The 72089-nt window shown below is 37.2% G+C and overlaps 4 protein-coding genes across 11 annotated transcripts in view; 2 read left to right on the top strand and 2 right to left on the bottom strand.

Moving 5' to 3' along the window:
- The first annotated feature begins 21672 nt into the window (after positions 1-21672).
- On the top strand, positions 21673-48778 carry ylpm1 (YLP motif containing 1). 6 transcript variants are annotated; one of them, XM_028440253.1, is made up of 23 exons: positions 21673-22488; positions 24960-25178; positions 26446-26484; positions 26943-27131; positions 27215-27726; positions 27883-30519; positions 31167-31293; positions 31430-31571; positions 31666-31755; positions 31876-32053; positions 32156-32179; positions 32267-32439; positions 32583-32737; positions 32822-32884; positions 33015-33134; positions 33226-33402; positions 33482-33565; positions 33667-33750; positions 33838-33915; positions 39993-40044; positions 41685-41809; positions 41929-42108; positions 42478-44026. In XM_028440253.1, the coding sequence occupies exons 1-22, from the start codon at positions 21943-21945 to the stop codon at positions 42073-42075; spliced, it is 5961 nt and encodes a 1986-aa protein (XP_028296054.1). In that variant the 5' UTR covers positions 21673-21942; the 3' UTR covers positions 42076-42108; positions 42478-44026. The 6 variants fall into 6 exon arrangements, with proteins under 6 accessions (XP_028296054.1, XP_028296051.1, XP_028296057.1 ...); XM_028440250.1 differs by having other exon boundaries at positions 24915-25178; XM_028440256.1 differs by lacking the exon at positions 32156-32179.
- LOC114458021 (prospero homeobox protein 1-like) lies at positions 44261-51267 on the bottom strand. Its single transcript, XM_028440257.1, has 5 exons — positions 50779-51267; positions 49394-50581; positions 49105-49206; positions 48574-48759; positions 44261-45012 (listed from the first exon to the last, which is right to left on the bottom strand). Exons 2-5 carry the CDS (start codon positions 50567-50569, stop codon positions 44827-44829), a joined length of 1650 nt encoding a protein of 549 aa, XP_028296058.1. The 5' UTR covers positions 50570-50581; positions 50779-51267; the 3' UTR covers positions 44261-44826.
- Positions 51268-52008: 741 nt separating this feature from the next.
- LOC114458022 (dihydrolipoyllysine-residue succinyltransferase component of 2-oxoglutarate dehydrogenase complex, mitochondrial-like) lies at positions 52009-61503 on the top strand. Of its 2 annotated transcripts, XM_028440259.1 has the most exons (16): positions 52009-52137; positions 52960-52993; positions 53124-53166; positions 53314-53378; positions 53457-53531; positions 53604-53659; positions 53738-53846; positions 55185-55334; positions 56364-56425; positions 56573-56670; positions 56752-56882; positions 56963-57036; positions 57111-57194; positions 57959-58126; positions 59563-59708; positions 60299-61503. In XM_028440259.1, the coding sequence occupies exons 1-15, from the start codon at positions 52081-52083 to the stop codon at positions 59695-59697; spliced, it is 1341 nt and encodes a 446-aa protein (XP_028296060.1). In that variant the 5' UTR covers positions 52009-52080; the 3' UTR covers positions 59698-59708; positions 60299-61503. The 2 variants fall into 2 exon arrangements, with proteins under 2 accessions (XP_028296060.1, XP_028296059.1); XM_028440258.1 differs by having other exon boundaries at positions 59563-61503.
- Positions 61504-68671: 7168 nt separating this feature from the next.
- jdp2b (Jun dimerization protein 2b) overlaps positions 68672-72089 on the bottom strand; it is a 14314-nt gene continuing 10896 nt past the window's right edge. For both annotated transcript variants that reach the window (XM_028440041.1, XM_028440042.1), the window contains exons 3-5: positions 72020-72089; positions 71650-71754; positions 68672-69539 (exon numbers count right to left, since the gene is read on the bottom strand). The exon at positions 72020-72089 is cut by the window's right edge and continues 148 nt beyond it. In XM_028440041.1, the coding sequence (XP_028295842.1) occupies positions 69348-69539; positions 71650-71754; positions 72020-72089 (367 nt within the window). In that variant the 3' untranslated portion in view covers positions 68672-69347. The remainder of the gene's footprint in view (positions 69540-71649; positions 71755-72019) is intronic.

Raw genomic sequence — 72089 nt, 5'->3', positions numbered from 1 at the left:
AAATATGGCCGCCTGTGTTCCTTTGTGTTGTGGAGCATGGGAGTGGCATTTTAGCTGTGCTTTGTTTACAATGTGGGAAAAGTTGTACAAAATGTGCTGTGCATACTTTACTATACTGTACTGTAACTGCTGTGCTTTGATATGAACAATGATCATCTGTAGGATATGCAAAGTCAAGTATTTTATTAGCCACCTCATGACTTTACTCACCGCACTGAACACATGTATCATACGAGTCACTGTTGGACGCTTTTGGGAAAAAGATGGAGGAACATTGGCTGTGTTCGAAATGGCATACTAACGTACCATTCAAACTAAGTCTGACTTTAAAATGAGTATGTAGTGCTTTCCCATTACCGTAGATAGTATGAAAAGACTGAGTATGTGATAAATACCTCGATGTATACTATATCGGGACATTTTTGCCCCATGATGCATTGTGAGTGGAAAGCTGAAAGTCAAACATCCCCATTTCAAAACAAAAGCATCTCTTCTTGTCTTCCATTAGTTTTAACGCTTTTGTGAATAAGGCTCTTATTTTGAAATTAACCGGAAGTTAAGTCAGGTCTCTGAAAATCTCCGAAATTTCAGCATTGAAATGTTTTCTGCAAGTTTTGTGGCTCAAATGATCACATGTTGATACTTGGTCACTTTCTCGCTTAAAATGCTTTCAGAACTTTCAAAGGTGGCGAATCAACGTAGATTTTTAGCCTCAGTGTGCTTCCGCTTTTTGTCGTATGTTCGAAATGCATCTTGGGAAACTTGGAAGTATACTTCAGTGGGAACACTCATCATCCTAACCATACTTATAATATATAGTATACATTATCTACTCATTGAGTGCGTAGAACGTAGTATGTTAGTATGCGATTTCGAACACAACCATTGTTGCTTTAAGGCTGAATTTTGTATTTAATTTATTTGTGTCCTTGCTTTGTTGTTTTTTTTTCAGTGTTAAAAGCCAAACTCACTGGATACCATCCAGAGGTGTAAAGAGTACTGATGTATCGAACTCAAGTAGAAGTACTGTAACGTGATTGAAATTGTACGGACGAACGAGTACAAGAAAGTCATACATAAAATACTCAAGTACAAGTAAAAAGTAGTATGAAAAGTAACTAAGTTGTCATTTAGGATTTATTGCCAATAGTAAAAATAGCACTACATGCTAAGGTTATATCATACAATCAGAGGTGTACTGATATTTGCTATTCAAGTAAAAGTACTGTAACTTGATTGGAATTGTACTGAAGTACAAGTAAGTCATACATAAAATACTCAAGTACAAGTAAAAAGTTGCTCAATTGAATAGTACTCAAAGTAAAAATTACCAATTAATTTCAACCCCCACATCTCATGTATAAACTTAAAAAGGAAGAGATCAAATCTTACACAATTGGAACATAATTTTTTCTTTTATGAACTCTAAAACTAAGAAAACAACCAGCATTCAGTGCTGTTTTGGCACGGTGCATTACGTTTAATCTGATTGGTCGGCTATGATGTGATGCATTTGACTGTTGGTCATTTAATTTTTTTTGTAGTTTCACAATGTTCGTTGATTATTTTAAAAGTAAAATAATGTTAATTTACTCAGTAATGATTGGGTATAGAAATGCAATGAATTATTTTACTTCATTTAAAACACGATTTAGAAATGTACGCAAAAAAGTATCCATAAAAGCAACTCAATTACAGTAATGTGAGTACTTGTAATCCGTTACTTTCACCTCTGGAACCATCGTCACTTTTGGTTATCAGCACAGCAGGATGTATAGTGAGTAAAGGCGTCCAGACCCTATACAGTACCTCATTTCATATTTGGAAAATTACACTGGGCTTGGAAGCGGGCCATGGGTTCCTCCTGGGAATCAGTGGCACAGAAAAAAAGGGGTGACATCACTGACTGGGTATTAAAGAAGAAAAAAAAAAAACTGTAGATGAACGCTCTCTGCTATTGGCGGACACATTCCTCAGAGGAGAGAGCTGCTTGTTCGCCGTTCCATTTGCGGACTTTTCTCATCTCCGTGCACACTCACATGTAGAGATTTGCATAAAAACATTGAGGAACGTCCATGGCCATTCTAACCTTCTAAATGTGTGTACCATAGGCGTGAAGAGGTTTACTTTCCCTCAAAAGCAATATGTTAGCATTTGTGATAGATGAATCAAGTTAAAAAGAGAGCTTTATATATGTATACGTATAAAGCCTATAAACCCTATGCTTGGAAAAAAAAAGGGCACGTTAACTATGCACACACACACACACACGCGCGCGCGCTCACTGTCCTGGTAAACGTTTAAGTTTGAAACGTGAAAGTGTTTGAACTGCAAAGCAAAATGCCAACCACAGCGTTCTTCTCACCGGGTGGTGTTGTGTGGCATTTTCCTGTGTTTTGTTTGTTTGTTTGTTTGTTTGTTGTGTTCAATGCTTCTTGTGTATCCAAATGTAAATAAATGCTTTTGAAGTGAGTCAGATCTAACAGTGCACTGAATGTACAGTGACAATAAAACCAAGTGGTTTATGTAAACGCCTGGAACTTTATTTATTAGGAAGATGTTTTCAATTCAGTCATACAATATATAAAGTATGGGACACATGCCCTTTTTTTGCTTCTATAATTAAAAAAAACTACCCAAAAGTCTCTTAAATTTTTTGAAATGCTTTGTTTGTGTAACACGCACACAAGCACACACTCGTATACGATTCTCCAGGTGATTTAAAAACACAAAAGATCATAAATGTTGAAACGTGAGGGAGCAGCTATACCTTTATTTGTTTATTTATTTGTTTGTATATTTTCCACCTTTTCTTCCGACATTTTCATAAACACCCAGTTTAGGATCTTGTATCCCAAGTGATCAATTACATTTATTAAAATACAAAAAAAGTGATAACTTTCACAAAATTGGTCATTAGTTGCTCACTTATGGGGTTCTTTTTTTCTTATGTTAATGTTTCATTTATTCGGACAACTGTTTTTCAGAAAATTTACTTTGATCTCGACATGTTTCGACTGTCAAGTGCCAGTCTTCTTCAGAGGCGCCTGCTGATTGCTTTGATGTGTCCTTGACTTCCGCGTAATAATTGCTGCAAGTTATATTTGTCTTCTTTTTGAACAATATTATTATTATCAGCATCATACTATTTAAAAAGACAAAAATAACTTTTTCAGGAAATTTACTTTGATATCCTGACATGTTTCGATTGTCAAGTGCCAGTCTTTTTCAGAGGCATCTGCTGATCACTTTGATGTGTCCTTGACTTCCGCGTAATAACTGCAGCAAGTTTTTTTTGTATTCTTTTTTAACAATATTATTATTATCAGCATCATATTATTATTTAAAAAGAAGACAAAAATAATTTTTTTCAAAAAATGTACTTTGATCTCCTGACATCTTTTAACTGTCAACGGCCAGTCTTCTTCAGAGGCATCTGCTGATAAATTTGATGTGTCCTTGACTTCTGCATAATAATTCCAGCAAGTTGTTTTTGCCTCCTTTTTGAATAATAATATTATCATTATCATATTATTCAAAAAGACGACAAAAATAACTTTTTCAGGAAATGTACTTTGATCTCCTGACATCTTTTGTCTCTCAACTGCCAGTCTTCTTCAGAGGCGTCTGCAGATCGTTTCGATGTGTCCTTGACTAATAATTTCAGAAAGGTCTTTGTGTCTTCTTTTCAAATATGATTATTATTATTATCATATTATTAAAAAAGAAAACAAAAAGAACTTGCTGGAATTATAACGCGGAAGTCAAGAACAAATCAAAACAATCCACAGACACCTCTGAAGAAGACTGGTAGTTGACAGTTGAAACATGTCAGGAGATCAAAGTAAATTTCCTGAAAAACAAGTTGTCTGAATAAATAAACATATTATTAAAAAAGAAAACAAAAATAACTTTCTGGAATTAGTTTTCTGTTTTCCTTTCATATCAAGTAAGATGACTTTTGTAGTTTTTTCACACTGTTTCCTGTAGTCCTAACCTCTTTCATGTGTTACACTCGGACAGGGATGTTATCTAGGTTTTGGATGAAGTCAATAATCCATTTCTGGAATGAGATTTAAAAGGTGTAACAAAACATTTGGACAGGAAATCATAATTAGCTTCTATCAGCGCATTTCATCTCACAGCCTCGTACGGGGGATGGCATGAATATTTCAGCGAGGCACTGGGTCGACTCGTGTCCTCGTGCATGTGTGCTTTGTAAAGCCAGTGCCTTGGGGGGTGCGACGGCATCTTCCTGCCCCGACTGTCAGTTGGTTTAACTGTCTACACAATGTCCCATTTGACCTTGGGTTAGAGACAACGCTGGCTGAATGCACATCTGACACACTCCCTTCCTTTGTGGTGCAATCCGGTGGAAGTCATTTCATTTACTGGGCTTTCAACTTCAGCCAGTGTAAAAGGGGAGGGGTGGAGGGGGTTGTGTGTGTGTGTGTGGGGGGTCTGTGTTTAATCAGTCTGTCACAAACCATTCTCCAAAACAAAATCAACACAGGCCAGAATCACTCAACAGATAATTGAATGGAACACATAAATATGATGGTCATGTTTTCATTTTTTTTTTTTTTTTTTTTTTTCAATCGTCTCGACAAAGTTTCAGTAAAGTGGAATTAAGGGTGGGACGATGTGCAGAGTTCACTCTACTGGGCTCACGATAACGATACGGGACGATATTTTTGAAAGGGTAAAAAAGACCAAAAGTGCAGTTTGAAAAATATTTTTTTTATTTTTGATATATATTTAACTCTGGTCATATACGTGCAGAAACATTGACGTTTTCAACTCAAGTGGATATAAGAAATTTGAAAACAAAAAAGAAATAACATAAGTAAGACCAATTCTTTCTATTTAAAGTGCAAAAAGTGCCACTTTGCCAATGGAACTTCAAAACAGAGACTGACAATTCATCCCAATCTGAAATTAATGCCATATCATGTCAAATTCATGACAATATTCAGAGAAAGACTTCTATTTTTACATCAATGTTCTTTGCATAACATGTTTTTTTAAACATCAGACTAGATGCGCCGGGGGGGTGAATGGACAATAAAAGCACAATGTGGCCGATAAATAAAAATCAGCACTAGAAGAAGGACATGAAAAGTCTTTGCTTCTTCCTACTCCTTTTTGGACAAAATATATTGTATGGGGTGTATGGGAATTTAGGGATTATTTTTGCATTATTGTATATTTTTGTTATTATGGTATTAAATTGTTGTTGTTTGTCTTAAATAAATAAATAAATAAATAAATAAATAATTCCCTAACCCAGGCCGGATTTAAGATTATTTTTCAACAATATTAGCATGTCTACATTTTTTGGACATTGACTACGTTTGCTGCAGTTGAAAAGACACGCTTGCTGGGGCCTGTACTATTGGTGATATATGTTGTGAGGTATTAATATTGGGTCGTTCAATATCATTTCACAAATGGCCCACGCACTTCGGTCTCAAAAAATTCAGATTTTTTTTATGAAATTGTTCTATTCACTAATAAATGATTATAAGACACAGAGGAAAGCTACAATGACCTCATGTAAAGGATTTTCAATATCCGCGAGTAGTGAAAAAACCCAAAGTTAAGGTCCAAAATAAAAAAGAAGTTGCATAAAGAAAAATTTGTTTTGTATTCTAAGAAGGAGTTAGCTCTATACTATAAAACAGAGATCAGATGTTTTTCTTATATTCCCACATGCAGTTATTGACCAATGAAAATATTTTTTTTTTAAAAAGTGTTTTTTCAGATTTCAAGAGACTGTCACCCAAGAACCAATGCATATATGTGATTAATCATTAGTTATTTGAACAGTCTATGTACATAGCTTAAAGCTGATCAAATTACAGGGAGTTGAGGCATATGCAAAGCTGTTTACTGAAGGCCCAAACATGTTCCAGCCCGAAACCCCAATAAACTTTCCTCCAAATTTGTCCACCATGTAGAATGTATAGCAGATATTTTAGTATATTCTGATAGTATAGGTGGAGCTGTATTACTATACCATATTTCAGTTTCTTATGTTGTGTAATTTTGGAGATATTGGAAGTTGAAAATGGAAGAAAAATAAGGACGCACAATAATCGACAAAAACCTCCCTCACTAAATGATCCATACCTCAGAAAGTATTCATCTGATCAAACAGAAATTTTACGGAGTGTCAACTGAAGTATTAAAGAACAATTGGCAAAAATTTCAGATTTTTTTTTTTAGCCAGTGTTTTGAAAATTTGTTGAAATGACATGGAATGCAATTGCAATATCATGCCTCTCACCCAAAGTTATACTGTATATCTATCTATTCAAATGTTTAAAAAGCAGAAAAAAATGGTCCAAACTCTCCCTGACAGCAATAAAAGATAGTGTGCATTTTGTTTTCTGGCACTCTTTCTTCAAGACTCTGTATCCATCCCATCCAATGGTCATCATCGTGTCCCTCCAGTCCGTGCCTTATGACCAGACATTGACATTGTGACACTACTCTCTGTTAATCAACTCTTCCTGTTGCTCCATTCTTTGAGCAAATCCATAATCACACTCGCAACCTCACCCTGTCGACACCGGCCAGTGTTTCCTTCCTCTATGGGATTATTCATCCACTGGTGAAGTGTGAGTCCACTGAGGATAGGCTGTAGCGTGTCACCCAGTGCTGCTGTTGTCTTAGACGATGTAACCAGGTGAACGTGAGTGAAGGAGATGTGGTGGTGGGGGGGGGACCATCAATATGCTCCCTGTGTAAATTAAAGAAGGTCATGATTTATGGCCCCCCCCACACACACACACACACACACACACACACACACACACATGCTGAATCCACCTTTTTTTCCCCTCTCGTCTCTCGCCTGGCTCAAGGACAGGTAAGGGTGCCTTTCTCTGCAGCTCATCACCAAGAGCCCCCACCCCCATCCACCCCCATCCCCACCCTCCACTCAGTCTGTGGCACTTTGTGATGGACAACTGTGTGGGAGGCTGGTGCTTTTGTAGAAAGAAAAAAAAAGAGTTGAGCGCCATCTATGGGTAAGTGAAGACAGTAATAGTGCTTAAAATTGACAATTAATCACAATTATGGCGGAACTATAATTGTAATTGTAATTTTAAGAATCTGTTGCTGTCGTAATCGTAATTAAATTGTAACTGAATTTAGATAATTGACTCTAATGATAATTGAAAATTCTATTTTCTTTTTTTCTTTTATTTGTCAATTATAATTTAACACAAAACTTGGGAACCATGTTACAGTTCTATGTACAGCTCTACACATACATATGTAGTTACCAATTATTAAAATATGTTTCAAGCTTTCTCACATTTTACCATTTAAACAAAACACAAATCTAAGGGGTATACGGACACAAAAAACACCAAAAATATGAAATCCTATTTTTCATTGATCAGGAAGCCTATGTATGATCAAGTAACAGTACTTCTACTAGGATATATCAGTACTCTTTAGTACCCTTCTTCACTCTTTTTCTCTACTGCATATGACTGAGAGGGAGATTTTTGGTCATGTTGTTGTTGATGGAATGTGTTTGTTGATGAGTTTAAATGTTTTTACTGATGATTTTAAATTTTTTGTTGCCGACTTTAAGGGTCCTATTGATTTTAAGCTGTTGTCTTTTGCACTTTTTGATCATGTAAAGCACATTGAGTTACCTTGTGTAAGAAATGCACTATTCAAATAAATTCCCCTTGCCTTGCCTTCTTGTTGTTCCTCTCTTTGTCTGCATCTTGCTGTTTCCTAGTGTTAGTGGATGTGGCTAATTCACTGTGTTGTTTCCACTCAGGTGTGCTGTATCATTCATTTTTATTTGTTTATTTAGTTTTGTGTGTGTGTGTGTGTGTGTGTGTGTGTGTGTGTGTGTGTGTGTGTGTGTGTGTGTGTGTGTGTGTGTGTGTGTGTGTGTGTGTGTGTGTGTGTGTGTGTGTGTGTGTGTGTGTGTGACATTTCTACAATTAGAGGAACAACCTCCTCCAATCCAAACCCAGTATTAGACACAGTTTCTCTCGTAATCATGAGATGTAGCGGTGACTCTGGGGATCCAAGCAGCTGTCAGGACTGGAGAGCCTAGACGACAGCATCTGGGAGTGGCTCCATCCCCAGAGGAGCCAGGCCTCTTTTCTTTTTTCCTTCCCACCCCTCCCCTTGTTGGTGCATGCTCATGTTGTTTCAGAAAACTTGGGATGCAAATGTGCTTTACTTACTTACCTCTACCGCCCAGCAACAAAACTGTGTCGTAGCTACAGTCCTGGTATTGGAGTGCAGGTAAACAAAGAATCATGTGGAGGTCAAATGCTAATGAGTGCACAATTTATTACCTCTGGCTCACTCCAAAGGCAAAATAACATTGTTGGAGGCACCCTTACGTAATAAATCATCCAAACAAATGATCGGCATCACAATTCTTCAAAGGCTTTTGTGCAGAATCCTCATTTTAGTCACACGTCTCTATTCAAATTGCCTAATTTTTAACTGGAATCCTTAAGAAGTCCGCTTTTGGTGCTAACACACCACCATATAATTTCCATCTGCTCAGTGGCTAATAGAGCGAGGAAGGGAAAGGGCTCCATTATGAACTGTATAACTCCGTTTAGCTGAGATTCAGGCTGCTGTGATGCTAGATGTGAACAGATGCAAAGCCATGCAGGGTTTGCAGCTGTCACCAGGCTTTAGTAAACCCTATCCCCTCTATCCCTACCCGTCCACGAGCTCGTGTTGAACCAGACCCAGCGACATGACGTGACTGACCGCGTGTTGAAAAGCCCACAGACACATGGCAGTGTCACAGGTAAAGTAGCAAAGTAGCAAAGTGCACTGTTGAGATGCAGATATGAGCTCTCTCTCAGCCAGGGTTGGGCTCAATTACATTTTTCAGTTACAATTACACTTTCAATCATCTATGTACAATTACAATTCAATTACGATTACAGTCAAAGGTGATAGGAACGCATTGCAAATACTCACGTTACTGTAATTGAGTTTCATTTATGGGTACTTGTACTTTTTTAAAAAATATTTAGTAATTAATGAAAATATTGTGATTAGTATATATAATATCCATTCATTTTCTGACCTGCTTGTTCCTGTTTTCATGATCTTGGGGCTATGGCTATATATATATATATTATTTTTTGAATTATGATTAACTTATTATTATTATTATTTTTGATTGTTATTCCTTCCCAAACAACTGTATTCTATACTTTCCCTTTCTCAAATGTAAATCGAGTTCAAATGTTGTATAACAAACATGATTTAAAAAAAAAAACAAATTCTAGTGAAAAAATGTCTTTGGGGTCAGAAATTTGTAAAATAAAAATAAGGGTCACGACCCAAAAAAAAGGTTAGGAATCACTGTCTTAAACTAATAATTATGAGACAAAAAAAAAACACCCAGCTTGTCACAACTGTTCACTATATTGTCTGTTCTTATTGCAAATGTCAACTTGACTTCTCTGGTTTTGCTACTTTCTCTATTCCTATGAATCTGTTTAAATACAGAAACAAAGTTTAATTGCTAATAATTAACAAAAAAAAAAATCACAATTTATTATGCTTGCGTGGATGTTGAAGTCAGCCGAGTCCTAAAAGGGTTTAAGGAACAATAAATTCCTAAATGTTGATTGTATAACTTCAAAAGTAATCCACAAAGAGAAAACCTCTTAATGGTGCCAAATTACAAACATCAAAAATGAGCTTAATGTTTCGAAACCGTGCTTTGATATTTCGCTTCATGTTGCAATTACATGCTAATAAAAGCAATTAAAAGCCTGAGAAATAACAGCATTTCCACCACAGTTAATAAACAGACAGAGCGTGCAAGATGTACAAGCAGAATATTAAGCAACAAGTAGAAGGAAAACACACACACACACACACACACGCATGTTTTGCATGTTGGCAGACTGGGGGGTGTGGCAGGCAGCAAGTAGAGTCGTTAACTGCACAGTGAGAGATTGCTCTCCAATTTATTCCTCGCCCGTCCATACAAGAGCGATCACGCAACCCCATTCATTTCACAGAACACAATTTTCATATTTAATGAGCATGACTCCAATACAATTACAGTAATTAGTCAAATCTCAATCACGGCCAAGGAAGCTCGTCACCATTATTAGTGGATCTTATTAATAATGTTGCATGTGTGGTGCTCATAGGGTAATTGAGGTTATGTGCAGGGAACAGGGACGGCGGAGGAGATGTTAGCTTGCTTTCTGTCTCCCCCGGGTCCTCGTGTAGAACCGAGGTTTGGTTGAAATTACCTACAATTTTCCCCCAAAACTCAACACTCAGTCAGTTCATTCTACGCCAGTAAAAAAACACATAAAGATTTGCTTGAAAAAAAACATTGTTTAGTTGTGTTTCACATGCTGGAAGAAGCCCATTTATTGTGACTGATGAGACTGCAGTGTTTGACATTTTGTGGGGTTGTGGAGCTTCTCTTTCCCGACTGATCCTTATTAAACCTGCACACAATATATTCCAACTCACTGCGTACCAGGGGCATCAAAGTCATCTTAGTTCAGGGGCCAAATAAGGAGCAGCTTGACCTTAAGTGGGCCACAGATTTTATGCAGGAAAATGAGTAATCTCAACATTGTTAGTGTGCACTTCTACGTATACATAAAATACTAAATACTATATGTAGAAAAAGACAATAAGTGACAGATATCAGTCCCGACAGGATCTTCAGTTTAAATTCCCTAGATTTTGTGACCGATTTCTACTAAATAAGGGAAATATTATGTAAGAATTTTGACCTTTTTTTCCCAACAGTTTAACATTAAAAATGACTGCAATCATGCGATATAAGCACTGGAACATTTTTGAGCACCTGATGAGTTTCATTTACACAATGATTCCTGTTTTCTCTGTTATTTTTACTTTCTCCTGGTCTGTGGGCCGAATTGGACGCTCCAAAGGGCCGGATTTGGACCCCAGGCCTTGGGTTTAACACGTGGCGTACACACTTTTTCTAAGATTGTTTTTTTTTTGGTTCATTTGTAGAAATTCAACAGAAAATACATTCTTTAAAAACTAGTATACAACAGCTCACTAAGGCCTTGATTTAAAATAAATAAATAAAGCTGAGGCTAATACTGTTTGTGTTGCTTTGAACCAGTCTGTGTCATAGCTACTGTTAATAGGGAAACAATCACTTTAATCCATGGGAAAAAAAGACTTATTAGCCTGATCCTATTAAGTAGTCACTGCACTGCTAGATTAATGAGTGGAACACCATAGCGGGAACATCTTTGTTAACACAATATGCAGTAATTAGAAGGACATAGAGGAATTAGACACAAGCAATGGCAGCTGCACTGGTGTTCTCAGGATTAAACACTGGGACAGACAACAGGCCAAATATTAACTCTCCCAAACCTCATTGAAACCAGAGAGGACATGCTTTGTTTTGGGAAAAGCTCTGGAGAAATAGACCCGTCGCTCTGTGAAGTTTGGGTTGAAGCTCAAAGGCAGAGCTGAAAGTGAACGGAGGTCATGTCAACAACGACTGAAGGTCTACTGACACGACCACACGTCAGTTGATTATACGTTCATCAATACTTAATATGCACAGAACAACTTTTTCTTTTAAATTCTCATTTCATTTGGCTGTTTCTTCTACATCCTAGCTGGTGTTTGAACCACTTTAACTGGCTTCATTTGATCCAGAGGAGCACTGACTCTACTTTGAGCTCCTACTTATCATGTCATCTATAGGGTCTGTACTGCAGCCCTTCAAAGGAAGCTCATATTAGCTGCTTGTATCCCATATGCTGTGTTTGAAATGACATGCTAATGTACTACTCATACTAGTTGGACGTCAAAATGAGGAAGTAGTGCATTCTCATTCGTATGAAAAGATTGAGTATGCAAGAAATATCCAGACGTATACTATATCGGGACTTTTTTGAAGTATACATGATGGACACACTAATCATACTCAACCAACCCATGATGCATTGCGAGTGGAACTTAAAACTGTCCTGGGACTGGCTTCAAGCTGAAAATCAAACATCCCTTTTTCAAAATAAAAGGATATCTTCTTGTCTTCCATTAGATTTTTTTAACACTTTGGTAAATTGGGCTTTTGTTTTGAAGTTAACCGGAAGTTTAGTCAGTAGTTCAGTGGCGGGTGTCCAAAAATCTCTGAAATGTCAGCATGAAATTTGTATATGTGAGTTTTATGGATAGAATGACCACATGTTGATATTCTACTTGGTCACTTTCTCGCTTAAAATGCTTTAAGAAGTTTCCAAGGTGGCGAATCAACTGAGATATTCAACCTCAGTGTTCTTCAGGTTTTTGTAGGTTCCAAATGCATCTTGGGAAACTTGGAAGTATACTTCAGTGGAAACTGTCATCATCCTAATCATACTTATAGTATATAGTAGACAGTATATACTCAGTGAGTGTCGCGTGTAGTGTGTCAGTATGCGATTTCAAACAAAGCCATAGTTTATCTACTCTGTTTTAAAACTTCCTGAAATTGGATAATTTCAGAATAAGAGCACCAATTGGTACAAAAGTAAATGAAATGTAAAGCCAAATGAGTTAAAGGTAAATCTTTGTATGAAATAATATCTTTTCCAGATGCTTTGACATGAGAGTACCTGATGTTCACCTTTGTTTGGTATGAACGATACCTTAAAATGTCGAGCTGAAGGACAAAAAAAACGTGCAAACTTTTGACCTCAGATAGATCAAGTCTGTTTGTTTGGAGTATTGTTAAGCTTCTGTTGAGAAGCACTGACAAGCCTTCCTTCCTATTATTGGCAGCCATTGACTAAACGCTGTAGGTAAAGCAGCGGCATTGAGTAGTAAAGCCATGACTAGGGTCAAATGCTAAATAAGAGGAAACCATTACCGGAGACACCCAGGGGAAACTCCTTCCTCTGTGTCCTCGTTCTCTTCTTTCTCTGTCCTCACTTCCCCTTTTACATCTCTGGCCTACCTCGATGCCAACCCTCAATGACCTAGGCCGAGATCAATACAGTTTAAAACGGATGGACTGTGTAAGTAGAGATGCTGGATGCTGCCGATGAGAATGTCCTGAACACTGCTGGCCTTTGACTTGTTTGTTACCGTCTAACATCAATGACTGTCATTCCATCTGAGACAGACACTGGGTGGAAAAGTATTTAAAACAGAGGAAATGCTCTCAGTAATCACATATTTACCCAGTGATGAAAGTAACGGATTACAAGTATTCAAGTTACTGTAATTGAGTTGCTTTTATTGATACTTGTACTTTTTTGAGTGTCTAAATCAAAGTTAAAGCACTCTTTTTCTCTACTGCGTATGATTGAGAGTGAGATTTTGGTCATGTTGTTGATGCAATCTGTTTGTTGATGATTTTAAACGATTTTACTGATGATTTTAAATGTTGTTCTTTTTTTGGTTTTTTGCCGACTTTAATGTCCTTATAGATTTTAAGCTATTGGATGTTTTCAGTTGCACTTTTTGATCATGTAAAGCACATTGAGTTGCTTTGTGTATGAAATGCGCTATACAAATAAATTTGCCTTGCCTTGCCTATATTTCTAAATCTGTAATTTGTAGATTAAACGTAATGTACAACATTAGCCTGAGAATGTTTTTTTTTTTTTTTAATTGAATCAATTGGTGTTATTTTATATAATAAAGAATTGTACATTTTGACAAACCTTTTTATTTTATACAGATGCCTTTGTGGAAAATAAATTAACTTTCAATTGTGCAAGATTTCATTTTTTTTCTTTTTAAGTTTATACATGAGATGTTTACTGTATGCAAGGGAGCAGTGGCAAGATTTATTACCAAAAATAAATGTGGGGGGTAAAAGTAACTAGTAATCTTTACTTTGAGTACTAAATATTTGAGCTACTTTTTACTTGTACTTGAGTATTTCATGTATGACTTACATGTACTTGTACTTGAGTACAATTTCAATCAAGGAACAGTACTTCTACATGACTAGGATACATCAGTACTCTGTATTTACCATATGTATGATTTTTACAAACCAATAAGAGTAACTAAACCCTGAGTTTTTAACTGATATAAATTAAAATCTAGAGCAATTTACACAAGTTTGCACTGGTAAAGTACAATGTAAGCTAACGTCTTGATGGAGCAGACAAAGTCTTAATTTAATCTATTGTGGGTGCACAAGTATATACATGAGCAAGATTTATATGCTTTTGAAAGTGGGACCCAACCAATTCTACACCTCTCTGTTATCCACGTTAGCAGATAGCGTCTTGACACATATAGCTGAATATTTATATAGCGTAAACAAAAACATTACTCACTCACATTTACACAGTGTGCATATCAAGCACGGGCCTTAAAACACGGAAGGTGTTAGTCACGATTCTGCTTATCTCTCACATGTGACAGACCACATTTTAGTGTGTAGACCATTACTGCCTCTCTAACTTATACGCAGCTGCACAATCTGCTGAGCCGGGAACCATCCGCTTCGCTAGTATTAATCAAACAGCCTACTTCCCTTCGTGACACAAAGCAAATAGTCATAAATGCTCTTATCAGCCTTTCTAATAGTGTGGACGTTAAAATCAGATTCATGGTGGCGTAAACTATTATGTTTCATCTTTATCATATCGAACGATCACTTCTCTCTCATGAGCATCGTTTATAACTGCCGGACAGCTTGTTGCATAATGAAATTCAAACCCTCATATCGGCCTAAGAGATCTCCCACTCGGCTTACGTGTATTTACATATATTTATGTGGTTTTACTTCTTTCACAGAGAGCCAAACTGGTATGATGAATGAGTGGATGATGGCCCAGAGGGAGAACTGATCAGTGATCAGGCAACTCCATGTTTTTGTTCTGTGAAGTCTCGGTCTGGACTATATAAAGCCACGGAGGCTCCTTTATCATCTCACAATGCAAGTGACAAAAAAACACGTCTTTTTCTCTGAGATAATTCTGAAACTGGGATATTAAAGTACAAGAACCACTCCAAAAAATCAAATACAGAGGTTAGAACAGTGAGCAAGTTTTTATTCTGCAAGGAAGGTTTTCATTTATTTATGCATTGATATCAAATGTATTCCTAACTTTTCCTCTCGCAAACTAAAAATATGTAATTAGGGGTCGGAACCTATCTTTTTCCTGCATGTTCTTTCTTTCTTTCTTTCTTTCTTTCTTTCTTTCTTTCTTTCTTTCTTTCTTTCTTTCTTTCTATCTTTCTTTTTCTGAGGAAATCCCGCTCTCCTTTTTTCTCACCTAGTCTGCACATGCGGTCGACAGCTATGGATGTTTTATTAGTGCTTTATAATAAATACATGTATTTCATTGCATAGTTGTGACCATCACCAGCCCTCACTAAGGTAAGTGTAAGAAGAACTTTATTTTAGGGGGGAAATAAAAAGAAGGGGCAGTGTAACACCTTGGTGAAGGGGAATGGAACAGGCGAGAGGGAGTTAGGGTGGTACAGTGGTATTTTGGTGGAAATTACACTTTCCATGTGCGAACAATCACCAAATTTTACACAAAGGTCCCCAATCCATGCCAGATGAACTCAACTGCAAAACCCAGGCCAATCATCTTAAAGGTAGCGCTACAGCAAACATCTAAATTTTTAAATTCACAACAAATCAACCATATGTGCTACAGATTTGCAACTTTCCACAAAATGTAGCCACGTCACTGAAGAAACTTTTCTAGAGCTAAACCTGTTGCAAATGATGAAGTCGAATACTCAAATATGTTATTATCTAGTAGCATGTTTTCAGGTTATATTTTATTGTATATTTCCTGTAATTAGTGCAATTGGTTTTTATTTTAAGGTGAAAATTTAACATTCTGTCCAAAGGTTGCAGATGGAAAATAGCCTTTTAGGCTAATTCTGTTATATTCTCAGTATTGACATTATTGTACACTGTCCCTGTTAAATAAACCAATAAATAAGATAATACAAACAATTCACACAGGTTTTCTATAGTTAAACTGTAAATGATAATGTAAAAACATGCTTGCAAATTCTTGCTAAATACATTTTCATTGTTCATTTTAAAAAATGATGGTATGGTAGTTGATTCTTTGAAAATATCAATATTTTATCTAATTTTTTTTAATTTTTGGGGATTTTTTCACTGTCATGCAAAATTTTGGAGTCAAAGCAAAAATTGAATGATTGAAAATCAATTGTTTCACTTACAGAGCCAATAAATCATTTTTTTTAAAACAAATGACCAACTTCTCCATGCTGTCTCAATGCAATATGTGTATTTTTTGATTTTTGTCTTAATAACTGAATTTTTGACAGCTATTTGAAATCTGCCAATGAGTTATTAAATAAAGTCCCATCCAGGATCCGTGTATAATGAGTAGTAGAAGTCAAATGGATGGAATCAATGGGTGGATGATGGAAACAGCAGCGAGAAACTCAAGTATGAGAAATTACCCTTAGGTTCACATTCATTGTGCAATCCAACACAAAAGAAATGTTCACATCTGCTTTGTATACACTCCGTTTAATTTGGAACACTTTGATTAATCAATTAATATTCCTCTCTCAAGGTCTTTTTGAAAACCTCGTCATTAATAAAAGCAGACATTCAATTAGCAGCTTAATCTTGATTGCCAATTTTGTCATAACAATCTCCCTTTCTATGCTTTTCCCACCCTTGTTATATACTTGGGAGTGTGGTGTGGGATGGAAGAATTAACTCATTTCATTAATCTAATTGTCATCGCTCTCAACCATCCCACTAATAAGTAGAAATTAATATGATTAATCAATCTGATGACATAAACTCATTCAATTACAGTTTTTCAAAGGCAAGTGGGTGTGTTGGGGTGATAGGGAGGAGGGCGTGTGAGCAGCTCGCTCTGCTCTGCATGGGGAGCCAGCCCACAAATATACAGTAAAGGCAGGTCAGATAATAAGTCACTGGGAATGATGAATTAATGGTCAGGAAATCGGGAAAACGCAGTCTATGTTTCAAATGCAGATGCACGGATGGAAAGAATAATAATAATAATAATGCATGCCAGGCATAAAAACATAAGTAATCATGCGTTTTTAATCAATAAAATACATAACATAATGTTTTAGGTTTAATAACCAAAAACACCCGCAAAAAATAACTTTTTAACATTTAAATCAATTATTTAATTAGAGGCAAACTAAAAGAAGATTATAAATAATTAAGTTTTTGTGTTTTTGGTCAATTTGTTTATTTATTTTATTTTTACTCATTTATTTTTATTTAATTTTTTAGAGTTTGAGATAATAAAGACCAAAGGTTATACTGTAAATGATGATGCATGCCTGAATTTGTTGGATGGGAACTTTAAGGACGTAGGACAAGATAATGTAAATATTGCTACATTTTGTAAATACACTTGAATTTTGTGTAAAAAGTACACAATTATTGATTATTTGCCATGCAAAATATACCATTGCTGTTTATTATTGAAGCACAGGCTGCGCAACGCAGGATAAAAACTAAAACATCCTGCTTGATCTGTGTGTGTGTGTAAAATCTAAACCCAAACTACACTAAACTCTGTATTTTTTTTTATTTTTGACAGTCAAAAAAAAAAAAGAACTCTGCATTGTTAAAGCTGCTGTTTCGTCATTTATTTGAATATATGTCTTATTCCAACACTCTTGCATGTCATTTAAACAAAGATTTCAACATGGATACACGTGAGAACTTCACCAGGTTCTCAAGGATAATGATTCCTCTGATTCACGCTTCATATTCCTTGTAAATTAATGTTAAGAATTGAAATTAGATTCCTAACAAGACCTTTGTAGCATGCGATATTTATGAGCCTGGACTGTGTTTACTTTACTTTACTTTACAGCTGTTGGGATCTAATTTGTGGATTTCAAATCACCCTATGCTGAGAGGAAAATGTGCTGGCACAGCAGTTTTGGGTGATGCCCTTTAATGCACTGTATCTTCACAGCGTCTCCCCTATTATATGGATGTTACATTGGGAATAGTTTGCATTGGCAGTGTCTCTAATTTGTGAATAAAGGTATTATATGGAAGACAATTAGACCTGGGTTCGATTGGCGTATGGAGCATTGGATGCTGACAGTCAACAGAAGGCTTTCAAATGTCATACCAATTAATCTATCCAGCCATCAAACAATATTCTAGAAACAAAGTCAGGGGGGGCGATCAATCTGCATCACTTTTCTCCTCACCGGGTTATGGGAAAATTGATTTGTCAAACAAAGCATTTTGGAAGCAGTGCATGGACTCGTTCGAGATCCATTAGCCTCCATTGAGCATTTTGTTTAACATAGGATTTTCATCACAGGGAAAATGCCGTGTCCTCAATACTCGGAGCTGCAACTTTACGATTTCTGATTTCTTTGTTCTTGCTCAGAGAGCTTTGCAAAGTGCTGATGGGTGTGAAAAAGCCTCCTGTCAAAGGCATTTAGAAAATATTACACGTGTGTGTGTGCGTTTGTGCTTTATTCTCATACGCAGTGTAAACTAAAATGTTTGTTATAAACACATCATGGTAGAAGAAAAAAAAAATAATCCAAAAACATTCACTCTTTACCCTCTTTACCCTCAATTTGACCCAATTGCTTCATATTTCATGATTTTCTAATTTGATGGGTACAATTGATTAATCATAAAGTTATCATGATAACAATATTTCAACGTCCTGAACACATATTGCACGCATCGGTGTTCCACTGGGGGTCAATTGGACCCCAAGCTGTTTTAGCTGTGTAAAACATGTGTGACCTTACATACCCATACCTGCAGGTGCAGAGTTGATACTTTTGAGTTGATACATGTCATAGGGTGGGACAATATTTTCATTTTGGAACAGCTCTTTCACAGTGAAAGTGACATAGATGAGAATGTGTCTGAGACATAGGACTTTATAATGAATAACCACAGGTATGTTTCAAAAAAGGAAATAAAAATGAGTAAATAAACATGTTTATAAGGAGGGGGGTGCTCCCAACATCAATCAATATGGTTCATTCTGTGAGGGTCATGAATGTGGGGTCAGGTCAGATTGACCCCAAGGGTAAGATGTGTTGGTAATATTTGAGAATAATAGGAGGTTTAACCTTAGCATCCAGCAGGGTTGGTGTCAATTATAATTGTAATTGCATTATTGATAATTAATAACAGTTATGGCATAATTATAATTGTAATTTTAAATATTTGTTGCTGTTGCAGTCGTAAATAAATCGTAATTCAGTTCAAATAATTGACTTTGAAATTGTGCCATGAAAATTCTACAGACCGTCAATTATAATTTAACGCAAAACTGGGGAACCGTGTTACAGTTATATGTACAGTTGTACACATATGTAGTTAATTATTATTAAAATATGTTTCATAACAAGCTTTCCCACATTTTACCATTAAAAAAAAAAAGACATTTAATGACAGATATTTGTTTTTAGTTTATTTTACAGCTGATTTAGGATATCATAAGAGATGCGAACAGAAAGCTAACACAAGAGGTACGTTTATTAGGTTATTTATTTCAGGGTCAGTAATTGTGATGAATTGTAATTGAGAGCATAATTGTAATTGATTTTCTGAGGATAAAAAAAATTTGTTATTTAATTGTAATAGAGTAAAAATGCTGGTCACTGTAATCGCAAGTGAATTGTAACTGAACATTGGTCACTGACAATGTAATTGTAACTGAAAAATGTAATTGACCTCAACCCAGCCTTCCAGTAAACATCCTCTGCCTTCAGTGTCACTCATTGTGTACAGTGGGTGGATTTCCTGCCATCTTATACAGTGGGGCTGCCTTAAGCTGTGCCATTATTTCCCTCTGCAGTGTATTGTTCTAAGACAGAAGTGTATCACATTGTGCCCGTCATGCTGTTTTAGAGGGGAGGGAGTTTCCTCTGAGGGATTTGTCCCACCCCCCATCCCCTGATAATGTATCTCTCCCTAAAGGCGAGGCCTAAGTGACCTTGTCTTATTCATCGAGGGCGTCTTCGACCAAAGACTTGAATTCTGAATGGGCCATTTCCCCCTCTTTTAACACCCTTTGAATGTCATCGGTGAAATATGAAGTCATTAGGCGATATTAAAACACTGCTGACAAACTAATTAACGGCAGACATTAAACAGGACCAACTTGATTAATCCACTTTAACGATTCTTTTTAAGTGGTTCTGGTCCAAATTAATACAGATTTTCTGGTGATCCTAAACCCAAATAATATGTGTGTGAGAGCTAAAGGGCAACGTAAAGTCAGTGGTATTTTACCTCCCACAGGTCCCAAAGTCATCACACTAAGCCTGAGCTGACATAATCAGTCAGTCACATGGTAAGATATTAGGAAATAAATAATGATAAATCCTCCTCTTGGGGTGGTATGTTTGTTTTCCTCAAGCTCTGGTCCTCTACCAGAGGCCTGTGAGTTTAAGGGTTCTACACAGTATCTGAGCTGTTCCATAGCACTGCAACTGAGGCTTCAGATGTTATTCCTGGAATATACAGTACATGCATAAATAGTATAGTAATAGTATCTATAATTGATGCATAAACTTCCAATAATCGTTGATTTAAATGGTGAGTTACACATAATACTGCAGAAGGATATTTACATGGGTTAAGTGATATTTAAAAAATAATATATATATATATATATATATATATATATATATAGAGAGAGAGAGAGAGAGAGAGAGAGAGAGAGAGAGAGAAAGTACAATGTATTATATATAATAAACTGTACACAATATTTCTTTTAGTATGAAGCATATATGATATCAGAATCAGTTATTGCCAAGATTTAGACAATACAAGGAATTTTACTCGGTGCATGGTGTGAAAAAACTAAAACAAACCAGAAACAGTGTGTTATAATAATAATAATAATAATAATAATAATAATAATAATAATAAGAAGAAGAAGAAGAAGAAGAAGAAGAAGAAGAAGAAGAAGAAGAAGAAGAAGAAGAAGAAGAAGAAGAAGAAGAAGAAGAAGAAGAAGAAGAAGAAGAAGAAGAAGAAGAAGAATACATATGAATATGACAAATATAAGCAAAAATATAATTATTTTTATTTATTTACCAATTTTGAGGTCGTTTTTTTTTTTTTTTTTTTAAGGGGGAATTAATGCAACTGTTGTGAATTGCTTTCTATACACTAACATTTCATCATTAGAGTTGAAGGCACTTGTAAAAGTAGTGGGTACCTGTATCGCTTTTTAAAAGCTATTTGTTCGTAAATGTCTCCCTCTTGTGGCAAATATTGGAAATTAATGTAAATAACTGCCAACTTTGCTGTTCAACCATAGGTTTGCATTATAATAAAAACAGCTAATGTAGATTCACAGCTGTGGCAGTTCAGTGCAAATTATCAGCGTGGAAAAAATAATCTAATTTAGTGAAAACATTTTGAGTCCACAGATGTTCTTTACAGCATCTATTTTGGATTGTCATGAAGCATCTGACGCTTCAAAATGTTTTTTGTTGTCCGGTGAAAACAATGTACACTTGAAAAAAAAAATACAATGAATTATATTTATTTAGAAAATCAAAGTATTCAGAACTGAGAAGTAGATTATCCTCCGAAGCAAATGTGACGCTACTGCGTGAAATTACTTCCGTGCTACCGCCAGTAAAAAACTCAACGAAGAAGAAGCGCACTCGTCATCATCTGACTTGTGACGTCATCAACTGCGCGTGCATGCGCGTTTCCTCGCTTCAGCCATTCAACGGTGGCACGTATCCTCTCGTTTTTGTGCACATTTCCACACACAGCTGAATATATACAGCGAATACAACCTGTTACTTTTGTTGTGTATTTAAAGGCAATTGCGTTGTTTCTCCGCTAAGGGTGAAAATGGTGAAGTGGCGTTAATTAAAAGGAGGTTATCGTTAGCCTTTAGCTTGGCTAGCAGCGGTGTGCTCGGCTGAATACAAAGGCCTCTCTGCGCATCAACCATGTTTCCGTTCTGGGGAAATGTCGGTGGCTTCGGGGGACCCGGGCCTCGAAAGTCACCTGGAGCCGCCCGCCCCGGACAGCCTGCGGGGTTCGGGGGCTTCGAGGCGCCTCCGGTAGCACCGGCCGGGTTGTCGTTTTCTAACTTACAGCAGCAACATATGCAGCAGATGCAGCAACTGCAGATGCTTTACCAGAAGCAGCTCCAATCTGTGCTACTGCACGGTAGCAGTGGATCATCTGCTGGCTTCCAGGGCTCATCGTGGAATAATGAGGCCCCAGGGCCCTTAGATGGCGGTACACGGCCTCAACCCTTCGCTGGACAAAATGAAATCCCTAATCAGCAAGTCAGCGGGACTCCTGCACCCAAACAGGGCTTCCAGCAGCCTCCTCCCCCGCCATCACAACCGCACCCCACCGAGACCCAACCGGCTCCACCTCCAGAGCCCCAAATCCCCAAAACACAGGAGAGCACCCCCCCACCAAAGGCCCCGAATGCTGAAGCCAATGCCTCATCAACGACGGATGACAAATCCTTGCCTTTGCAGGTACGGTCATGGTTTAATGTGTTTACAACCAATGCCAGGTTTCATTATAATGATGCATAGATATTTCGAACGACTATATATGACCAATATCACCATATCCGATTTGTTGTTGTCAATACTGTAATCAAACTCATGGCCCGGGGGCCAAATCTGGTCTTTTGTAGCATCCAAGTAATCGTTGTGTAAATGAAACTCAACAATATTTGCAGATGCTCAGTTTTTCCGGTGCTTATATTGCAAGATATCCGTCATTTTTAATGTGAAACAGTTGAAAAAAGGAAGTGGCTATTCATACGGAAACGTATGAATAGACTGCAGTCTATTCATCCTAACCCTTAGCTACCCTGCTAACCTATTTATTTTAGCCCTAACCCAGAAAATACCCTAAAATGTCATATTTTTTGGGGGGGATATTTATTTTTTTCGATACGTTTCCCTATCAATAGACATTTTGTTGAGAAAAAGACCTTAAAAATCCTTAGAGTTCTTAAATTTTCCTCAAATGATGACATATTTCCCTTATTATAGAGAAATTGAGCACAAAATCTAGAAAATGTAAAGTGAAAATCTTGTTGGGACTGATATCTGTCATTTATTGCTTGGGTATGGTCAATTTCTTACATATTTTGTATTTTATGAGTACGTAGAAGTGCAAACTATGCCACAATAATGTAGAAATTACTAGTTTTCCCACATAAAATCTGTGGCCCACTTGAGATCAAACTGCATCTCATTTGGCCCCTGAACTAACATGAACTTGACACTCCTGCTGTAAGTAATACAGTGTAACATGATCAATGGTGAATAAAGCAGAAAACTTTACATTTTGTGATGTATAAAAACGTTCAGGTCTGAAAGTTGTTAATCATGCATGTCAGACTCTTTTACAGAGTATTGGGTTGCTCTTGCGTTCAATTTAAAGTCTTCCTCTTCCTAAAAATCATAATGTTTGTTGATTCAATCTTTTGCAACTACCAGTATATGAGTTTCCACTTTAGTTGGGTGTCTGCACAAGTTTCAGCAGTGGATTTAGTGGATTATTTATTACTTTTATTTACTATACTATTTATTTATTCCGCCTTTCTCTTAATAAATAGTCTTTGAGATTTCAGGCTCTAATCTTGGACAACATGTTTTTGCTATCAGTCTGTTCTATTTCATCCCTAGTGATCTATGGTGATAAGGCCATATGTGCTCGATGTAAGCATATACATTTTTGCTAATAGCTTGCTTGACTTTGTGCCAGTGAGATCATTTTCCTTACACACAACCTGTTCATCTGTATTTTTTAATGGCTTTGTTTTTTGAATACACAATCATTTTGAAACTTTTACCCACAAATTTGGAAATATAAGATGTAAAAAAGTTCATGTAGTGGCTACCTGGAGAAATAAACATAATATTTTACTGAAAATAGTATTAAAAAAATAATCATGCAGTACTTGTGGTGTGTGTGACTTTGATATACATTTTAAAGAAACAGCTGTGTATATACTGTCCACTGCTCAAAAAAATAAGGGGAACACCAAAACAACACAATGTAACTCCAAGTCGATCACACTTCTGTGAAATCAGCCTGTCCAGTTAGGAAGCAACTCTGATTGTGAATCCATTTCACGTGCTGTTGAGCAAACGGAAACAGGCAACAGGTGGAAATGACAAATGAGAGGCAATTAACAAGACAACATCTGGGATATCATGTCTCGTTCCATTGCACCACAGACTGTTCAGGAGCTGGCTGACTACTTTAATCCAGGTCTGGGAGGAGATCCCTCAGGAGACACTTGACCGTCTCATCAGGAGCATGCCCAGGCGTTGTAGGGAGGTCATACAGGCACGAGGAGGCCACACACACTACTGAGCCTCATTTTGATTTGTCTTGAGACATTTCCACTGAAGTTGGATCAGCCTGCATTGTCAGTTACCTTTTATTTTTAGTAGGGTTCCAAATCCAGACCACAATGGGATTGTAATTTAATTTGACATTGACCATATTTTTGTTCTTTTGTTTTCATAACATTCGATGTGATTAATGAAGATTTTCAACCGGAGCATTTCATTCATTGATATTTAGGTTGTATTATTTTAGTGTTCCCCTTATTTTTTTGAGCAGTGGTGTGTATGTATATATATATATATATATATATATATATATATATATATATATATATATATATATATATACATGCATACTGTGCACAAGTTTTAAGTTATGCGTTTGGTAGTTTAGTTTTTTTTTATTTATTCAAGTAATGAGCAGCTGAGAGATAGTAATGCAGGTGGGTCCATGAAAAGCTTTCCTGTACTCAAGCATTATCCTGTTAGTAATAGCTTTAAGATTTATATTGATTATTTGATTGTTTTCAATACAGTATCAACATTCTTCATGAAGCTGGTGACTTTTTAACAGGCTGATTTTTCTTCAGGTAAGTGAAGAGTTATTTACTACAGTCTTTCGTGCTTTGCACCAGGAGCAGCAGCAGATGTGGTACAAACAGCACCGCGAGAATCTCCAAAAACTAAGACAAGAGAGAGCCAAACTAAATCAGCAAGGTGATGGGGGCATGGGAGTGCCCCCATCACAGTTTGGTCAACCTCCTCCTCCAGTAGAACCACAAAGTAATGCCCCACCTCCGCCGCCTCCTAAAGAGGAGCCCCCAGTACCGCCTCCACCGCCTGTGGAAATAAAGGTAAGCATATCTATATATTTTTAGGTTGCCTTTAAAAATCTGGCTAGAGACACCAGATGAAAACTAACCTCTTTTAGCTAACTCTGGCTCATTTACAGAATTTCTGTCTATTAATGTGCATTGTCCCTTTTAAATAAATAATAAATAAATTAAAATATGCGGGGAAATTTATATGCATTTGTCATTGAAGCAGTAACAGAAGTTTGTCTTAATGGTGTTATGGGCTTAAACAGTGATTCCCAACCAGGGGTACAGGAGCACATTGCAGGGGGTACTCAGAAACATTTATCAATTCATTTCAAAATAATATGAATAAAATGTTCTTTGTTACTTTTTAGGCTTTTTTTTTTTTTTCTTTTGAGAAATTTACCACTAACTATTATTGCTTAATACAATACTGTCTATTCTTGTATTGTACAGAAACAGGTTCATTTTATTATGTTAGTGCCATTTAATCACACTTCTGACGATATTAGGCAATAATTAGTTAGCTGTATTTTACGAAGGAGACAGCATTTACCTACTATTGAAGCAATCACATAAAGGGAACCAATGTTTCCTTTATGTGAGCCTTAAGGGAACCGATGTTTGAGACACAGGAAGGAGTTCGTTTTAGGAGAGCTCGCTGATACACAAATGAGACAGTATATTAAATGAATGGAGGGGAATACATGATTTGACAAAAATGCAAATGAGGTACATGGGACGAAAGGGGTAAGGGACCACTGGTCTAAAGCAGCATGAATGCATGCGTTGTAACAAAGATAATCATTGTCCATTAAAGTTTTCCTTGTGTGTATAAATGTCTGATTTTAAAGAAAGAACAGTTGAATACCTATATACAATTATCAGATTTGTACAAGTGCTCAACTTAAGTTTTATTTTATTAATAATACATGGACAAAAGCTATACAGTTTGTAACAAAAAAATATGCTTCTGCTGATGAGGTTTGTGAAAGATTTTTTTGCTTCGTATATTATTTTAAGATGTCAAACTTCGGAAAAATATATTTCTTCTATCAACTAATGTTTTAATTTGCTAATTCTTTAAAACCTGTTTGTTACTGTTGGATTGTAGTGTTTTATGTTGCAAGGAAGAAGGATGTCATAGGTTTCCCCCAGGGGTTTTAGTATGTAACAAAAATTCTGATCCCTGTTGGGAAAGCTACTGCATTCAAAATACATCACACACTGTATTTAGGAACCCAACAAATGACATTTTCTAAGGAAAAGTCTAAGTGCTGCGTATGTTTGTATACATTTTCAGAGAGACAATGTAGGAAATCCCACTACATTAACAGAAACCGTAAGTCACATTTGTTTCCCCCAGAATGTGGTTTCCCCTTTAATTTTACTTTTGTTCTTGTGATCGTGAATGCCATATCATCATCGTTAAAAATTAATCAGGCCACAAAAAGTAGATTTGTTTTATTTTTTTATTTTTTTTGGCATGTGTCCCAGAGTGTGTAGTTGATTTTTCCATTAATGTTAGTTCCCCATATGTTTAGAAGAGAGATGTCACACCCAAGTGTTAGAAACAGAAACAGTATCATGATGTTTCAATATTTGATTTTGTCTGGAGCATAGTTGTGTTTTTATGATTCGATGATTGAACTCTAAGATTCAATGGAATGTTTGTGTTTATTATTTGAAGGCTATCTCTTTAATTTTTAACCATATTCATTAATAATCTGTATTCTTTATAAATTATCTGCTCCAATTTTGTTTTGATTGTATTTCATTTCATTTCTATTTCTTATTTAGCCTGAAATCCCTAAAGACCCAGAGGAAGCGGCACGCCTCCAGCAGTTGCAGGCAGCAGCAGCTCATTGGCAGCAGGTGCAACAGCAAAGAGTACATCAGCAATATGAAGCTCTCATGCAACAACATGAAAAGCTTCAAAAAATCCTTGAACAATACCAACAAGTGATTCAGCAACCACCAGACCTGCAGGTAGGTAATTAGCTAATCAGTTACCCAAAAATCGCTTCAAATTTAAAATAATGTTTTTCCCTTTTATTTAAAAAAAAATCCAGACAATGTCTGCTGAAATGCAGCTCAGACACTATCAAATGCAGCAGCACCAGTTTCTCCCTTGTTTCCAAGACTGGGGGCAATCGTTCGTCCTGTGGTATGAACAGTTCCAGAGTTATCCCCATAAAGACCAGCTAAAAGACTACGAGCACCAATGGAAACAATGGCAGGAGCAGATGGATGCCACTAATGTTCATCTACAAGAAAGAGTGGCTACTCTATCTGCTATAGTGCCATTTCCATCAAGTCAATATAACAGTGGAATGATGGGACAGTTAGGTCAGTACCCTGGACAAGACATGCAAATGCAGCAGCAGCAGCAGGCTGGTAACATGGGTACAGAGCAATCTTCATTTCCTGGTGGATCTGTACCTCAAAGTGCGCCGTCCACTGGATTTAGTGCACAATTACCTGCTGCCCCCCCTGTTCAAGGTAGTGGACCTGATGGGGCAGGAGTCCAACCTTTGGTTCCACCAGTTCATCCACCCAGCTTCAACAGTGTTGCAGGTCCACGGTCAGTTGAGATTTTTGGCTCAAGCTTTGAAAAGTACATATATGTTTTTTGTGTTTTATCCAATTGCATTTCTATGGGAGAGATATTGTTAGTTTCTTTCATGGTTTTTTTTTGTTTGTTTTTGTTTTTTTAAGTAAAAATGTGTTGTATTTTCAGTGGAAGTAACCCCAGATTTGACCAGCCAGATGAACAATATGGTGGTCCACCAAGACCTGACCAGCCACAACAGCACTTTGATGGTCCCCCAAGATATAATCAACCACCACAGCGGTTTGATGGTCCCCAAAGATTTGATCAACCACCACCACAGCGGTTCGATGGTCCCCCAAGATTTGATCAACCACCACAGCGGTTCGATGGTCCCCCAAGATTTGATCAACCACAACAGCGGTTCGATGGTCCCCCAAGATTTGATCAACCACAACAGCGGTTCGATGGTCCCCCAAGATTTGATCAACCACAACAGCGGTTCGATGGTCCCCCAAGGTTTGACCAACCACGGCAGCGTTTTAATGGTCCCCCAAGGTTTGACCAACCACGGCAGCGCTTTGACGGTCCCCCAAGGTTTGACCAACCACAGCAGCGTTTTGATGGTCCTCAGAGATTTGGCCAGCCACGACAGCACTTTGATGGACCCCCAAGGTTTGACCAGCCTCGTTTTGGTCAGCGGCAGAGGTTTGAGATGTCAAGACATCCTGGACCCCCAACTCATTTGGAAAATCTATCTGCACCTTACCAAAACCAACCTCAAGATCTCCAACCACAAGCAGTATCGGCTGCTCAGAAACCTTCTATGGAGAACAAAGAAGAAAGTACATCAAATCAAAAGCTGTCAGGAAAAGAAAAAAAGGATTCTGACAATATCAAAAATAAAGATTCTGCTGAGGAAGATATGACAAATGACAACTTGCTTGGCACTAGTGGGTTTTTTGTCCCAAAAGACCCCATTCCTCAGACTCTAACAAAAAGTGCTGAAAAACCAGATGAAAAATTGAAACCTGCTAAAAGCGTGCCTGCATCTTCCATAGCATCAAAAGGTTCCGCAGAACCATTAAAAACTAACCAACCGCAAATCAATTCAAAACCAACTGAATCGCAAACAGAAAAACAAAATTCTGTACTATTATCATCAAGACAACAGCTTTCAATGCCCCCCACTGGCCGGGGAGGAGGCCGGCCCCCAGTGCCTTTTCAAAATCAAAGAACAGGCCGGGGGTCCGTTTCAGAGTTTGCAGGTCCAGGCACTGAACCTGTTGGAGAGGAACGTGAAGAAGGGCCTTACGGATATGTGCCTCCTGAAGAGAACATGGGAATGCCAGAAGAACAAGATGACAGTTACTGGGAGGAGCCTTGTTTTGAGGACTTTGGTGGTGGGGATTCCGAAGCACCCCTTGAAGAAATATGGATGCCAGAGGAACATATTTATCCAGAGGAGGAGTATTATGAAGAGTCAATAGGGCGACCCCCATTTGGGAGAGGTAGACCTCCAATGATGAGAGGAGGTCCACCGAGGGGTAGAGGTGGTCCGGCAATGAGAAGAGGTGGTCCACCTATGGGACGAGGAGGGTTTCCTATGTTTCGAGGGAGGCCACCTTTAGTAAGAGGAGCTCCAATGGGTAGAGGGGGACCCCCCATGGGTAGAGGGAGGCCACCTATGAGAAGGGGAGGGCCATCACTGGGAAGAGGTGAGCCAATTGATGGTCCCTGGGAGGAATTTGAACCACCTGAGTATTCAGAAGAGGGAGACGCTCATTGGAGACCTCGAGGACCTATGAGAGGAATGAGACCCCCATTTCCACCTGGCCGAGGACGCCCCCCACGGGGTCACCCAGCCTTCATGCACCCAGGGCGTGGGCGCCCTCCTCACCCAGGACGTGGTTTAGTTGATGAGGAATCATTTGTCTATGTCATTGATGATCCCACCACAGATCCTTCAGAACTCCCTATGTACCATGAACAGGAACCTCATTCCCACTTAATGCATCCTGGCTTTGGAAGAGGCAGGCATTCTGGGCCACCGCCACCACCTCATGAAATAATTAATGATATGGAAGAGCTTTATTATGATGAAGAACATGGCCCAGGTTGGCAATCACCAGAGGGTAGAGTTCCTCCACCCCCTCGTCGTGAGATTTTTGAAAGGGGAGGCATGAGAAGAATGCCTTTGGGGCGTGGAATAGCCAGAGGATCGGGGCGGCCAGGTCCAAAACCTGAAGACTATGAGGAGGAATACAAAGAGGGATACATTGAGGATTACAACCATGGAGAAGATAGACATCGCTGGCGGCCACCACTGGACTACCCTCTCGAAGAAGATCGGCTTGATGACAGATATCGTGAATCAGAGTATGAGGAGCGTGTTCCTCCTGAAAGGGATTATGCACCGCGTATGCATTCACCAGAGCCCTTTAGAGATGCTCATTGGCATGAGGAGAGAGAAAGAGGTCGCCCATATCCCTATGAAGAACATGACAGAGAAAGAGGGGAACTGAGAATTCGAGAGTACAGGGAAGATTTCCCTTACCCCCCATCTTCAGACTGGGAGAGGTCTCCCAGGCATACCCCACTACCAGAGAGAGGATATCCTGATGACTATCCAGACAGTAGGTCTCGCTTTGATGAGCAGAGAGAACAACTTTTGTTGGATAGACGTTCACCACCTGCAGACACAACGTTGCCCATGAGCTCTGTCGAAGCAGCATCCGAAGAAGCAAGTAGAGCAAATGTACTTGCCCTTTCGCAACATCAACATGAGATTATTTTGAAAGCTGCCCAAGAGCTTAAGCTAATAAGGTAAGTTTAAGATTTACAGCAATTATTCAAGCAACGCGTTAGCTACATTTTGACTGTTGAGTCGACAAGTCACTCCTTCATGAAATGTGGAAATAACCTTTAGCTCAATCTATTGCCTCAATTTGGATGGTCTTATATTCAGGCCTGTAGTTACAACTGTTTCCATATGAAAGAATCCCTGGATTTAAACTTGCATCATGCAGAAATGCATGATACGAGGTTCCTCTCTTTGCTTACATGCATTTTTTTCCCTTCAATACAAATAACATGTCTCTAAGACATTTAACTTGGTTTTCAAATATTTTTACTTATTTCAATCCAACTTTATTTACATAGCGCCAATTACAACAAAATTCATCTCAAAGCTCTTTCAAAATAAAAAATTCATAATAAAAAGGGGAAAAAAACAAAAAAAATCACATGAACAAGCATAAGTGACAGTGGCCGTATTGTTAACCCTTATTGCAAAATAAATCAGTTCCTTGTGATGTTTCACAATAGTTCATTGTAGTGTTGGTAAATGGATTAAAATTTGAGAAGAGGAACTTGTGAGTTCATCTGTCTAGTCTTTGAATCATTTGTTGATTTATTTATTTTAAATGGGCTCGGATCAACCTTTTTCTGTTGGTATATTTTTTCGGTCACAGAGAATTGCAAGAAACAAAGACTCCTAATGCTGATCCACAGACTCCAACATCCGCTGATGTTCTGCCTGTACTTCCTGCCGGGCTTCTTGGTTTGGAGATACCGGCAGATGTCAGGAATGTTCTGAAGGTACAAGAAAATTTCTGATTAATCAATTGAAGTTAATTTTGTTGAAATAAGAATCAGTTTTACGATACAAAAAAATATGTTGGTTGTTTTTTCTTTAATTTACCTGTTTATTCTTTATTAATCTTATCATTTTTAGGGTATGTCTGCTGCACAGACAAGTCCGACAAAAGCTGGGTCTTGGGAGAACAAATCTGCTCATTTACAATACCAGCAATCTCCCTCTGCTGCATCCTTATCTACAGTGATGCAAAAAACTGTTGATTATGGACATGGCCATGGTATATACAGCAATTTCAAACTTATAATCAATAATAGTAACGTTTCTGTTTCCATAATGAGTTAATCTAAGTGCAATTATATCTGTTGTTGTAGAGCCTGGAAATACTGTTGAAAGGATCTCGTATGGAGAGAGAATCGTGTTGAGGCCTGACCCAATGACGTTGGATAGAGGTTATGAAAAAGGTCAGTTTCACAGCAGGAAAGTCTTCTGTCCTGCTCTTAAAAACTTGTGACTTTCTTTTGCCATTTTAACTTTGCTTTTTTCTTTCTTTCTTTTTTGGCAAAACTATTTAATTCCTGTAGAACTCCTCGGTTCCAGAGATCCATACAGTAGAGACCCGTATTATGGCAGACGATCAGACCCGTTCCTTGAGCGTCGGGAGTATAGCAGGGAGAGGGAATTGTACAGAGACAAGCCTCCTGAATATGAACGAGAAAGATATGAGAGAGACCGCCATCTCCTGAGAGAAAGAGACGATAGGTAAGTTGTATCTTTAGATTTGGTGCACTTTTTGTACCTTTTGGAACGTGAGGGGAATTTGACATGTAATTCTCTGTTCCATTTGTCTGTTTTTGGCTGAAGCACACAAGCCATGATTGACGAAAGGTATTACAGATTGTGATTGGTGTTGAGTGTTTGGAAAAAAAAGATTTACAAAGAGTTAAAACTCAGTAACGCCTCTGCTTTACGTAGATCTCCGCTGGCCATGCATCGCTCGGCATACAGAGAGAGAGACCGAGATGGACAAGACCGGGAGAGGAGTGGCAGTCGTGACCCAGAAGAGCAATATGGAAGGCCTGCCTATGACAGACCTCCATATGAACGCAGTGGGCCTGAACGTTACAGCCACAGCTCTTCACCTTACAGTATGTCAAGCCAGATAATTTGTTTATAAGGTTCCTTTCACAGCATTTGACCCATGACATAAAACTTACGGGTCACGTCTTTGGAAAGTACATTTATAATCAACACATTAATAGAAATGTCCCTTTTAATCACCGTTACACAGTGGAAAGAAGAAGTTATCCAGAAGACAGAGGACCTTCCACTGCACCATCCCTACCACCTCCACCACAGCCACCCCCGAGAAGTGAGAAGAAGCCAGAAATTAAAAACATTGACGACATCCTTAAACAGCCTGGCAGATTATCTCGGCCTGAGAGGGTACTAATACAGCTTCAATGGTTTTTAGTTTTTAATATCCAATTCTAAAATTTGAGAGCTGATCAAAGTGATTTATTTATACAGATTGTAATAATAATGAGAGGACTTCCAGGAAGTGGGAAAAGCCATGTCGCAAAGCTCATACGGGTGAGTGGAGTCACGTTAATAACAGTACAGAACAAATTGAAAAAGTGTCTGTTTTAACTATTGCGTTAAAACAAAGAAGAGAACAAGTACGATGGTTATATTTTCCAAACTATGTCTTAACATCGTTAAGGACAAGGAAGTTGAGTGCGGGGGTGCACCTCCAAGAGTCCTGGTTTTGGATGACTACTTCATGACAGAGGTTGAGAAAACACAAAAAGACCCAGATACTGGAAAGAGGGTGAAAACCAAGGTGGGCTTGATGGAGCTGAAAATGCAACAGATGCTAAGTTCAGTGCATTCCCTTTTTAAAGAAAGAATGATCTGATCTACTTGTCGTGCAGGTTCTTGAGTACGAGTATGAACCCGAGATGGAGGATACCTACAGAAGCAGCATGCTGAAGACATTTAAGAAAACTCTGGATGATGGCTTTTTCCCCTTCATCATCTTAGACACTATTAATGATAAGGTTAAACACTTTGATCAGTTTTGGAGTGCTGCCAAAACTAAAGGCTTTGAGGTGATTTGTTTTTTCACATTTTTATTTCACCCTGAAATCCTGTTTGTTTTCCTAAAGAGGTTGTGTCTATCGTTTTAAGGTGTATTTGGCTGAAATTTCAGCCGAGACTCAGACATGTGCGAAGAGAAACGTTCATGGGCGCTCACTCAAGGACATAATTAAGGTTTTTACCAGTGAACTCATGTCAAATTAAGTGATGTTTATTTTGCTAGTGAGGATCATGTCTAGAGCTTCCTAACTGTAAATTGATTCTTATGCTGTCAGATGTACAACAACTGGGAGACATCGCCTCGTCACATGGTGCGCTTGGATGTCCGGTCCCTTCTGCAGGATGCTGCTATTGAAGAGGTGAGGCTCAAAGGACCCGATACTTCAAAATATTCACTTTCACTTGGAGATGAACTCATCCAAAACAAAATTGGGTTATATTTTTAGGTGGAGATGGAAGACTTTAATCCTGATGAAGAAGCAAAGGAACCCAAGAAAGAGGAGGAGGAGGAGGAGGGAGATCTGGTAGGACATAAAGGGCTTCAACTTTTTAGTTGTCACTCATTTTCACAGTTTATTTAAATTTTTTTGTTTGCATTTTGTATTTCCTGCTTTTAAGTGTTATGTAGCGTTAATGACCATATATGTATTATTATTTTTTTGGTCAATCAAATGCTGCATTAGGGAATTTTAAGATTGCCCCAATTCTTAAGAAAATATAAAGGGGTGCCTAGAAATGGTAAGGATTTGGAAATTTATACTACACTTCTTTTTTTAATATTTTGTATGATTCCATTAAGTGCATAGGCCAGGGGTAGGTGTACCCCCAGGGCTGTCCGAACACTTTACAGCGAATGCTTGAAATTTAATGTTTTTTTTTTTTTAATTTTTAGTATCTTCTTTAGGGTTTTTCTATGCCTATTTTTGACACTGTATGTGTCTACTGACTACCAGACAATTATTCCACCCATTGACAATACATAACATCAATAGAACAAAACAATAATGCAACTACATGTGAAAAAAGTATTAGAAGTAAAAGCCAAATCCAACTAAAATGGAGCCTTATTTTCCATACAAAATTCTAATAAAGATATTTTGTAATAAGTTCCCTAATATTTATGAGATGGAAATATCACGAAAGAGGTCTTTACCTACTTAGTTTTGCTAGTAATTACTTGTCGCTCCTTTGAAGATGTTGGATTTTTAGAAGTAGAATGTTGGAGAAAATGCAAGAATGCCACTCTGTTTTATTCTCCCACTTCAACAAATACTCTTAACCAATACCCTAACCCCTTACCCTACCCTAAAACTAGAATCATCATTGAGAATACCTTTAGGTATGGTCATCTGTTGTATTTTACCAGTACCCCCACACTCACTGAAAATGGCAAAAATGTTTTCTAAATTTGGGTAACTGGTAGAATTACATGTTTGAGTTACTGTTGCTTGAGCTATAGAAGAGTTAAAAGGAGCTTGCTCATGTGTAAAACAAAACAAGGTGTTTTAATGGAGTGACAAGGGTTACTCATATTTTAAAAACAGGCAAAAAAAAGGTTGGGAAACACTGAGTTAGGCTACAAATACATATTCTCAGAGGCTACTATACGTGAACCGCAGTAAACCCATCTGTGTGCTTCCTGGCTGTGCGTTGCTTGGCCCAAGATCTCACCTTATGTTGCTCAATATAGACCATTCATGTTCCTCACTAAATTTCATAATGCAAAGTGACCAGAGCTCAGTCCTTTTCTCTCAATGAAGCTAGAGTGACCTCAGTAGCTTCTTTATCAGCTGGTGTTGCCATCCAGCATGTTTCTTTGTGGTAACTGTTGGCAGGCCAACATTAAAGTTGTTGCTTACGCTCAAACTGAAGAAGGCCGGCTTTATGTTGGAGCCCTTTGATTACTAGCTAACAAAAGGATAGGCATACGAACAGGTTATACTTGTTTTCTTGGGTCAACCATGGCACTAAATTTGTCAATTTAAGCAAATAATACTGTATTTCACACTAATTGTGACAAACTGTGCAAAATACCCACAAGCCAAATGTTTTTCTGACAGCAAAGTTTTAGACCATGGGCTTTAGGTTTGAAGTGTCCTATGGCTCATATCAAATCCAAAAACATGCTACGTGTTTGCCTTGTTTTATGACAAAATTCCTTTTGTTTAAATAATGCAAACTTCTTTTCTTTTTTTTTTTTTTTTACATCTTGCTCATTGAATGTACTTTACATTTTTAATTAATGAGCACTACAAAGGTTGCAAGTAGGCAGTTTTTATTTGGACACCATATTACTGAAAAATGAAACATTCAGGGGTGCACCAATATGAAACCTGAAAATGAGAAAACAAAGGCCAAAAACATGCATTAATTAATAGTAATACTTCAAAGAATAAATCATTTAAAAAATGCATTCCAATGATGCACAATATAAAATTAAATGCTAAATACAATGTTTACGTGACTCTACTTATGTATAGATTAAATAATAATGTACAGGCTTGTAACTGACTGGGCTTCTGAAAGAGAGTCAAATTAAAAATGTTATTTCATTAAAATGCAAAGTGCATTTAGGTTGTTGATGAAGAGCTGCTTTTTTGCTTTATTACCGTGAAATCTGTCCCTGACAGTCTCTCACTGTTTGTCTCCTGAGCTCATCTCAGTCTCCAAGCAGGTTCTCCACATTTATTGCGGCGTGCATCATTTCTTGTTCGTGCTGCTCTATTCCCACATTCAAGTAAAGATAACGTGGATGAAGTACAGTCACGATGAAGTGCAGAGGATCTGAATAGATCTCAGTGAAACTTTGAAAGACTCTAAAGCTGAATTTATGCTTATGATGCGTAGTTTGGATTTTTTGGAGGTGTGCGTCATGCGTCGATGCAGATGGCTGCATGAAGCTACGGCGTTGACGTGACGCAGAAACATCAAACTTGAGAATTAACTTTACGTTGTTTTCACTCCGTGCTCCTTCTCAACTTCTGGCTCGAAGATGTACGAAAGACATAAGAAATACAGCCACTCTACGGACACATTGGCCTGTATCCAGACAAGCGTGTGAAGACCGTAGAGTTTGCTCGCGTCATCACCAAATCCTGTTTCGGCCGGTTGTTTCTGTGAAGAGTGTTTCGGCCGAAAAACCGAAAATGCACTTTTTGGCCATTTTGGGTGCATCACCAATTCTGAGGCACTGGATGTGTTTCTCTCACCCATCTTAGACATGTACATTTTGATACAGTCTGTTTCAGAACAATCAAGCATTTGTTTTGAAGGAACTCATTTTCATTTTAAATATGAAGTTTTAAAGTATTTGTTCAAAGTTCTGACTTTGTCAATAGTTATAGCAGTATGCAAGGAAATAGTAAATGTACATTTACATCTCTCAAAAACTACAAATTAATTCTGTCTCGTTGGAGCTCTATTCCAATGCCAGATGTATTTTATACCCCCCATGTGGACGAAAACTTTCAGCACAAGTTTTAAGTACAGACTTTTTGTTTTCATTTCACACTATTAGATCTGAATTGATTTAAAACAACGACGAGTAGTGTAGAAAGCATACACATTTTGTCTGAACAGCCTAAAGAATTTGAACCATTGGCTGCTCAAATCCCACACTAACTGCTGTATTTATTGTGACATTGTGAAATGTAATGAGAACAACTCTCCATAGAAAGTCCAAAGAGCTGTCACTGATAATCATTTGGCTGAAAGATCTGGAAAAAAAAAAAACTCAGTTAATATGAAATGTAGGTGTGGCAGAAACTGCATCAAAGAGATTATCATTAGAATATCATAAAAAAAGTTCAATATTTTTATCATATGTTTCAGAAAGTGAAACCCATATATAATATAGACTCATCACACATAGAGTGAAGTATTTCAAGCTTTTATTTCTTGAAATGTGGATGATTGTAGCTTCCAGATATTAAAAACCAAGCATTAGGTGTTTCAGTAAATTAGAATATTACATAAGTTCAGTTAAAAAATATATTTTAAACAGAACTATCAGGCTTCTTAAAAGAATGTTTATTTCTATGCAACAAAAAAATGCATTTGGATAGTGCACAGAGCTGAAATGCAAATAATTCTGTAAATATTTATTAACGTGATGGTAAATATCAGGCGCAGCACTTGCTGCAGCAAGGTAAGGATCCCAATGTAGTTCAGACACGTTAAAGTCCATCTGGTCATCCAATAGTGTCAATTTTAAAGTTCTGAAAACTTGTTTTTGTATTTTTTTGTAGTTTGTGTCCTATTTTGTTGCTGTCTGTTAAAGACCAAATACCAACTTATTGATGTGAAACTAGTCAAGATAGATAAATAATTATTGATTTGGAAATCTAAAGCTAACTCTGTAATGCCTGACAGAGTGCTGATCTTGTTTGCACCATGTGACAATAACGCTGAGTAAAAGAGACTCACTGCTATTAAATGTGACTCCCTCAGCAAACTGCTCTTAAATCCAGAACACTTAAGCTTTAAGGGTGCTTTCACACATACCTGTTTGCTCATCACCATGCTTCGCCTACTCGGATACTCCGAAACTCTGATGCGGAGCAAATAATTAAACTCTGGTCCTCTGAAAAATGTAGGTCTCAGTTCGGCTCAAGAGAAGCACGGTGCGGTCTTTAACCATGTGAGAAAGCAACCAGGACCAAATATAGGACTTAACATTGAAGCACAATTGTAACGGAGCAACTTCATCAGTGACAGTAGCAGCCGCAGTGCCGCTGCGGCTGCGTGCCTGTCGTCATGGTAACAGACACAAGCACACATTCACAACCCAGTGCTCCAGCAGTAACACACAAATATCCACCCATCCATCCATCCATCCATTTTCAGAGTCGCTTTGTCAGCACACAAAAAAACACACTACATTTCCTCACTCTCTTCTGTATTTCTTCCACATCATTCACTTATTTCAGTCATCTCTGTTTTCCCAAACTGTTCACATGATCAGCGATGGCTGTACATTTGACTGCTCTGTTTTATCTGTGTTTATATCCTCCTATCTTCACACATTACATATCCTTACCGGTGACAAGATGGCTCTGAGCGCTGACAAGTGGAGACAGAGCGGAGTCATCTGTGTTTATGTAGAGCATTATCGCAGGTTGTGGCATCATGTGATTATGGGTTATTTTGAATTATTAATGAATTTTCTGCGGGGATAGTTTTAGGATTTCTTTTGGAAAACAAAGAGAGACCAAATATAAGACGGGACAGTGCGACTGTCAGTAGAGACAAAGCAGCGCCACATCGTCACGGCATTGAAGACTGAAGTATTCTGTCCAATCGGCGACCGACCGTTTCACCTGCGTGACGTTCAGAAAGTTTGGTGCACTTGGCAAATAAAATGTGTGAAAATGGACCAGACCAAATTAAAATGCAACAATGTTGCAGATGCACTGCCTGATTCGCTCCGAGTCCACCGGACTGTTGTTTAAATGTTCAATGGTTTATTTACATACTGAATGCTTTGTTTTATATTCTGATCCACTCTTCCAGGGGTCTAAATACCTGAAATATCACAAAAACATAATTAAATATGCTGTGTAAATCTACATATACCATGAATTATAAGACGGGGTCGTTTTTGACAACCTCAGCTATTCTTCTGAACCTTTGCACAATACTCTTGTATTTTCACTCCTTAATCTTTGATCATAACTTGATTAAGTTTTCTTTTTATTTCTGAACAGCGACAAAATGAGGTTGTTATGAGCCTATTGGGTTTCTAAATGCGACATTTTAAGAGAAACACATGACATGAATTTTAACTGTTACTTTTTTCTGTGTTTGTTGACATTCCCAAATCTACACAGGTTTAATATAAAAAGAGCTTCAAATCTTTTTGTATCACATCAGATAAAAGCTTTGCAGGGTTTGATTTCACTGCCAGATCATTACAGCTCTAACTCGGTTATCTAGTGATTATGGACCTGTTCCCAAAGCCAACATTAATTGCTTTGATTCAGGGAAGGGAAATAAAAAGAAACTAATTTGTTTACCTAAATCCTGCAAGCTGCTCCTTAATGCAACTGTACGGTGGCTGTCATGGTCAAACCAAACTATCCTACATTTTCTCTCTGTAACAGTTTGCAGGCGTCATGTAGTAATGAGCATTTTCCGTACTTTTTGACTCGTGAGATATTGCATGATGTGATTTTATTACTCAATACTACATTTCAGGAAAGATGGACAGGAAAACTACAGGACAAACATTTAATTAAATCTGATGTATAACAAAAAAGTAAACAATTTAAGGTATATCTGAAATAAGTTTAACAATTGACCATTTCATTTGTCAGCACAAGTAATTTCAGTTTTTTTTGTTATTGACCACAAACAAATGCTGACTTTAATAATAAAAGGTTTGTCCTCATTTGAAACTACGAGATGTAAGTGCATGTTAGCATTAGTATTAGCATACTGTGTCCGTCGAGTCCTAGTTCATCCTGCAGATTGTTGTCTTTAAACTTGTGATGAATCAGTTTCCTGTCTTTTCAGCAAGTCCACTGTCCTGCTGTCTCCATCCTCTCTTACCTCTGAGTCCTCCAGACTTTTAACTATTTCAGTGTTTCCTCGTGTAATGCAGGGCTACATTCCGAGAAGCAAATGGGAGATGGATACATCGGAGGCCAAACTTGGTAGGTCTATTTATTTCATTGTTTCTCTGTTTTGTTTTTTTCTCCAAATGTCTTGACGCCATCTAAAGAAATCCAATCATTTGTGTTTGGTTTAAATATTAAGACTATTTTGTATGATTTCCCTGAGGTGTAGGGATGGGTACGGGATTTTGTACTTTTTTAGGTACCGACCGAATTCCCGATTCACGTAAAATCAAACGGTACCATGTTACGGTACCTTAACGCATCCTTGTGACTTTGTGGGAGTGGAAGAGTTGGCGATTTCTTGCAGAAATCCGAGTAAAATACTCACACTATAGAGCGCTGTCATATAGAGCTGCTTTTTATTTTATAATCAAGAATGGTAAATTGCAACATTTTGAGATTTTATTTTTACCATTCATTACCACACAGGTACCGTTAAAGCTGCAGTTTGTAGAATTTTCTCTCCGCTCCGTTTTGAAACCAAAACTCAACTTCCCATACCGGTATTTTTTGTGAGCCCTCTTAGCAACTTTTTTCTCAATAGAGACATAGTGACAAGTGTCTTGTGTTAGTGGAGATTTTTCTGGTGTTTTAGAGACTCTAACATGAATGCACGTATCACTGTAGTTACTGTTTTCCTTGCCACAAACGCACACGGGGCTGTGATCTAGGCTGCCTGCTCCTCTGAGCGGACTGATAACCATCACTCCGTATCCAGACTATAAAATTAATTCACTTTGAAAAAGCTTCTCTTGGTTTACAAGATTTATTTCGTCGGTTATCACTCACTCTCTGACACCAGTGTGTGTGTGGGGCGGAACCTCCACAGTCACGGGGATCCATGATCACACAAAGCAGTCCATTCCTACTCAGTATGTTTGTGGCTTTAAACTGTTGCTTCGCCACCTCGGTTTGCCTTTTACCATTTGATTTGCTGTGTAACTGTTGTCTGTTTGCTGGGACGTCCGTCATTACACTTACTACCGATGGTACGAGCAGCCAATAGTAACGCCAAAAACAGCTCATGGAGCACACGTGTTGGTAGAAAGATTTCTGATTGGTTGACATTTATAAATCCAGGACACTCCTGAAATCAGGGTGTCATTTTACAAGGCTAGGAGAAGGGGAATAGATTCACTGTCCACTCAGAACACTTTAGATTACAATATGCTCAGAGATGATTATGGATTTTTGACCAATGGATGCCAAAAAAAGTTACATATTGCAGCTTTAAGTACCGATGCAGACTCATAGGTACTGAGTATAGGTTCAAATGTAATAAATACCCATCACTACTGAGGTGCATGATCCACTTGTACTGAACTTGAGCTACTGATCAATAAGTTCACATATGGGTTGAAAACTTGTGTTTTTGAGTCATACTGTTCACAATGGCAACACTAACTAAACACAGCACCAAGACACAAGGAAATGATATAAGATTAGCAAAGTCTCTTTAAGGCTGTTTCAAAGCCTGTGAAATGCCAACAATCTAAGAAGATCAAATTTAAATATAATTTTTTTTTTTTTTTTTACTTACCCACAAAAATATCAGGTGCTTTGATAGGAATTTCAGGACATTCTAGATTTAATACTGGGCACAGGTTTTTTAAGTGGGGACAAATGTTTTCTGTGGTTGCAGAGGAGAGCTAAACCTTTATCTTCCTATTATACAGACAGGTTGGATGGTTTGAGTAGTGGCGGGAAGAGGAAGCGTGAAAGTGAAGACACAGGCCTGGAGGACTACCTTCAGCTGCCAGACGACTATGCTACACGCAAGTCCCAACCAGGGCAGAAAAGGGTAAATTCTCCTACAGTCAAGGTCCTAGATAAAGAAAAATTAAGTACTTTTTCAATTTTAGCACGCTAGTCGATCCCTTTCAACCTCATGACATCCTACCCTGGTTATCTTCTGTCAAGGTTCGATGGGCAGATCTTGAGGAGCAAAAAGAGGCCGATCGAAAGCGAGCGATTGGTTTTGTGGTGGGTCAAACGGACTGGGAAAGAATAACGGATGAGAGCGGTCAGCTTGCACAACGAGCTCTCAACCGCACTAAGTATTTTTAAGAAGATTATCTTCTTATCCCCATCTCTGGTAAGGTATGTATATCTTTTTTTATGTATCGTGTAAACTAGACATATGTTAGATGTGTGGTCCTCTGTGATAGTTAGCGAGTTTAGGTGAATTCCTCAATTTCATTTGGTTCTTTGATAGTTTGAATGAGTTTGTTTTCCTTTTCATTTTTATTTTGAAATATTTGGTTATACTATAAGATCCCTGTAATCCAGTTGGGTTTTTTTGTTTAATACATAGTCTGCCATTTTTAACTGTCTTATATCCGGTACACACATCTGTCTTATCCCTTATCTTGAAACTTTAAATAAATAAATGTATAAATTGTGTAATATTTAAAGTGAGGTAACCTAAACATGGCCGAACTCTCAATAACATGTTTCTCTCTTCAACAGATGTCCATCATATGAAAACGGAAGCTCGCTGAGGTGAAACCAACATTGAGGTTATCTACCCAATCAAGTCCTTGAAAAGCTTGTTTTAGATCATTTAAATATACATTGTAGTTTATTTGTATGATTTTGGTTTAAGATTCATTCTTTTGTTTTTTTTTTACTACTATGGCTTACTGTATTGTGTACATGTAGCGTTGTTTCTTGGTCCTATATAGTTGAAAAACAATAAAGAGTCATAGAAATGTCATCTCTGATATCATCTTATTGGTGCTGGTTGGATTAAAGTTTGTGATGGAGTTGCAATGCAAAACAATGGGATTGCAAAGCATTAGAAATCTTCTGTGTCCTGTTAAAAACTACCACCATACTCTTAGAGTTCTTTTGAAATTACTGGATGTTAAATAAAGTTTCCTTTACAACAAATGCTTTTCAATTAACAAAGCAACTTATAGTTATTTTAAGCTCCATGCATGTGGATGATGTAAAAACAATAAACTAAAGATGAATGTTTTTAAACAATCTGCAGATTATAGAGACGCTCATTACCAGAGATGATCGTCTTCCACTCTTTAATACACTTCCTGATACATATGTAATGAGTGATCTTCCACGTCACGTTAGGATGCTGTGAAGTTTGACAGTTTCTGAGCATAAATTTGTGCCTAAAGTGAGTCCACTCTAAAACTACTTTTTTTTCTGCTGAATACGTATATGATTAGATATGAAGTAAAGTAGTTTATTGATCCAGTCCCAGTCTTAAGTATTTAAATTTAGCGTTTTTAGTTGCCCTCAATGGGTTAGCCAGCGGATATTGCAATTTATTTTACTATTGGCCGAGATTTTGGATCGCAGTCACTATTGGCCCCGCCCCACCTATAAAAGATGGGTGGAGGGACTAAGTTTCCTCCTCTCACAACTTTTAGTGAGCTTTGATTGACAGCTCCATGTGGAAATGTACAGTGCTGTGGGCGGGGCTGCTGTGGCTGGGCGTGTCCTAACTACTCTAGGAGCGTCGCCCATAATCAAGGCATTTTTTTTATTATTATTATTCCCCTGAGTGGCAAGTCAGCAAAATGCTGGGGATGTACTTGTACTTTAATGTGTGAAAGTGTCATTTTTATGGAAACATTTTTTGTTTTGTTTTGTGTATGTGTGTGATGCCCGCTTATCTTTTTCAAACCTTACATTGTTTGCATTAGTCACATTGTACTGTGATCTACAGCTTAGGGAAAGTTTTGATTGTCAATGCATCAAACAGCCACTTGTATTCAGACGTGATCAGTTTCTAATGTTGAAAATATGCTGATTTAAGCTAAAGATGGCGCTTTAGATCATCTATCTTATCTCACTCATGGTTACAAATTACATTTTGTTCTCAGAGTTAATATTTGTGTGTGTGAATGTCACCAGATGTTTAACACTGTCACTCCAAAGAAGTTGCACTTTGTCCCAGTGGCATCTTGCTGGGTATGAATTTATATTAATCCCCCCCCAAAAAAAAAAAACATTGAAGCACAATGATGATACTCAAAATACTCCTAAAGTGGCATTTATTAGAAATGGCCTTCATGGAAAGGTAAATTATATTTATTGATACACAGCAAGAGACAAAACATGCCTTTTATAACACCGATTCAACATTTATTTTGGACTTTGGACTTCGAAGCCCATAATTTTGCACACCAGAAGCTACTGGAGTTACTGAAGATGGAGAGAAACTGCTTTTGAAAAGTCCACAAAACATCTGATGGAGGACTTGCTCATGAAAAGATGGAATGCTGGAAAAACTGATGGATGGATGTCTATGTGGTGAGTATGGAAGAAAGCAGAAGAAACATTTCATTTGATTAAAAACAGTAATCAGTAACTTCTGTGATTGAGTAACATTCTATCTAATGTAGTTTTGTTGTATATTAATAGAATGGATTATAAAAAAAATGAGGTTGACTGAATAATAAACATTTTTTCTGACTGTGTGCGGCACTTATTTTGTTCATCTCTGTTGTCTATTTTTGTCTATTTAGCCTTTGCTATTCTAATTACGTAGTTGAGTTATAGATTATATTTTGTTATTTTTGGCATTTATAATGGCCTTGTGAACAAAAATAAGTACCTTAATTAAAATTCATTAATTGTTGAGAGGATCCTTTAAGTTCACTTCTGACTATATAAATATATGATGCACAATGAGCTGTAATGCTGTGTCATAATGCTCACGCCGTTGATATTGGTCTGACCATCATGATGATGGTATCCCAACATGTTTACTGGTTGTTTTCTTTCAAAACTACAGCAAATAATACAGAAATGACCATAATGAGTCCACTAAAGTGAAACAAACACTGGCTATTAGCATATTTTGCTTGGTTCTTCACCAGAATGACTTTTGAACTCGGACGGTACGTCACTGTCCAGTTTGCAGATGACCTTGTAGATGGCTTTCTTCCAAGACGGATCACGGTCTTTGCCCGTTGAAATAGAAACGTAAAACTCTCTCAGTGTGATCTCTGCAACTTCTAGGAATCTGTCAGGGACCTGTGAATCCATACGACAAATATCTATTAGCATGCTTGGTTGTGTAAATGTGATTTTGAATGTAGATTGTGATTGATAAATTCATCAGTGTGTGGCCAAGCTAATCAAGGTAAGTAGAGAATAAACACACACATCCCTTTGGTTCTACACAATCTCAAGAGTTTCTGAGACCTTGAAACTCCCTGTTTTTCATACTTTGGAGTGAATGTTTGTGCATGTGCTGAAAGAATAGCCTTTTCAGGCTATTTTTAAACTTCTATTTTAATAAGTGATTACAGGCTTTGGCATCATGTGGCCCTTAATATAAATTGTTGGAACACTGCAACAGCAGAATTAAATTTTTATTTTGTATTCCATTATTTCTTTTGTACTCTTCATGCATTTAATCTTAATTGCATCCTAATAAATCAGATGGGATTTACTGGATGGACCTATTGTGACGACAATGGGTAAAAGAGAAAAACATAGTCGTGGGTTTTCCTTTTTTTTTTTGTGTCTGCCTCTGCAAATTCTAAGTTCCTGATAATGTTTATAGAAAAAGAAACACTTATAGAATAAGAAACTGCTGAAGTTTCTTTAGTAATATAACTGGGTCAGAATATTTATATGCAATTGCAGTTTAATACTATTGTGACTCTTTCATTTTAAACCTGAATATTGAATATAATCTTGTGCTTATGTAAATACTGTATTTTTTAGGTGACTAATAGTTAACTTTTACATGTAATACTTCTAACAGATTCATCCTTTCATTACACTAGAAGCAGCAAAGTCCTACCGCCACTGTATGATTTTCCCTCATTGATCATTGTTTCACAGTGTAGTGCAGCAGATAACATAATATTTCACAGGAATCTTTCAAACGCGGATACAAGCACCAAATTTGCTTCCGATACTCCTGCCCAAAAAGGTTTGGTGCCCTGTATCCGCATTTGAAAGATGGTTTCAGTTATCTGCTGCACTAGTGTGGTTGTGGTCGTTTGCAGCTGTTACTGGACTCAAGCTAACTGAGAAACTCTATAAAAGATCAATTAAGATACCTGATCAGGAGCCTGTGTCTTTTCATTGTCTCTTAGAGAAACACCACTTTTTATTAAATGGCTTTTCCCCACCACCTCTTGAGGAATTTATCAACAAAAAAAAAAACTAACCGTGAGACCAGTACTAGATCTAGACTGTGAAGTGCAGTTTTGCCCAGAATGTACCGTCAGTGAAGGGTTGCACAAGCTGGAACACTTTGCCCATGGTAGTCCGAGACAGAGCCACCCTTGTTTCATTCAAGAAACTGCTTAAAAAATGACTAAATATGTGTGTTTTTATAATCTTTTCTTCATGCACTAGTATAAGTGAATGTGTGCGTGTGTATTTTGTTGTAGTGAACAGGCTTCGTCATTATAATCAAGAATTGAAATAGGATGATTGTAATATACAGTATGTATTGTCTGATTATGTCTGCTGTGTTTTTGATTACACTGTCACTGTGTATTATGTCCACTGTCCTATTGTTGTGACGTTTTGTATGTTTAGCTTTTTAATATTCTGTCTGCTTCTACCTCCTGCGCCATAGGACTACGGATGAATATTATTGTTTAGCTAAATCTGATTTATTTACAACTTTGGCTGTACATTAATACACACTGTCCCACTCAAATAAATATACAGAGACAATCTTACTGATAGAAAAGCATCAACAGTTAATCTCAAACATTTTTTACAACCACTTTCAGTGCTTGAATGGTTATATAATAGATATACGTGTACGTCTACATCTCATACTTCAAACTTCAATTATAATATAGTATTCAAGATTTAATTTTCCCAACAAATGTTTAGGATATATATATATATATTTCCCATGGGGAAATTTACTTACAAGCACATTTCCTCTATATTTACATTTATTTTAGCAATCATTACTTTGAATGCAGGTCCTTTGTTTACTATAGACAGAATTTTCAAACTAGTTTTATTTCAAAGAATAATCCAAGTAACCTTCTCACAGTTGATAATTTTATTTAGTAAACCTATTTCTAATCAGCTAAGGTGCAGTGTTCAGCGACATTTATTAGAAACTAAATAAATATGCCGTTCAATGACCATAATAATGAATGCTTTCTGTTTTCATTTGCTAAATCTTCCTGTGGGACAGAATGGATGCTCTGATGTGGTGGACACGTATTAGATTTTAAAGACAGGTTAAATATTAGCCAAAATGAATGTGTTGAAAAGAAGAATATTGCAATAGAAAAAACCTATTAGCTCCATCTTTCAGTAAAAAGGTGATTGTATGATTACACAGTTAATATTGGGGGGCTTTTATCTTCTACTTTTTTCTCGGGGGGTGGGGAGATGTTGAATTTTAAATTATTATGGTTGTGAATATGTGAGCGTGTGATTGTATCCGAGTTCTCTCCATTATCTAAACATGCATTTACCTGTTTCAGATTTAATTTAAGTTTTTCTATTTCATGTATATTAGCAGTGCTTTAGCTATTGTGCTGTCAATAATGCTTTTTGTCTTCCATTAGCTGGAAGGTGCAATAATAAAACAGACCAGCAGAGAAATGGTTGAATCACTGAAATATTGGATGATAGATCAAACTTTGCAAACATATTTTTTTACATACAATTCTATAAAATTTTACATTTTTAAGGTTGGACCACATTAACAATTTGAAGTTATTAATTTCACTTCCTTCAGTCTCGTGTGTTTGTTTCCGCTATAACATATATACATTTGTACATTTTTTTAATATATTGTATCTATAAATCTGATTATGTTGTGCGTTTGTTGCAGAATTCCAGGACATTTATGGTTTGACAAATATTGAATCTAAAAATAACCAAAATAGTTAAAGGCTCAAAATCTATTAGCCATTAGAAATACTGATATCAAAATATATTTGTACATTACCTGCATGCATTAGATCAGTGTTTCTTAAATGGGGGGTACGGCACTCCATGGGGTACTTGAGAGAAGGAGTGGGAAATTATCAAATAAAAGCAAAAAAATAGGGATTTTAAAATATGTATTTTTGGTTTAAAATGATTATCATAATATAGATGATGAAAATTATCTTTATTAGAACATGAACTGAAAATACATAGGTGGGAGATGACAGGAAATGATAAAAAAAAAAAAAAAATCTATTCATGAGGCATCAAATACTATTTCGTCCACTTATTTACAAAGTTAGAATCTTTAAGTAAGTTAACCCTCATTCATTCCATCAATGTGCTCCATAGTTGTTTTTTTTAATAGTATTCTGAGCCAAACGTAGCTGGAGGAAGGGGGTTCTTAGATTCAGAAAAAAGAGAACAGGGGTACTTGAGCTAAAAAAAAAAAAAAGAGTTTGAGAACCACTGCATTAGATAACCAAGAGGTGCTGAAAAGTCAAATGAAAAATCTATGCAGAATAACATCAAGTTAAGGGATAGAGGCAAAAACCTCGGTCCCTGACCAGGGTCCTATGTTCACACACTGCATTATAAAGTCTGTGGCTAATCCTCAGGAAAGCAGTCCTAAGTATTTAATGTACACAGTTATCCTTCAGTCCTTACCTGGAAGTCATTGGCCTTGTTGTAGTGCATGTTGAGAACTCTGAAAAGTTCTGACTCTCTCCCCACAGTCAGAGTCCTCACGTCCCCCCTGACAACCTGCCGGGCAAACTTCTCCATCTGGATGTAGTAGAACTCCCTGAAGTTACTGAACCACTTGATGAGCTGTGACGTGATGCAACGTGTGAACTGAGGACGAGACGCAGAGTGAGAGAGCAAGGTGAGTTTAATAATGGAAAGGTTTGCAAACAGTTTACAATAGTTTCAAGACTTTAAAAAAATAAAGCACATTTTGAATCAACTGGTTTGTGTTTTCTCTTTTTTTGATAAACCCTCAAAGTTCTGCATAGTACAGATGTGTGATGTTTGGTAATTAAGAGGTCTCTTCAAAGTCTTAATGACATTAATGGGTCATTAGGCGTTGGGTTAGAAATGTCTCTAGCCAGGATGCTGCCGCAGAGGTTTTATTGAAACAGGGTTGGGGGAAAAAAGGCTGGTTTTCTGGTTGGCTAATTTTGATAAACCTTTACTTACCTGCACGTCATCAAAACACAGCTTCAGAACCAGTGAGCTCGGGTAGCGAGTGTAAAAGAACATGAGCTTTGCTTTCTTCAGATGGTTTGTGGTCAGACCTTCCTGAAAAACATTCAGGTTAAGGAAAAACACTTGACCTTTAAAACACAATAAAGTAGTATTATTGATGAATCTACTCAATAGGACTTACTGAAAAGTGATTTCTGCAAAGTTGCAGCATCTTATACATACAGTATACTAGGAGATATATCACTACTTCTTAGCATAAACTCAGCCCTCCAAAGGATACGTTCAGCATGTAAATGTTGTTAGTAGCCAGGCGGTCAGCCTTGATCTTAACATGAGAGAAATCCAGGCTCTCCAGAAGCATTGCATCCAATATTCTTGGAGTCTTTGAGTTTCTCACAGATCTGGAGTTGACTTTGGATCGGATTTTACCCATATATGGTCCCTTAGTCAAATCCAACCTCTCTGATACCTGATCTTCATGTAGGACAACATCAGGACTCAAGGAGACAGATTCTTGATGATGGTCGTTCCATCTATTCATATCAGGCTTTGGTAAAACCAGTGACAAAGCTTCTGTTTGAACATCAGCAATCTGCACCGATGCAGCGTCTGTTTGCATGACTTCTGTTTCCCTTTGCTTATGGGGCCTAAACTGGGACGCAACACGAGTCTCTGTGCTCTTTACGTGGTTTGGAAGTGTTTGTAAAAATGAGGCACACTTAAAGATTGAGTCCACGCTCCTGCTCACAGCTTGGGAGAGTTCGTACTTCAAAGCATCTGCCATTAATTTTACTCGTTCTGGTTTGGACTGAAAGTAGTTTTCTAGCTTCATTTTGCTCCAAATTTGATCTTGCCTTGAATCAGCTTTGAAATCATCTTGGGAATCGGTTAAGACGTCACTCTGTGGGGGATAATTGTCTTCTTTACTGCCACCTGCAGTGTGAGGAAACTTTGTTCTGAGTTGTCTGAGGTACTTAAGTCGTCTCTCAAGATACTTTCGAGTCTCCTGACTTTTATAGTCTACACTTCTTTCTATGGGTATCTGATGCAAAGATGGTTCCTGGTCACTTCTAATCTCTTGCTGATCAGTAACCATATCAGGACAGTTGGTCATACCTTTGATGATAGTTTCTACTCTGACTCTCTTTGCTTGATGGCCACGGTTTAGGTCCCATTCATAGTGAGCATTAGAAGTAGGAATAGGGCGCAGGTCCTCGGACAGATGTCCAGCAGTGCCTTCTCTGGGTGAAGTGAACTTCAGCTGACTGAAACACATCGTACTTGATCCAGCAGGTCTACCGCTGCAAGAATCATCTTCAGGGTGTGTTTTCTTTATGTCACTATAATTTTGTAAGCCTGCACTTGATTTATCTGAACTAGATGTGGCATCAGGCTGGAAATGGATAAGATGAGCTGGAGCGCAGCTGTTGTGGCAAATGCTGTTTGAAAAATGCATGACCTCAAAATCCTGATTTCAAAAGAAGACACATAAAAAACAAATGATTGAACAACAGACACGAAATTAATCTGAGCTGCTTGAATATATAACTGAATGCGTTTCAAAAATTCAGGTTACATCACAGTTCTCTTATTCCTCTGCATTTTAAACGCAAATTTTAGTTTTCTTTTTTTATATTTCAGAGTATAGAGAAAAATATGGCCCACCTGTTGGATGGTTTTCCAGAAGAAGTCAAGGGAGGCTGCAGCTCTGAAGCATGATGCAGAAGAGGAGGGCTCTTATTTGTACCGGTTCAGCTGAGAGAGCTGGAGGTGTGGTTTACCATGCCCTGCTTTAACCTATCCAGATCCAGCATTAGTAATTAAATAATGATAATTTAGTCCTTTTTTTGTTTGTTTGTTTCCTTTCTGTGATATTTGTAGTGATATTCAAGAATAGATTTTAGTAGCAAACATAAAATTATCTGTAATTTCAAGCTTTGGTTTTTGGGAGAAAGGCAGGTTTAGACACAAAACTGTAATGCACACTACAGAAGCAACATCTTTTAGTTTTGTTTGTTTTTTTTTACTCCTGAAAGTAAGAAGTGTTTTAATAGTCAGTGATATCCTACCGCTGTGTGATTGGTTGTCAGTTGTCGTTTATTTGCTGCCTTTATTTACTTTTTGAGTTTTGGCAGAAAAATAGTACAAGTTATACCCAGTGAAGGACAATAGCATTAAAAATTCAGGAATGACGGATAAACACAAGAACCTGAACTGGGTTTTGAGCAAACCATCTCTTATTTAGGGCCTATTATTGATGTACAATAATATGTATGATTTTGCACCAAGAAATATATTTATAGACTAAAATGCTCTGTTTTGGAGTGAAATTAAATAAAACGTGACATTTTGTAATCATGTGGGGTTTTCTTTAAATGCATTAAAGGTGCCATAGCCTCCCCAAAAAAAATGGTTTAAACATACCAAGGTAGCATGTAAGTTTATTTATTTAAATGATCATTTGTAATTTTAATGGACATGGTTTGTTTAACTTCAACAAGCTTAACAAGAAAGTCAACTTGTCACATTTTGAATTTAAGAGTTCAGAGATTGCTCAAGGGCACACCTACCTCCATCCAACTCAACTGCCATTCAATGGATTCAAACCATCAACCTGCCTGCCATATTAGCCACTATTTTCATCAAAAAGCCTAAAATGTGGTTAATTTATTTTCCGAAAATTTAAATACAGGGGACTTGCAACTCCCCCCCCCAAAAAAAAAAAAAAGTCCTCAAAAGTGTGTTGGATATGCTAATAATGATCTTTTCATGGTTATTTAATGATACTTTTTGAACATGTATTGTTGTAGTTACAATAGGTTTTCTGTAACTCACTAAAACTTGAAAAACGCACATCTGGAGGTTCCCGCCCAGCCTCGGAGGTTCCTCCCCGTCTCTCCGACTCCTCTTCCCGGGACAATCCTTCCGCCCCCGCCGTCCGAGCAGCTGACAGCCGACCGCAGCGCAATGATTCCCCGATGTGTTTACCGGACGCTCAGCCGCTCTGTGTCCGCCGTATGTCAGGTAGGTTTGGAAGAAGTTTCTCGGGGTCAACGGCTCTCAGAGCTGGGCCTCACCTCACCTCAGCCCCGGCGGAGAACTAGGAGCTCCAGGGGCGGAGGCTCGAGTCGGTGGAAACCCACAGGTCCGGGTTAGGATGGTTCACCTTCTCCCTGATAATGTCGGTGTTATATCAACTCAACAGAACTATAAGTTCTAATGTCTGAGCTCTTTCTTTTGTTCATCTGTTCTCCAGCTAAGAAACCACTTCCTGAAACTATTCATTATCATCTAAATCTAATTCATCCCCAATTTATAGCAAAACTAAGCTCTTAAAAATGTTCTATTTTAAACATACTATTCTGAAATTTCTGTAAAAAGCCAAAATGTCCACTTTATTCATCTCTCCCATATGGTTCCTTCCGTGAACCAATCTACATTATTTTTTAGAGCTGCTCTATGCAATTAAATCTATGTCAAAACATGTTTTACTCACGCCTAATGACTCACACGGTCTCATTTTGCAAATAAGAAACGTACCTAGCAAACAAATATTATGCTCATCGAACTAAAACAGCTTGTTTTGCACATACAACATAACATTGCTTCAGTTACAAAATTACATTTCCAAGTGAAAAAAAAAAATTCTACATCAATGGAAAAACTGTCATTTGACTTTTTTCCACGTTGCATATCCACACATATTTGACTTTCTAAGAAATGCCTTGTTTTGTACTGGAAGGATTTTTTTTTTTTTTTTGTTATTGAAGACGTGTAAAACGTGCTGTTTTTGTTTCTTAGGTAAATTTCTTATTTGCAAAACAAAATGAATTTGTTTTCTTTCAGGCCAATAATGTGCTTCTCAGAGGACGTGTGTCAGGTGAGTGAATCCGCCTTTCTACTCAGTAGATGTTAAATCAGACACTACTGTGTTGATATCATGCTAGGGGAATGCAGATTTATCCTTTCAACAGGCCAACTGTTCTTATTTTATTTTCTAATGTTTGAAGGCCCCTCTTTCCGCAGCTGCATAATTTACAATAAATCACAGCCGTAAGTTCTTGTTTCTCTTTTACAGCTTTCATTACTGCTGTAGATATTCATTTTTACCAAGATTCAGATATGAATCTATCCTATAGCACAATGTTGGTCAAACAGGAAATCACAAAACAATATTAACTTTTCTTCTCTTGAATTTAGACGAGAATTCTCATCAGCAGCCAACGTTTACCACGTCCGATACTTCAAATCGTCCGCTGTTCACAGTAAGCATCATTTAATCTCTCTGTAATGTACAGTATTCAGTGTTTGACTCGGAGTAACTCAGACCTTTTTATGTGCAGGGGATGAAGTGGTTACAGTCAACACTCCTGCATTCGCAGAATCTGTGCAAGAGGGCGACGTGAGATGGGAGAAAGGTTAGAATTTAGAAATATTGTATTTTTGTGTGTATATTGAAACCAACACCAATGGGATGTGATGGTTTTCAGCTGTGGGTGAAGCAGTGGCTGAAGATGAGGTGGTGTGTGAAATAGAAACTGACAAGGTAATAAACCTTTTCATTCTGGATGTTTTTTTTTTTAATAAATTACTAAAACTTTGACTAAATACTGTGTTGGTCCAGACCTCAGTGCCAGTTCCTGCTCCAGCTGCTGGAGTCATTGAGGAACATCTGGTACCTGATGGAGGAAAGGTGGAGTCAGGCACTCCGCTTTTCAAGCTCCGGAAAGGAGGTTTGATCACTTGATTTGTCAGAGCAGGGGTTCTCAACCTAGGGGTCAGTGGAGGGGGCCTTTAAGAAACAGAAGATTTTTTGAACAATTAAAACCCATTTTTGCTTATTTTTACCCTTTTTCTGCAACTACACCAAACTTGCCATATTTGAACCTATTTTCATCACTTTTTCTTGCCATATTTTTGCTCCTTTAATGCATTTTTGCTACTTTACTCCCATTCCTGACACTTTTCCATCAAATTCCAATGTCTTTTCTGCACATTTTTTCCACTTTTAAGACATTTTTGGCAATTATAAACCCTTTCCACCACTTTTCCCACCTAACGTCACATATAATTGTCACTTTTAACCTCTTTTCACCATATTTCATGCTTATTTTTGCACACATTCACGATTTGTCATCCCCATTATCTGCCAGTTCAAACTAATTGTTCCTACTTTTTCTTCTGCCACTTTTAAGCCAATATTAACAGTTTGAACCCTTTTTACCATTTCTTTTGTCCGTTTTTGGCCACTAAAATCTGCAACCAATTTCTGTGGTTTTTAAAATCCCATTTAACAAACCTTTTCCACCAATTTTTTTCTGTTGTGTTTATATTAAAAAAAGAAATAACAATGTTCAATATTGATGTATTCAGTAATATTTTTATTTTTACTCTACATCATAGGTGTTAAACTAATTTTCACTCAGGGGCCAAATACCTAAAAAAAAAAAAAGGCGATTTCAGCATTATTGTGCCCGAGTTTGCACTTCCACGTGTAAATGATAACGCTATCCAAGCAATAAATGACAGATTAGAGTCCCTGCAGGATCTTTACTTCTAAATTTCTTAATTTTGAGACCAATTTTTGTGTGTTTTTAAATGTATTTATCCTGCCATATCTACATATGTCATCAAAGGTTAACGCTGCATGTAGTGACAGTAATGCATGGTTTATTCTTGCGAATAGTAAAATAATGCATTTTTTTTTAAATTGAATAATTGTGAACATCTTTTATGTAATCTTTTGCAGAATTTTGTTGAATTGTTTGTGAGGAAATTCCAAGTAAAAAAACAAAAAAAAAAGTTCTTTATACAGTTTGTGATGGTGAAAAAAAATATGGCTTAAGTATTGGTAAAATTGTGAGACCCACAACTTACATTTTTTTCCTAGTTTAAATAATGATAAATGTTCTCTTCATTGCACTTTCAATTCAGATTCACGGTACTTCTACAGTGTTTGGTGAGGACAGATTAATGGCGCTGTAGAGACTCATTCAAGCCAAATGTGTACTTTGTGAGTCATTACCCTGATTTTTACCCCCGTCCTGCTCTGATCCTCTCCTCCCTTCCAGCTGCTGCTGCTGCTGCTGCTGTTCAAGCTGCTGCTTCCTCTACTGCAGAGGAACCAACAGCACTGCCTCCTCCTCCTCCTCCTCCTCCTCCTCCTCCCAGACCTGCGGCCACACCTCCAACACCAGCTCAGGTTCCACAAGTCAAACAGGGTGTGTCTGAAAAGCCGTGATGAGTGATGTCAGCCATAGTTAAACTCTATTAGTAGTGCTCACATGTGGAGCACATGTACATTTCTATTTCCTAGTGCGAGAGTACACATTACTAGTAAAGCAAGAAGTGTCTGTAGTACTACTAGTGAAACAAAAAGTGTGACTTGTAGTACAACTAAGCTGTAAATGCTAATAAGGGGGCAGGGAAAAACAAATCCAGTTTTGCCATTGCCTTTTGAAAATATTATAACCAATCAGGGAGCTGGATTTGGTTGTAATCCCTCTTACTTCATTTGCATGATGTGTACTACGGTTACCAGGATTTTTCTTTTACACTACTAGTAAATTAAAAACAGTCTACTAGTACCACTAGTGAGATTTTGAGTGTACTAGTAGGCAAACAAATGTTTTACTGGTGAAGGTTCTTCTTCTTCTTCTTCTTCCTCTCCTCCTCCTCCTCCTCCTCCTCCTCCTCCTCCTCCTCCAATTTGACATGTATATTCTATGAGCGGATGTCAAGAGCCTCTCCGAGACCTTTTTGAAGGGAGGGGAACTGTGGAACCGCGTCATTTCACTGAATTCTCGGGAACGTGCTATTCGGTGCGGAGACGTTCCGCGGGCCCAACCGTAGTTCATCCGACCTTGTTACACTAATGAGCGAGTACACTTAACCAGTTGACCGAAAACTGCCATTCATTTAGCACTAACATTATGGAGACGTGCACAGAGCGTGTGCGTCTCCAAGATGCATACACTGTGTGCTTTGATTGCAGCGTGGATCCTTTTTTGTGAGCGCTGGTTTAATCCCATCCAAGTAATGGTCTTTATAACGTGGACTAAGTATCATCGTGATCAGAGGATCTCTGTGAAATATGCGCTGACAGATCCTGAAACCAGATTCCAAATGTGAACACAAGTAGAGAAGTAGAGCTTAGCTATGGTTGATATCACTTTAATGCTGAAATGTCTTTATTAGGCCTGGATTTGCAGCAAGAACTGATAATGATGTACTGTCACTTTGTCCTTTAGTCGCTGCTGTGAAGCCTGTTCCTGCAGCTCCAGCAGCAGCAGATATCAGAGGAGAAAGCAGGGTAACGCATTGATTGACGAGTTTCTTCATCAGCATTATTGCTACAATTAAAAGCAGAGTTACACACACTAATTACTATTGGCACCACAGCTAAACGAAGAGTGAAAATCAAAGATTGAACTGGATCACTGATGTTCTTGTTATCCAGGTGAAGATGAGTCGCATGAGGTTGAGAATCGCTGAGAGACTGAAGGAGGCTCAGAACACCTGTGCCATGCTGACCACCTTTAACGAGGTGGACATGAGGTGAGCCTGGATGACCCCTCCACGAAGCAGCAACAGTTATCATTTGGTTTCTACTGAATAAAACCATCCAACTTGTTTCAGTGACATTAAGGAGATGAGGAACAACTATAACGATCTCCTCCTCAAGAAGCACAACTTCAAGCTGGGTTTTATGTCTGCGTTTGTGAAAGCAGCTGCACTCGCTCTGAATGACCAACCAGCTGTTAATGCATGTATGAAAAAAAAAATAACACATGCACTCGTCAGCTCTGCCTCCATCCTTGAACACTGGCTAAACTTCCTTTGACCACAGTTATCGACGACACTACCAAAGAGATCGTCTACAGAGACTATGTGGATATTAGCATCGCTGTGGCGACACCAAAGGTGGGAACAATGAGTGTTTTTGCTGTTTCACTTTGAATCAGCTGAAGATAACCTGTGTCACCTGTTATGTTTAGGGACTCGTTGTACCTGTAATTCGTAACGTTGAAGTCATGAACTTTGCTGACATCGAGAAAGCCATAAATGCACTGGGAGAAAAGGTAAACACCTTCACACATGTTAATCCTACTGTTAGACAAAGGCGGGGTTTGAGATTCTTGCCAGGGGAGGGGCAAAAGAAAAAATAGAATGAAATATCTAGACTGTATTGAAATTTGCGCCAACCACATGTAAAATAAAATGATTAGTAACATTGTTGACATTGTGAAGAAGAATTGCACGACAGAAGAAGAACCAACCTAAAGTCTCAAAAGTTTGGGACCATTTGACTAAAAACTTATACTGAGGTAGAACTATCATCTGTGACATGAAACTAACAGTAATGTATTAGAATCAAAGCAACAGAAAACTATTTTATTTAAAAAACAAAAAAAAATCTCAACATTACAGCATTGTTTCACTGCAGGAAAACTGTTTCACCTTCTCAGGCTTTAAGACTTACTGAAATATGGAACAATGTAGGCTCCACTGTAGCCTTAAAGGGAAGACGATGGTCACATGACTCGTGCGCCAAAAAATATCTTGTATTTTTAAATAATAACAAATGAAATAATATATTTTGTACAGTCACTGTAATTTATGACGGTTACATTATGTTGATGATTTAAGAATTGTGTTTTTTTAAAAGGAATTTGGGAAAACTAATGACATTTTTTTTAACCTCTTGGGAGGGGCAATGCTCCGTCTGCCCCGTAAACTCTGCGTATGATGTTAGAAAGATCAGGAATTATACTTTAAATGTAAATAAAACTTGTATTTCCTTGATGATACAAACAGTGGGAACTCATTTTGTTCTGGATTTCAGGCTCGAAACAACGATCTTGCGATTGAAGACATGGTCGGAGGCACTTTCACCATCAGCAATGGTGGCGTGTTCGGCTCATTGTTCGGCACTCCCATCATTAACCCGCCACAGTCGGCCATCCTGGGCATGCACGGCATATTTGATCGCCCTGTGGCCGTCAATGGAAAGGTAACGGCTTTGAATTCAATGAGAGAATACGTGACAGGGTTGGGGTCAATTATAATTGTAATCGCATAATTGGTAATAAAAACGATTACATTATTGTAATTGAAAAATATGTTGTTGTTGTAATCGTAACTGAGTTCAGATAATTGACTATGCAATTGTAAATGGTACGGAAATTCTATAAAAAAAAACCTTTCATTTACAATGTAATTAAACACAAAGCTGAGGAACCATGATACAGTTCTATGGCTTACACATACGTAGCTAACAATTATTAAAATGTAGGGATGTAACGATTAATCGTAAGGCAGTTAAAAATCGATTCATAGGTATCACGGTTGATATCGATTTTCTGAAAATTGAATCGCAGTACTTTTTAACCAGCAGAGGGCGCTATCCACAAGTGTAGGCGGCGGGCGGAGTCTGCTAATACTTTCTTTCTGGCCGCCTTCTACTCTTAAATATGTTAATAAATGATTCATTACCCCTTTAGCACCAAAAGAATATCTGTAATATTACTTGAATATCTGTAAAAGTCACGTTTTTCTATTAGTTCTGTCTGCTAGCATAGCATCTCTTCTTCACTGCAAGATATCTGCATGCCAACCGACCACTGGGTTACCACCGCCCTCTGCTGGTCCAAACAAATATGACGTAAATCAGTGTAATCACGTTTTTTTTTTTTTTTTTAAAGTCCAATTGTTAAGGCACAAAATACATTTTCAGTTGCACTTTTAAAAGAAAAAGAACTATTATGCAGTTTTGCATTGTTTATTATAGAACCAGAATTTAAATTAATAGGCTTCATTTTCATTTGTATTATTCCTTTATTTATTTCATTCAAGATTTATTTTAAGTTAAATTGCATTGTTTTGAATTGTTTATCAAGGAATTCTTTTGACAATGAAAAATAAAATGAAAATAGTACAGTAATTTCTAATTATAGTAATTGACACCCACATAAAAAATATGAATACCAATATTTTAATTCCAACAAATTGGATGATTTGTTAACTGACCTGTTATAAGTCAAAGTCAGCTTTATTGTTGAATCCACTACACGTACAAGACATGTAGAGATACAAAATCACCTTTCTCTCCGCCCCACACATTTACAAACAAATGATAAAGACAATACAACAAGTAAGTAAGAGATGCAAACAGGAAGATAATGCAAGAGGAAAGTTAAGTTTTATTGGGTTATTTATTTCAGGCTTGTTAATTGTGATTGAATTTTAGTTATTGAGAAAGTAATTGATTGACTTACAGAGAAAAAATTATAATTGTAATTTTAATTATAATTGGGAAAAATGCCGGTCACCGTAATCATAGCTGAGTTGTAATTGAACATGGATAATTGAAGACCAGTAATTTAAAAATGTAATTAACCCCAAAACTGATACATAATAATAAATCGTACACATGTGATTGAATCGCAGGTTGAGATCCGACCCATGATGTACGTCGCTCTGACGTACGACCACCGACTCATCGACGGCAGAGAAGCCGTCACTTTTTTACGCAGGATCAAAGACGTGGTCGAAGACCCAAGAATTCTGCTTCTGGACGTTTGAAGTTTGTCGCTCTTTAATATTTAAAGCTGCTGAAGATTATATTATTTTTTATCAGATAGACATAATGTATCTCTCATAGATCAATAAATCAAAGACCGTTTGTTCAACAACAACAAAAATGTAAAAGTTCATTTCCACTGTAAAAACCCTCTTATTGACATTTTTATTGAAATGTTTCATGCATTGCATTGCATTGTGGGATGTTGAGTCCTGTAGACAAATGCATGGTCGTTTTGGTTTTTTTTTGTTGGTTCCAGGTTGTTCCCTGTAATTCCTGTGATCTTGCCTCGCTCTGCAATGAATCACAATCTTTCAGTGTAAACCCCAAAATAAACGTCTTCCATTATTTAACAGTTTCTTTCAGTCCAATAAAACACCGGAAATGTCTTGAAAAGTCACTTTGGCAGCGTTTTTTGGGGTTCACTGACACAAGAAATCATTTTAAGAATTACGCGGTAAGTAAAAATACTGCTGGACTCTACGTCCCACAATGCAATGCAAGAAACTTCTCCAACAACGTACATTTCTCTTTGATTTATTGATCTACAGTATGAGGGCTACACTATGAACTTAACTGGTGAAAAATGATCGTTTCCAGCAGCTTTAAACACATCCAACCACATGAAAGGAGCTTTAAATCAAAGTGGGTTTTCAAACTGTACAAACATACTAAGAGGGTTTATTTACAGGTCAAACTGAATGTGCACATTTAAATGAGCTGAGATGCCTTTCATCTTTTACGTGTCATTTTTAGCCGCATATATAGACCATCTCGTAAACACTTGCATTCTATTTGTCAGTTGTGTAATATTGGCTACAAAGTGGCTTTCTTAGACGAGCAGCGGGTTTTCCCTCATGTTGTTTCGTGAAGCTCAGGCACTTTTTCCACAGGACGACTAAATGCGGCTAATTCAAATTGCTTCAAGATGTTTGGTGTTTACATAAGTTTCAAAGAGAGAAACCAGCGAAAGTCTGAAAGAATTCCACCAGAAACGAGGTTTTGGCTGTAACACGAGTGTGTTTATGTTGTGTTCCTGATGTGTGTGAGTTTGACGCAGATGTTTTAGCTGCACTCCGTGATCAAAGCGGGTTCAGATTTATACTTTTTTTTTTCTTGTTTGGTGGATTTGATATGAAGCCTTTTTTATTCATTTATTGGGTGAGGCTTTTTAATAGAGCTGTGGACTTAATATTTTAACTTTAAAAGTTTGCAAGTATTCAAAAAAACATCTCAAAGAATTGAATGCATTGAAACTGGACTAAAGTGTCGTGATTATGTCGTCTTTAAATGGTGGTGGATCAAAGTTTTTGGACATCCAGTGTATTATTGTTGGGTTGCTTTATGATTAATACAGTAATTTAAAAAAAGTTCAACTTATTTGATTTCATAAAAGAATAATAAGTCATCAACACAAAGGAAGGGCGGGGTTAGGAGGGATAATTAGTTTCTGTTCTGATTCGCCAGTTGAAGAATCAGCATAAAGTGTAAGTAGCTGATGATATTGATAAATATGACTAATGTTTTAGGTTGTTTATACATGAGTTCTTCTCACATTGCCCCTCTTTGAAGAATGAAATAAATGTTCAGGGCTCCTCCCATCGCGACAACATTTTAACAAAATGGATAAAAATATTATTGAAAAAGGTAAAAAATCATTGTGACTTTTCTTCTTCAAAACCGATTAAAAAAACAAGCTTCAATTTGACTTTACCTAACTTTAGTTTAATTTAACTTCACTCAACTGTATTCCTTTTGTTCATGTTTCTCATTGTTATATTATATATATATATATATATATATTCTACTTGAACCCAATGTAACCAAAGTATTCCTTTTTCTGATAAAATATGCAATCACATATTGCAGTGGTTCTCAAAGTGGGGGTCGTGACAGGGAGTTGGGGGGGGGGGGGGGGGGGGCATTGCTGAACATTGAGCTTAAAAAATAGAAAATGTATTTTTTCTTTGCACTTTATTAATAAAGAGCTTTATTACTATTCTGAAATATTTGATCACACAATGAAGAATAGGCTAGTCCAAATTTTTATTTATTTTTTTTTTTTAAAAAAAGGTCACTTTTTTCCCTTTTTTTTTTTGTCATGACGGGGGGCCATGAAAGAGAGTTTTTCATTCTTAAAAAGGAAGCGCAGCACAAAAAGTTGTATTATAGAACAGTAAAAAATAGTTATTTGAGTGCAAATAATGAAATCATTTACTATTTTTCATGCTCAATTTCCTTCCCGTCGCTGCGCTGGGGTAGACGCTGTGTGGAGGTTTCATGTTCTCCTCATGCTTGCATTGGCTTCCTCCCACAATCCCAAAACGTGACTGTTATAGGTTGATTGGAGTCTCTAGATTGCCCATAGGAGTGAATGGCTTTCTATCTGTCTGTGTATGTGTGTGTGTGTGTTGCCCTGCGATGAACTGGTGCCCTTTCAAGGGTGTACCCCCACCTAGCGCCAGTTGAGAGCTGGAGATAGGCACCAGCAGGTCAGAAAATGGATGGATGAATGGTCAAAAGACATATTGAAGATGTATATTTCTTGAAAGTTGCTCGACTTTGTGCTTATTTTTTTGTTTTTATTGTGTGCATTTATTATCAGGATACTATGGCATCGATATTATACCTGTAATTCAATTTGTTACATTTATTTTGTATAAATTGGTCAATAGAATGTTCATATAATTCATCCCAATGCTCTTCTTAACCTATCAGTGTGTTTGCTGTCTGGGTGAGAGCATCACAATACATTGGCGGTGAATAAAAGCACAGGGCACCAGGTGAAAACGTCTTCCTGGGTTGATCTTGGCAGAAGCATTTAATCTCCTGCCAAATCTCCTCGGCCTCCAAATGTCGTGGTGAGTTCAGTGCCAGCGGTAGATCTTCAAAGCCTCATTAGTCGTAGCAAACGCCCGCCTCTCGTCCAGCTCCTCGTAATGAGATCATCTCTGAAAAAGTCTTGAGAGTAGCTTGGCCCCTTCGCCCACTTCACACACACAGGCTCGAGGGCGTGCAGCTGTGTGTGATGCCTCTTCAGTGTGTGTGTTTACTTTCATAATGACGGAGGACAATGGCTCCTAATGTACGTCTTTGTTTGTCTGCCAGTACCTACACAAATGTCTCAACAACACTGTTTGGAAGGAAAAACACTGAATTCATTATGCAAACACACACAAAAATGAAACATTAGCATGAAAATGACTGCGCTTGTAATGGGCCTGAATACAGGAAACAATAGCACAAGGGCTTTCTAATTTAATTATTTACTTTTATTATAGCTCAAGATTCCATTAGCGCTTTCGAGATCATGTTAATTGGCCGCGTGCGCCTGTGGGTGCATAGATATCTGAAGGGTTTGTTGGCAGGTTTGTTGTTTTGTCTTCAAAATTTGGCCAAATCTGTGAATTTCCAATTGGACAGTGAAATAAGACGTGGGTTTTTAAAGTCTTTGTGCCCATTCACATGAAAAGACGGTTAATTAGAGATTGGTTTGTTTTCATCAGGCCACATCAGACGGATCATTTCCCTAAAATATTCTCTCATTTTTCTATCTTGAACACAGGATTATTTGTGCTATTTGGCTAAAGAATTATTTATTTGTTTTGATTTTTTTTATAATTGTATTTCATTTAGAGAGTGTTTATTGGATCAGAGGAAATATATGATAAACACAAACTTCTATAAAACGTCAAATAAGGCTAGTATCTAATAAGTGATGGGTTTTACAATATAAGTGATATCGATAATTATTGATTTGGTTTTAAGGGCCAGAAAAAAAAAAATAGCCAAATTTAAGTACTTTTATTTTAATCGTAGACTAATATTGAATATTTAAAAAGCGGTCAACACAACTATGGAAAGAACAGAAAAACCTCAATTAAATAAACAAACTGGTCAGTGTGCAAATATAAACTTTAAATAAATGTTTAATTGAAGTCATTATTCTGCCTACATCCCCCAGAATGCCTTGTGGTTCTGGGTTTTTTTCTAACGGAGTTCAGCAAATTTATCGGACATTCTATCGCGATGCATGCTATCGTTAAATCACCTAATTTTAATGTATTTACAAATAATTCTAAAGTTGTATTTTGGAGAAAATACTCCTTTTTTCTTATATTAAAAATAAATAGTTACTAAAAACTGCAACACTGATTTACAATTTTTCTAAGAAGGTGTATTAATGTTCCATTGTCCTTTTTAACATTAGTGTTTTCTAATGAATGTCTTCACAGAACATCTGGGTTTATGGTGAGGTTAAGGTGGACAATATATACTAATTAGGTCACTTTTGTCGTCATTTTCGGTTTTTTCATTTTAAAAAATTTAAACATAATGAATAATGTCTTTTTTGTTCCACTTTACAAATATTCAGCATCTTGTTTGTGTTGGTTTGTCAGATAGAAGCTCAATAAATGCATTACATTTGTGGTGAAAGGGGAATGACCAGCAGGTGTAATTCATTCTAACAATTTAACATGATCTCAGCTTTCTCCTGATGCATCAGCTGATTTCACTCCAAAGTGCACAATGAAAACTCCAGAACAACTGAAACAACTGCTGTGAAGACAACGTCAGTTTGAGTAAGACTTTATTTATTTATTGTGTTTGTACTGGGAGAGCTGGGATTTCATTTGATTGGTTTTGGTTGCAAACTTCACTTAACCTAACGCCACCTTTAAAAAAAATCATATTTATTAAGCAAAAACAAAAGTTGTTTCTCTATTTTTGGTGTAAAACTTGCATATATAATTTATTTTTCTTGAAAAAATTTAAAAAACACTTTTTGATATGTTTTGGTTTGGAACTTCAATTTACTTAAAAGCTAATATTTTTACATCATCATTATGAGGCAAAAAAAATAAAATGAAGGGAAAGTATTTATTTTTTACATTTTTTTATGTACTTTCTTCTAGAGTAAAACATTTTATTTGCTGATCTTGATTCTTTTCCCACAGAAATAGAAAAGGCATAAAAATATAATAAATATAAAAAGTTATACATTTTTGTAATAAAATAAATATGGCCCCATTGTCCATAGGTGACGCATTTTTAATAATATTTGATTTGAAAAGAGTTGCTTTTATGATTTTGTAAACAACCTCGACAGTCAACTAACAGATAAACCACTTATCTTTATTATTATTATTATTATTATTATTATTATTATTATTATTGTAGACCGGTGGTTCCCAAACTGACCACAGTCTCGTACCCCTTACAACATTTAACCTGAAGCCATTTATCCCATAATCCTGCACACTTAGAAAACATATTAATATAACGTCAGATACAATGTAGCCTTACAATGAATATTGTTTCAGAATTTAGCCTATCCTTTTGAGGAATAATATATAACTAGAATATTTGCATTTCCTGAGGAAAACACAAGTGATGCAGGTGCTGGCCCGCGTCATTGAACAATGCATTAGCCTAGCATTACCGTTGGCATTAGCTAGCATTAATTAACATTAGCATTGGCCTAGCATTAGCAGTAGCATTTTCCAGCATTAGCCTAGCATTAGCATTAGCTAGCAATAGCCTTGCATTAGCATCAACATAGCATTAGCTTAGCAATAACATTAGCCTAATATTAGCATTAGCTAGCATTATTTTAAATTAGTACTAGAACCCCCTATGACAATTTGCGTACGCCTGGGGGTACCCGTACCCTACTTTGAAAACCTAGGGCCTAGTGCAAAGAATAGTTTTTGATATATTTGAGCTTTTTTTGATCAGGTTGTTTTTCTGTGTGATGGTCGTCTTACGGCAAATGTGTAATTTGTGGCAATGCAAGGAGGCTCCTGACTGCTGCTTTGTTTATATTCACGTACCCCTGGGGGTACCCATACCCCACTTTGGGAACCTAGGTTGTAGACTAAGACACTCTGAGTAAATTGTACACAGGATGTAAATGTGATTGTGTGTTTGAATCAGGATTAATACATACTGTACTTATTTGCAATCTGGTAAACCATCTCATTTATTCCCATAATGTCTCCTTTTGTGTGTTTATTGATTCCCAATGCACGGCTGGACATTTCAACCTTCATTTGAACAGACAACTTCCCTTTTTGTTTCCTTGTAACAAAAAAAAAACCAAACAACCTCACATCACACGTTGAAAGAGATCCTCAGCACAGATACAGTATAATAATCATTGAACTCTGCATAAGGCCCACAGCCCATACATATGTATTAGTGTTATTTCATTGAAAGCTCACTAATGTGGGAAAACAAGCAGGTTGCATCTGGTCCTATTCTTCCTCTGTCCTTTTGATATGGACAGTCGGACACCAGTGATGCTCTTCTTCTTCCACCTGATCTGTTGTCATACCAGAAGATCATGGCTGTGTGTGGAGACACAGCTGGTAGTGTCACAGGTTCAAGTAATACTCAGCAGACTGGACACACACACACACACTAAACTTCACAATGATCTGTCCAGTTGGGCTGGGTTTTGCCATTGACAGAAAACGTATTTGAAATTTTTTTTTATTTTATTTTTTTACATCTATGGAAGAAAACACTCAAAGCTGAAGATGTTTAACAAGGTTAAAAAATTATGATAATCAAGAACACTCAGACTCGTTTTCATGTAAAAAGTATATTTATAAATCAGTCATTTTACTTGTACTTAAGAAGTAATTTGTTACATTTCTACACCCATTTTTTTTTTTTTTTTTTAAATTGGTACCTTAATCCACAGTACTGTACTGACCTCAGGTCAGCAGTTTAAAAAGGCACATATAACATAATCCATATTATGTTCTTAGACGTGCGACTATCAGCCAGTTTCTTGGGTTGAAGTTGGAGTTTCTACCTATTATGTTGTGACCCATATGGCACTGTTTTAGAGTTCATAAATGTAGCTATACTTGAATTCATTGGTAATATTATTATTTTAAAATGTACATTTTGACAAACCTTTTATTTTATACAGATGCCTTTGTGGAAATAAATTGCAAAATTTGGTAAGATGTTTACTGTATGGAAGGGAACCGTGGCCATATTTATTACTTTGAGTACTATTTAATTGAGCTACTTTGAGTATTTTATTTATTACTTGTTTGTACTTGAGTACAATATCAATAAAGTAACAGTACTTCTACTTGAGTAGGATACATCAGTACTCTTCACACATCTGATCCTTAGTAAAATGAGAATTTTGGAAATGTATAGACAAAGGATTAAATGAGATACAGTATCATTACTGTGACAGTTATTTAAGTACATATTAAATAATTTAGTAATATTAAAGTGTTTGTGATTTGGATGAGCTGTTGTTTCCGTTGTTTGTCACCGAGGAAGATATAGATGTAGGTTCCCACATGTTGACATGTTTGGTTTTTTTTGTCTCACTTCTCCATCAGGTCCAGTTTTGCTGACTCATGTTATGCTGACTCAGCTCCTCCATGTCTCCTCAGGTAATAATTCAATAACAATAATAAAATGTTTCCTGGAAAGTCGCTAAACTTCTGTTTTGGACATTCATCTAAAAAATTAACAACTAATATTTAGTTTTCTCAAGTTTAATGCTTTAAATGTGGTGAATTTTATGTTTTGTTTAATAGGACAAAGTACATAAAAGCAATCACAAGATGGAGCTGTTGACCACAAACTCGCAGTCAACATGATTTACTTGTTGAAAACAAAGGACTTGTCGTTATGGCAACAGTTGTTATGACAACACTTGTGCCTCAATCAGGAGCAGTGTTTTAAAATCCAAATAAGTTTACTCGATTATGATATAAAATATCAGCTGTAAATATGCAATATAAAAAAAAGTATCCCTACTGTTTCCTACTTAGTACATATCAAAATATATATATCAAAAAATAATTTAATTTGCTGCAGAGCAGTTTTCTAATATTTTATACATTTGTTTAGGTTGGTGTGGTATTTTCCTAATGAAGTTGGAACTGTTGCTTGAACCGGAGCTGATGATACTATGTACGTCATATTGCAAATGCTGTTAATTTGTAATACATCCTCATCACTAAATCTCAAATTACACACGTACTACCGACCCAATTTCCTGTAATGTCCCTCTGAAGCCACGCCCCTTTGTTTTGAAAGGCACACTTGCAGATGATTAAATTGGCCATCAGTATTGTTATTCAATTTAATGTTTCACCTTCAATCAAACTAGAACTTTATTGCTAAAATATATATATATATAAAATCTCTTCATTAATGTTAATAAAAACCTGTTTTGCACTGTAGTGCAGTTGTCAAAATAAGAAACTAATAAAGTACATTTCTGGATGGCAATAAAACGTGTTAAACTCAAGGCCCGGGGGCCAAATCCCACCCTTCACAGCACCTGGTTTAGCTTGAATTAGAAAGTGAAAATGACAGAGAAAATCATTTTGTAACTTACCAAATATTTCAGTCGTAAATTTTCCAAAAAAAATTTCAAAAAAATTTAAGTGACAGACATCCAAGTATATGTCACTTATTGTTTAGATATTGTTGATGCCTTTCATACTTTGTCTAATTTACAACTGGAATTATTGTCGTTTGTTTTCCCGCCTAAAACCTGTGACCCACTTGTGATCAAACTGGTCCATATTTGGCCCTTGAACTAAAATGAGTTTGACACCCGTGCATTAAAAAAAACAGAAGTAGTAAAAACCTCAAAAGGAGCAGTGAAACCAAGGAGAACTGAAATGCAGCATGGCCCCTTCAGAGTTGCGTAAAATCAAAACAGTGGCTGGACTTAAGTAAGGCATCTCAGTTCAAGGAAATAAGATTGCATAATGTCTGACATTTGATCATTGCAGTGTCAGGAATTAGAGGAACAAATACAATGATTAACCATTTTATTTCACTGGAGCAACGTGACACCTGGCGTGTCGGTTAAAACTGTAAAAACCTGAAATTTGCTCAGTTTGAAAATAAAATGTAATCTGGTGATGGTGTGAGAGTTCATACAAGTACGAATGTGCAGGAGAGACATTGAAACTCTACAACTGGTTTTTGTTTTGTTTTTTAAACAGCTGTTTGACAGCCCAGCACGTCAGACTGGCAGAGACTGGAAATACAAATCACTTCAAGTGATCGATGAGCATTTTATATATGTTTATGTATACAAAGCGGTAAAAAAACAAGTACAATAATGGACCTACATGTCCAGAAAATATGGGTGTAAACATTTTTGTGTATATGTGCTTTTCATGACGCCAGCGTCACCACGAATCGGATCAACCGGCAACTGCCATCGTCAAGGCAGGCTATGGAAATCAACATTATAAAAGAAAAAAAACACACTCTTCTCGGCTTGTATCTAGAATTGTATCCTAAAAACTAGCATACCACCAAGGAAACCAACGGAACGCTAAAGCTACTCATACATCTAACGGGCTTTTTAAACAGAGCACCATGTTGATATCAGTGTGTTTCCTCAGCGCCGTTTCCCTTGGTCCCTTTGTTGGAGATGGTAGGAGTAACCGCTATAGGCACGATGGGTGTCACAGGTGTACCGGGGCCTGTTCAGCCAACCAATCGACAGAGCCCACTCATGTAGCAGTGCTGAGGGAGCCCCTCAACCTCGTGTCTGTGGACAGAGTCTCCAAAAGTGTCCAGCTCGGAGCTCTAGTGCTTGAATACAAACGTCGTTCAGACGTGTAGAGTCTCTGTGTCCCACGTTTCACTTGGTTTCAGTGGACAGCTGCTCTAACAGGGGGTTGGCCTCGCTCTCGGGGGTTTTCACGCTATCCGTCCTCACGATGCAGGTGGGTCGATGGAGGTTTAGCATCACCATTAGCTGCTGACGCTCCATACGGAGCTCCTCGATCTGGGCCTTCAGATCAGAGTTCACCATCTCTAGACGCTCCGATTCCTGAATACAAATGCAGAATTATTGATTAGTAGAGGTGAAAGTAACGGATTAAAAGTAGTCACGTTACTGTGAGTTGCTTTTATGGGTATTGTACTTTATTGAGTACATTTCTAAATCAGTAATTTAACTTGTACTTAAAACTGATATCTGCAGTTTCTGAGAAATCTGTTTATATATAATTCTTTTGAAATGCAAAAAAAATACTTAACTAGTTTTTACTATGGTCTACTGCCATTATTCATATACGTCAATGTATATAAGTCCCGCCTTCGTCCTATGGACTCGTATACAAAATGCAACTCGCGCCACGATCGCCCATCCAATAGGCTTTGACTTCCTGTAGCGGAGACTGTCAATCAAATTGAATGCGCGTGCGTAAACTGTGCACGAAAACAAGGCCGCGCATCACAACAGCAAACAGGTATCACTCTGAGCAGCATAGCATCCTGGAGGAGCGCTCCGAAACTCCAAAGCTTCTACTAAAAAACATATTGAAAGAGGTCATTACGTCTGAAAATAGCTTTACTAATCAATCGATCTTTATTAATATAGCGCCAATTCATAAGACGTGTTATCACAAGACACTTCGCAGACAGCAGGTTAAAGACCCTACTGTTTGTCGAGTTACTTTATGAATTTGATGCTTTAGACCCACATTATATAAATCAATTGTGTCCTCTATTGTTAAATATTAGAATATCAAATTTAATTAAAAGACTGTTATGTGGGGTGGAATTGCTAGCTAAAACATCCAACAGTCCTCCTTTATCCAGGCTTGGGTCCGGCAAAGTGATCCAAAAGAGACACTCTGGCAGAGTTACTTAGGTTTTGCAAGTTTTTTTTATTCATTTATTTTGGGTTTTTTGTTGTTAGCATATATATAGTGAAAGCCTATTTTTATTTTATTACTTTTCATTATTATTATTACTCCCCTTAGTTACAAACGTTACTCACAGAGGACACCTGCTGGTCAATATTTACGGGGTGTTTTTTTAAGGATATTAGACTCACTTTAGACGTTCTTAAAAGCCCTTTGTGTAGTCACTCCTGTAGATTCTACGCAGCTTTCAACTTATCCCATGACTACCTGTTAACAATGAGCTGTTCTGCAAAGCTCCCGGTGGACAATTTTATCAACTAATTTATGAACGGTATCATGGCAGTCCAAACAAATCTGACGTTGCACACCTTTGAACCAAGCTGCAGCCATGTTTAAAGTCTCAGCTCTGTCTGTCCCTGAACCGCAGGATATTTGAGGAACACACAGACGCACTTAGTAACTAAGTGTTTAAATAATAAAAATGCATTGGGTTTATATAGTGCTTTTATGGACACTCATGCACTTAGAATGTGCCATCTTACTCTTGGAAAACTGGAGAAAAAGTGTAATACATAATCATGGACTTCAAAAGTTCTTGTTTATCTTCTATATGTTTAACAAACGACTTAAAACCTGCATGGAAAAAGCTCCATCCATGAGTTTAAATTAAAGGATTTTGATTGGTTAAAAAGGAAGGCATTGAGGATGGTTGTAATACAGATTGTTCGGCCATCCAGTGTCATCTTTTTCATCACGTTGTAACTCATCAGTTGATAATGAACTGTAATTATTTTGTAAAAAAAAAAAAAAAAAAAAAGTACTAATTTAAATTACATTCTCGTCCCAATTTAGTCACAGAATGAAGTATGATTGACGGAAAGTTTTAGTTTAAGTTGACAAAATGAATTGACAAAATTCCTATTAATCTGCTGCTGAAACTGCACATTTCCCCTTTGTGGGATGAGTAAAGGTTATCCTTTTCACACTGTTTTGGAGTTAAGAACCTCTGATTTAAAGTTAATGTACTTGATGAAAGACAAACCCTGAGAACACAATTTGTTTTAATTGATCTTGTAGTAGTTTAAATCAAGGATAAATATATACAGTAATAATTTTACGTGCATTTCTCAGCAGCCACAGGAATGCAAACGGTAAACTACAGAAAACTCCTTATAATTTGTAATGAGGTGTGGATCTGAATGGTTGAAACATGACTTGGATGTTAAGGTTAACACTTGTCATGCTTTCTGGGCTGTGATTATTAACTGCAGTGATTTGTCATCAGCTCACCCGCTGAAGGAAGTCGGTCCGTTCTTTCTTCTTGTTGCGGCATCGCGCAGCTGCCACTTTGTTTTTCTCTCGTCGACGTTTCCTTCTTTCTTCATCTTCATCCATCTGTCATTACAACACAATGTAAACAACAGACACTGATATAACTTCTATAAGAAAAGGAATTTGGTTGCTGTGTCAAGCTAGTCACTAAAACTAAATAGTACGACTATTTTTCAGAAATACCATCTTGTCTTGAAGAATATTCAACACCTATGTCCAAAGTAAGCACTAGAAAGCTAAATCTGCTTTAATTAGGAGCAATGAACTCTCTGACTAACAGTAGCTGATGTGAATGACCTGAAATGACATCTGCTCCCCTCTTTCTTACCTCCGTCTTGATGATGAGTGGCCTCTTGCCCAGCCTCCCTAAGAAGTGTAGCGGAGACAACATTGTGCCT

Source organism: Gouania willdenowi, chromosome 24, assembly GCF_900634775.1.
Source record: "Gouania willdenowi chromosome 24, fGouWil2.1, whole genome shotgun sequence".
Classification (NCBI taxonomy): domain Eukaryota; kingdom Metazoa; phylum Chordata; class Actinopteri; order Blenniiformes; family Gobiesocidae; genus Gouania; species Gouania willdenowi.
This window is presented reverse-complemented; position numbering and strand designations above follow the sequence as displayed.

Excerpts from the sequence above, each read along its gene's own strand:
- ylpm1 (XM_028440250.1), top strand. The coding sequence starts at position 21,943 with ATGTTTCCGTTCTGGGGAAATGTCGGTGGCTTCGGGGGACCCGGGCCT. Across the intron at positions 27,727-27,882 it reads AACAGTGTTGCAGGTCCACG|TGGAAGTAACCCCAGATTTG; the intron begins GTCAGTTGAGAT and ends TTGTATTTTCAG. Across the intron at positions 31,756-31,875 it reads GGATAGAGGTTATGAAAAAG|AACTCCTCGGTTCCAGAGAT; the intron begins GTCAGTTTCACA and ends TAATTCCTGTAG.
- LOC114458021 (XM_028440257.1), bottom strand. The coding sequence starts at position 50,569 with ATGCATTTTTCAAACAGCATTTGCCACAACAGCTGCGCTCCAGCTCAT. Across the intron at positions 48,760-49,104 it reads TGTGTTTTGATGACGTGCAG|TTCACACGTTGCATCACGTC; the intron begins GTAAGTAAAGGT and ends TCTCGTCCTCAG. Across the intron at positions 45,013-48,573 it reads ACAAGGCCAATGACTTCCAG|GTCCCTGACAGATTCCTAGA; the intron begins GTAAGGACTGAA and ends ATGGATTCACAG.
- LOC114458022 (XM_028440259.1), top strand. The coding sequence starts at position 52,081 with ATGATTCCCCGATGTGTTTACCGGACGCTCAGCCGCTCTGTGTCCGCC. Across the intron at positions 53,167-53,313 it reads ATTTACAATAAATCACAGCC|ACGAGAATTCTCATCAGCAG; the intron begins GTAAGTTCTTGT and ends TCTTGAATTTAG. Across the intron at positions 56,426-56,572 it reads ATATCAGAGGAGAAAGCAGG|GTGAAGATGAGTCGCATGAG; the intron begins GTAACGCATTGA and ends CTTGTTATCCAG.